This window comes from Trichosurus vulpecula, chromosome 1 (genome assembly GCF_011100635.1).
Source record: "Trichosurus vulpecula isolate mTriVul1 chromosome 1, mTriVul1.pri, whole genome shotgun sequence".
Taxonomy (NCBI): domain Eukaryota; kingdom Metazoa; phylum Chordata; class Mammalia; order Diprotodontia; family Phalangeridae; genus Trichosurus; species Trichosurus vulpecula.
In genome coordinates, this window is record NC_050573.1 from 261,523,780 (window position 1) to 261,595,868 (window position 72,089).

The following is a 72,089-nucleotide window of genomic DNA, read 5'->3' on the forward strand; positions in this document are numbered from 1 at the left end:
AGAAAATTGCCTACATCTCTTAGACCAGAAGACAAAGTGGAAAGAGAAATAACTCAGTAGTAATCTTGCTTCCTAGTGAAAAAAAAAAAAGTACTGTAAGCAGCCAGAAAGAAAGAATTCAATACCAAAGAGCCAAAGTCAGTATCAAACAGAAGTTGTCAGTCACCACTCTAAAGAAGTGGAAATCTTGGTATTTGATATTCCAGAAGGTAGAGGCTTACAGAGAAGAACAATTTACCTAGAAAAACTTGACTATAATCCTATAGGTAGAAAAAAATTGACCATTCATGAAATATAGGACTTTTTAGTGTTTGTGTTGAAAAGATCAGAGCTGTGTAGAAACTTTGAAGTTCAAACACAGGAACTAAGCAAGGATAAATAAGTAAAATCTGTTATAGGAAGATGATACATATATCCCCTCTGAAACCTATCATCATCAGGGATTATAGAAGAAGTCTAATTAGACAGAAGGCCAGGGATTGGTTCTTTTGTCTTCATGATATTAAAAGAAGAATGGAAAGAAAGAGAAAGATGAATACAATGGATAGGGTAAGGGGAGGAGAAAGGAAGGTTAGAAAATTACTCAATTGGAATGTCCCAGTTGATGTTTATGCTTACAAGAAGGAAGGCGTTGCAGGAGTGGATGACACTTGAAACTCACTCTCATTTGAATTGCTCATAGGAAGGCAGAATATACACACACGTAGTTGGGTAAAGTAATACATTTTATGCAACTGGGAAATGGGAGGCAAAGGAAGGTAATGGAGAAGGGGGAATTAGAGGGAGAATAAATTAAAGGAGGGAATATTCCTAAGCAAACCGCACTCTAATTAAGGATGTACAAAAACATTTACCATTCTTTTTGAAGTGACAAAGAATCAGAATCTGACAGGATGCCTATCAGTGGGGGAATGGCTGAATAAGTTATTGTTTTTTAATGTAATAGAATATTACTGTACTATAAGAAATGATGAAGGGAAGGGTTACAAAGAAACCTGGGAAGACATATGAATTAATGTGGAATGAAGTAAAAGGAAGCAGGAATACAATGTCTATAACATTAACATTGTTATAAAGGCAATTCTAGTACTGACCAACCTTGCAGTTGAGGTCAGCAACTTGACTGAGATGGGCTCTGGGAAGATCCATGTATATGTATGTGTTGTATGTGTTCTTGTTTTGGACATGGATGATAAAGACATTTATTTTGATGGACTATTCATGATTACAATAGAGGTTTTGCTTTTCTTTTGTTATCAATTCACGGTGGGCAGGGAGAAAAATCAGATTTTTGTTAATTATTTTAAAAAAATTTTTTTAAAAGGTGTTTTACCTTGTGAACTATCAGCCAATAGAATAGAATCATCAATTTATACAGTCATTAATTAATGATGTCATCAACTTGATGGAAACAGTGCAAATATTTTATGTGAAATCGTTTTGAGTGAAACCATGTCCAGAGTTATGATACATCAAGTTATGTGCGTTAGCATTTATTAAGCATCTTCTGTATGCCAGGCATTGTGATAAGCTCTGGGCCTACAACGAAGGAGAAAAAAAAGTTCCTGCTCTCAAGCAGTTTACCATCTAATGGGGGAGATAATGTGAAATCAACTATGTACACAAAAGGTATCTTGTAGCTAATCCAATGCATTGTTAATACGGTATGAGCAGCATAGTATAACAAGCACTCTTCACTCAAAACTACATCAGGATAAGATTTATTCTGCATAAGGATATGTTGGGGATCTACCTCATATAAGGTTGGAAAATTAGAAATAGTGTATAAAATTATATCACAGAGATTGGATGACTGATTCAATTGACAGGGCTTCATCTGCCTAGTAATCATGTTACAACATTTTAGCATTGAAGAGAAATATTTGCATACCTCACTAGACCAGGAGAGCACCAACATCTGGGTTCACATTCACAGCTAGGAGGCTCCTTGACAATGGCTACCCAGAGTCCTGTCAGGGAAATCAAAACCTCAGGCAAAGCTTCCTTCCCATGAGCTACCTGTTCCTTCCAAGGCAAAAGATCAATTTCCCAGAATATATACAGTTTACTCAGGACCTGATTGGCTCAGAGCCAGAGGGCACCAAATCCTATGTGACTCAGTACCTAATTGGCTCCCATGCCAAAAGGTGCAAAAGCCCACTCAACTCAGCCCAGGATGAGTTACAGCTGTGAACTGGGTCAGAGTTCAAAGGAGGAAGACATGCGTGATTGATAAGGCAAAAAGTTGAGTTGAAAAGGACACAGAATTGATTACATTGCTTCATAGAAGGGTGGCCAACATTTCAAGGAAAAGGAATCAGCCGTATATGTTCTCATATTTTTAATCCTAGGAACGTGACCTCTGTTCCAAGGAGAAAAGGGTACATATGTAGTCATGTAGACCTATAAATGTACAGGAAAGTTCTTTATACCTTATTAATCCTTCACCCCAAAGAGAAACAATTAGCATTAATGGGGAATTAGGAAACGTTTCTTGAAGAAGATGGTATTTTAGTTGGAATTTAAAGGAAGACAGATGAAGTTGAGGTGGCAGAGAATTCTAGATGTCGAGCACAGTAAGTAAAAAATTATAATCAAGAAATAGTTGATCTTTAACAGTCAGAAGGCCTGTGTCACTGAATCATAGACTATGAAGAAGGGAGTAAGGTGTAGGATTTTAAAGATAAGGGGGTTTAATGTTGATGGAATAGGAAGATCTTCCTTGTCCATTAATTTGCCTGTGTGACTATATGTGTTCAATCATGGCTATGACACCTTCTGAGTCACATAGAGTCCATTGGGGGAGGAACTTGCCAAAAGGGAAGCTTGCTTAGGGGGAGGCTTGCTTGCAGGAAGGCTTTCATACCTTTAGGTACTCAGCTAATTAGGGACTGTGTCATGAGGGTTGTGACTCCTTCTGGCTCTGAGCCTATTAGCCAAAAGTGTATATATACTCTGAGGTGAAATTTTGCTTTGGGGGTTCACTTATGAGAAGGACCTTTTGATTCCTTGGGAGGGACTCTGTGTAGCTATTTGTTCAGGGCTCCCTGGCTACTCAGATGTATCTGTGCTCCCCTGACTTGGTGATGTATGTAAGTGGTTGCATTACCTTGTTCACACAGATGGAGCCCTGTCTGTTGGTCTTTATGCTAATTTCTCTGCTTGTATTTTCTTCACCTTCAGGGTCCTGACCTTTGCCTTGAACTAGTGAATGTAATTAAACTAAGATTGTTGACCCCTTTAAAAGTTGCTTTCCTTTAAGAAAAGCAGATCAAAGAACTTGTGCTATCAGGCCATCCTAGGTGTGCCAGGGTGCTTGCCATTACAGGGTGCCAGGTTCTGTCCCTCCTATGAACAACTCATATGAGAATAAATTTCAAGTGTCATCCACTCCAGCTACCTGTTCCTTCATGCACACACACACATGCACACACGCGCGCACGCACACACACGCACACACGTATATATCTATATCTATATCTATCTATCTATATATATATATATGTATATAATTAAACATCAACTTGGACACCCCAATTATGTGATAAAATTTTCTAACTTTAGTTTCCCTTCCTCCAGCCTATACATTGTATTCCTCTTTCTCTCTCCATTCTTTAAAAAAAACCCGGAGAATTTTATATTTGATTCTGTAGGTAATAGGAAGCCACTGAAATCTGTCGAATAGAGAGATGACTTGGTTAAATCTGGCTTTAGGAAGAACAGTTTGACAGTTGAATGGAAAAGGTGGACTGGACATGAAAAATGGAGAATAATCAGCAAGCTATGGCACAGTACAGGTGTGAGAGATGCACTATGGTGGCATAGAGGTTAGAAACAGGATATTTATTAGGACCAACATCTCCAAGTAGAAGAAAACAGTAGACCTCAGTTCTATTCCACCACTAAACATTGGCATTACCAAACACTTCAACTAATAGATGAGCAGTTAATAAGATCCAGCTGCCCTTAAGGATGAAAGTAAAAAATTTCTTGGGAGAACAGAGCTTTAGCTGTAAAAAATCCCATGAGGAATATAAATGAAAATGAAAAAAACTCTGGCAAGGACAGTATCAGCATTAAGAAAAATGTCTCAATGAGAAATCCCTTGAGGGTATAAATTGAAACTGAAAGACTTCAGTGCAAGGTTTAAAATGGTGTAAAGGAAAAGAACAACAATAACAAAGAAGCAAAAAGAAAAGAAAAATCTCAGTGTGATGAAAAAAATATTCTACATGTATTTCTCATTGCTTTGAGAAAAAAAGCAAATGGATATTTGTTGGTTGTGGAAATGATGTAAATAAAATATAAGAATTTCTTCCTTCTTCCCACTTTCTCTGAAGAAATGCCTTCAACTATCTATTCCAACAGAGAAAGACAACCTTGGACTTAACTGAGGATAAATGATAAGATCTCTGCTTTTCTCCCCTTAGCCAAAGGAAAAGATTTCATCTAAGGCTCACTACAGAAGAGAACTTGGATGTCTGGTGAAGGAAAAATCATGGGTAAAGAAGAGTCTGGCCTAAAGGAAGATCCTTAGGGCAGAGAAAAATTCCTCAACTTGATTTATTCCCAAGACTAGCGGATACTTATTACTCAACTCCTGACATTGCAGCAGCAGAAATGAGTAAACAAAAAAAGACTTTTACAATGCCAAAAATGATCAAGATACTTATCTAGAAGAGGAGAATTACCCAAAATTACCTACAATTAAAATCTGAAAGAAAAAAAAAACTCCTTGCTTACAAGAATAATTAAAATACTGGGAAGAAATGATAAAGTTTTAATAAAGATATTACAAAGGAAATGAAGAATATGGGCAAAGAAAAGAATCAGCAACTTAACAGAAGTGCAAAACTTTACCCTGGTGCATGAGGTAAATAAAATGTGAAGACTTCACAGGGAAGATATGTATAAATATATAACTATATCCATACTAAGAAATGTTTAAAAATCAAGAAATAGGGAAGTGAAAAAAATTCTGAGGCTGAGAGTCTGATGACTCAGCCTCTGGGAAAGTTTACCCTGAAACTTTTTGTTCTTTCTTCTGGTTCTGGTTTAAAGATTTGCTCAGTAAGAACAGGGTCATAACGACCTGTTTTTCTCTACTGTAAAGAATGGAGAGGGTCTCCCCCTCCCCTTATCCTATTCTCCTTCTTTAGATTTATAGATGTCACCTCAGTTGTAATCATTAACTAAGGGAATGGGAATTGGAGTTTCTGTGCCTCAATTTCCTGGTTCTTTGTCTAGCTTTCATGCTCAGATTGTAAGCCCACCTCTCAGCCAATGGTGAGAAGGGTCAGAGGTGGGCAGGAATTCTCCTGAGTTAGGTATAATTATGGATGCTTTGCCTTTTGTAAAGCACCTCCCTTGCTGGATTCGTTCTAGTGATGGATGCCCAATTGTCAGGAATTGAATAAAATTTATTTGTGTTCCCACCCTGAGATGGATCCTTATTAACTTTTAACTGGTGAGGGTCTTTCATCCCACACACTAGTAACAAACTCCCTAAAAATCAGAAGGATCTAAATAGATATTAATAATGTTGTGAGGAAATGAAAATTCTTGAAACAAAACAAAAAGTGTGAGAAAATAGAGGAAAGTGTAAGATATATAAAAAACAAGTGAACTGGAAAACAGGTAAGGGCAAGATTACTTATCAGAGAAAAACATGTGATCTATGATAAAAAAAACAACCGAATATCATATTTAGAGAAATTATTATTGATAATCTTGCATATGTATTAGAACAAGAGGGTAATGTGAAAACAGAATTTCCCAACCATTTCCTGAAAGAACCCCTTGAAATAAAAACTACCAGGATGCTACTATCATAATCCAGAAATTCCAGAAAAAGAAATACTAAAAGTGGTAAGAAGGAAATAATTCAAATATCAAGGGAGCCACAATCTTGATTGCAAAATATTTAGCAGCTATTACTATAGAAAGTGGAGAACATGGAACAAGATTTTCCAAAACAAAGAAGTTTAAGGTCTAACCTTCAGAATCATGAATAATTTACAAAACTGAGTTTAATCCTACAAGGAAAAAAATATTGTTAAAGAAAATGAGAACTTTCAAATGTTCCTGATGAAATCAAGGTAGCTGAAAAGGAACTTCAAAATACAAATATGGGAATCAAGAAAAAATAAAGAGATATGTGCAAGTAAACAATCAGAATGAACTTTACAATTATGAAAGGGGTTCCTTATGGATCCTGATATTCCAAAGAGTCACAGAGGTAGGCAATTGAGACAGAAGACCTACAATGATTTCATTATGTGTTGAAGGCACTGTAAACAAAAAGAAAATACAGTGGGGAAAGGATTGATTAAGGAAAATGAGAGGAAAGGTGAGAAAATTCATCACTACATATAGTCAAGTTGCACCAAACAAAATGTGCAAACTTTGAAAGAATAGAAACACAAAAGAACTTCCCTGTATTTTAATATTGATTCAAAAGAGGATAGGATATACACATGCAAATGCACGTGCACAAATGCAAAGTTTGGTGTGTGAATACATTCCACACAACAAGGAAACAGATGGAAACAATAAGAGGTGAAAGAGAGGGATTAGTTCTAAAAAGAAATAGAATCTAAAACCTTGGGAAGAGATAGAGAGGAGGAGCTTAAAAGGGAAATAAAAGGTAACTATCTGAAATGAGTAAGGAGCAAGGAGTATAGAGAAGAAAAAAAAAGAATAAGGATAAGATAGAAGGAAATAAACAATCAAATCATAATTGTGAATGTGAATGGGGATGAATTCACCCATAACATGGAAGAACAGAATAGATTAGAAATATGTGTGTGTGTGTATTAAGAAATAATCCTGAAGCATAAAATTGCCACAAAACTAAAATAAAAGATTAGAGCAAAATCTATGATGTGTCAGCTGAATATTAAAAAAAAAAAGTTGGGACAGCAATTTCAAATGAGAACAGCAAAAATAGACACATAAAAGATAAATCTTGAAACATTTTGCTGAATTGGAATATAGATAATGGATAGATTTACATACTTAATGTACTTCATTGAATGATATAGATTTTAAGTCTAAAAGTAAAAACACAACAAAATTAAGAAGATATGGAGTAAAAGAGGAGACCTCAATTTACCCTATGACCTCTAGATCAATTTAACCAAAAAAAAAAAGAAATTAAATACCTAAATATATTATTTTAGAAAAAAATATATTTGATAAATAGCTAATGAATTTTGAAAGGGAATAAAATTACTTTACATATTCTCAGGTGCATGACAGTTATAAATTGATCATGTTCATAACATTAAAAACCTCACAAAGAAATAAAGACAAGCAGATACATTATGCATATGATTTAATAACCATAATTCAAAAAAATATTGAACAATGGATAACTGAAAATTTTCAAATTAATTGGAGATGAGTAACACTCTTAAAGAAATTGTGGGTCAAAGAAAAATCATATAAATTATAATTTCATTAAAGATAATGACAAAAATTGGAAATATGCTGAATCTTTAAGGATTTAGCCAAAGCAGTTCTTACTGTGAATATTTTTCTCTCTAAGCACTTTTATCAACACAGAGAGAGAGCAAGCATATCAATCAATTGGACATGCACCTGAAGCACTAAAAACAAATCAACTAAAAAAAACCCACCAAACTATGAATTCTAAAAATAAAAGATTAAAAAAACTGAAAAGAAAAAATTTATTAATAGAAATGTGACCTGATTTTTAAAATATATAACCACATTACCAATATCAAAATGACAAAAGATAATTCATGAAAAATAAAGAATAAAAAATAATGTTACTTATTATTAGAAAGGATACTGCTCAATTATGTGAAACTGTGACTGATGAATGAAGATTTACAAAATTATAAAATACCCAAATTAATAAAATTAGAAATTGATGATTTAAATAGCAGAGAGATTCAGGGAAGACAAAAGTAGAAGGTCTCAGCAACAGATTGGATATGGGGGAGAGACAGAGTGAAGATAAGGAAGGTGACACATTGGTTATGCATCTGGGTAACTGGGAGAATGTGGTATCCTCAATGATAATAAAGAAATTAGGAAAGGGAAAGATAAGGAAATGCAGGGAAAAATAATGTGTTAAGTTTTGAACATGTTTGAGTTAAAGATGTTTATGAGATATCTAATTTGAGATACCCAATAGACTGTTGGGGGCAAAAGTCTGGAGGCCAGCATAGAGATTGGGAAGAAATGATCATTGAATCCATGGAACCTGAGGAGAACAGCAAATGAAATAGTATAGTGAGAGAATAGGAAAAGGCCCAACACAGTACAATGGGAACCTACTATTATTGAGGATGATGATGATCCTACAAAGTAGACAAAGAAGAAGTGGTTCCCACAAAATAGACCAAGAACCTGTGGTCACATGGATAAGAGGAGAATCAACAGAGAATAATGTCACCAAAATCTAGAGAGAAAAGAGTGTTAAGGAGAAGAGGGTGATTGACAATGTCAGATAGTTATAAAGTCAAAAAGGAATAAAAGAAATTTTAGATCAATATTCCTAATGAACACTGGTGCAAAATTTTAAAAGAAAACATTAGAAATACTAATCAGCATATCACATTATAGTATAACTAGGATGGATTTATACAGAAATGCAGGATTGGTAAAATATTAGGAATTTATAATACAAATTAACTACATTAATAACAAAATTAAAAATCACATCACTATACCAACATATGAAGACTTTGGTCTAATGCAACACTTATTTATGTTTAAAAAAACACTTAAAAACATAAGAATAAATGGAACTTTTAAAAAATGACAAATACTATCTCTCTAAAACCAAGAGCAGACATTATATATAAATGAAATAAACTTGGAATTTTATCCAAAAAATCAGAGGTGAAATAAGGATGCCCATTTTTGTAACTTATATTTGACACAGAACTAGATTCCTGGTTGTAGAAACAAGACAAGGAAAAAAAAAAACAACTGAAGGAATAAGTATAGGTAAAGCAAATATAAAACTGTCACTTTTTGTAGATTGTATAATATTGTAAAGATACATAATCAAGCTAAAAATTAATCGAAGTCATAACCTCAACAACATTGTATAATACAAATTAAATCCACACAAATCACCAGCACTACTGTATATTATTAGTAATACCTAGAAAGAAGATATAGAAAAAAATGATTTAAAATTACTACCAACTGTATAAAATACTTGGGAGCCTATCTTCTAAAATATAAATGAGTTATATAAATACAACTAAAATAATTGTTTGTATAAATAAAAATAGACTAGACCTAAATAACTTAAAATACTAGTTGCTCATAGGGTAAGACATCAATATTAATAAAAATTACAATACTAGATATATTAATGTACTTAGTCAATACTCTATTAATCAATCAATCATAGGATTATTTTAAAGAATTAGAAAAAATGGTAATGAGGTTTATGTTGGAAGCAAAAAGGGTTAAGGATCTCAAAGATAATAATAAAAAGAGTGAGAACAAAGGTAACCTCTTAATGTCAAGTAACAAACTATACTATAAAGCAGTAATATTCAAAAAGAGTTGGTACTAGCTAAAAAAATAAAGAGATCAACCAGTGGAACAGAGTAGATATACAGCACACAGAAGTAAGTGTATCTAATATCTTAATATTTGACAAAATTATTTCCTAGATATTAAGATAAAACTCATTATTTGACAAAGCATGGTGGAAAATTTGGCAAACAGTATGAGAAAATTGTATTCAGCACAACACCTCATACCTTATATGCTCTAAATTAATGTGATCTAAGTAAAAAATGTCACATTATAAACAAATGAGAGAAAGATGGAAAAAATGTCTCTCATGTATTTGGATGAGAGAAAGATTTGTAACTAAATAAGGGATATAAGAGATCACAGAAAATAAAAAAAAATAATTTTAATTGTATTTTAAAAATAGCAATTTAAAAAGTATTTGTACAAAAAAGCTGATAAAACTAATTTTACAATAAAAACAATTGGCTGGGAAAAAATATTTGCAGTGAGTTTTTCTGAACCAGAAGAACAATTTATACAATAACAACACTGAAGAAACAAACAGCTTTGAAAGTCTAAGAAATAAGATCAATACAATGATTCTATATCATTCTAGAGAGTAGGTGAAAAATGATACTAGTCATTCATCCACCTCCTAACAAAGTCTTAAATGGAGCATGTTTCTAAATTTTGTTTTATTGTAAATATGTTAGAAGCGAGGAAATCCTTCAATAGCAGTCAATTTTACTTTATAATTGTTAAACTTTAGTTGAAAATACTCAATGGAAATCATTAGCTGGCACTGTGAGCCAGGAGGCTGAAGAAGAAAGAAGAATGGAAAGATGAGGTAGGCGAGGTCTGATTTCAACTGCCAATCAAATTGATCAATCTTTGTCTCCTGCTTTTCTCTGCTTTAAGTTCTTGTTCTTTCCTTTTCCTTTTTTTCTTTCATCTTCTCTTGTCTTCTCCTTTCTTCTCTCCTCTCCTCCCATCTTCTTAACATTGAACTATTCTGTCTACCCTCTTCTCTTGTAACTCACCAAAGTCCAGGTTGATATCTGAGCTGGGCATGACTAATACATCCTATTTACCTACTTTACTTACAAGTTTAAAACCTTGTTTCTTACCTCTGCTATTTTAGTGACTGTGTAGATATTTGAAACAGATTTGGAATAAAGATGGCCTGAGGGACCAATAATTCATATTACACTCTAAGGTCCAAATATGTCTCTTACCTCGTGGGGTAACCTATAGGTTGGGTATGTGCTATAAGCAATGGATTCATATGTCAAAATTATATAACTCATCATGTTCTGGCCTTGAAGGATTTTTCACCCAATTATACCCAACTACTGCTTTCCTGTTTCTTGTATTATTCATGTTCTAACATAGTTTATAGTATTAGAAGTGAATGTATTTTCAACTCGGCTAGAGATTCTAGTATAGTGAGATCCAGTACAGTTTTTTGAAACTGCCTTTTCATTTCAAATTGCATCATTTTCAAAGCTACAGCTATCTCATGGCTAATACAATATTAATGTTCTAATGGTGTTGGCAAAGGTTTTACATGTTTTTTCTTTTCACCTGGAAAAAAGGAAAGATTGAAGTTAAACAAAATTACTGCTAATACACATGCTTCTTTAGAATACCTTGACTTGATAAAAGGTAATTAAAAATAAGTGATGTTAGTAATATATGTACCAAAACCAGAAATAATTGGCTTTAATTTAGTTCTGAGATAGTGCCTCCTATGTGCAGACTTTCCTGGAAGACCTCCATGGCCATCTATAAACAGTGGCCTAATAACCAAATTAGACCTATCTAGGACAGTCCAAGCTGATGGTTCTACAGGAAGACTTATGGATTCAATTATTCTTCAGGGTGGCGTTAGCCTTCCTATCTTTCCTTCTGCTTTAGCTAATGCATTGCTGCTGACAGAGATGGAAAAATGTCACTGCCTCTTCTGTTGGCTAACTTTTTAATTGCTTCAACCATACCTACTTTCCAAGTGAAAGTGGAAATGAGTCAGGTAAAGAGCTGATCACATTTATTTACTCCATTTCCCAACGTGTAAAGCCTAGGTTAGTCCAGGAATTATGGTTTCAGGTATAAACTTGTTCAATTTTGGCTCCAGGACCCTAGATTATTCTATAGAGTATAGGAAAATAACAACAACCACAACCACAACAACAACAGCAGCATACTTAAAGTGTTTTACTTTTTGTAAAGTACTTTGCATACATTATCTTTGAAATGGATCTAGGACAGATCAATTTGAGATGATCCAGTATGAAAAGGAAGCTCTGGAACTGAGCCAAATTGGTACCTTTGAATAAGATTGTATTAATTTTCTTCAGTCAGTGTTGAGTGGAAAACACTACAACAGAACAATTAAATCTGTCAAGCCACAAGGAAAACAAATATTCACTGTGCTCTGGAGACACAAGTTTTTCTCTCTTTGGCATTGATGGCTAAGTTTCTTTTTTATTTTTATTTATTTGAATACTTCAATCTGTGATTTCTCAATGGTGGCAGCCCATCCACTAAGTTATGTTATAATCCCTTCAAATTCCAGTGAACAGCTTCATGGATTGTGGTGACTAACACACTCCTCAGTTTATGGTCAATCTTCAGGTGACAAGCTACTCACTATGGTCTGTTTATTCATTTGTTACTGTCTATTCCCTGAGTTCTAGAGAACCTCCTAAAAATTCTTCATCAATTGACTGAAACCAATGAGTTTCTTGTTATTGTGTATTAGTAAGTTATGTTATTCTATAAGATAACAAATTGTTATTATGAGACTATAATTTTGGTAAATTTTCATATGTTTTAGATCACTTTTGGAATTTCAATAGCTACTGATTGTACTCTAGGCACAGGGCTAGGAAATTTGGATACAGAAACAAAAGAATGAATTGGGCTTACCTTTAGGACATTTATATTCTGATAGAAGACAATATAGATTTTCATTTCATTAGAGAAAGATCTTTTCCAAAGGGTTGCTTTCCAACCTCTGTGGCTCAGTTTTTCACTACAGAGTGTTCTGCGGTTTCCCAACTTATCCACGGATACTTTAAAATTCCCCAATGTCATTTTTCAGTCTGATGGATCTGAAATTTTTTAAGCAGCACATTAAAGAAAGCAAAAAAGACTCATGAGAAAAAACCCTGGGCTTCCTGAAGTATAAAGTAGACCTTTGTACAATCATTTTTTCATTCTTCAAGCATTTGTTGATCACTTATGCTAAGTAGATTGCTAAGAGAGGAAGGAGAGAGAAGCAGAGTATTATACATTTTTTCTTGTGGATGTTGCATTGTTTCAGCTGTGTCTATTTGTGACCCCATTTGGAGTTTTCTTGGCAAAGAAAGGAGTAGTTTGCCATTTCCTTCTCTACCCCATTTTACTGATGAGAAACTGAAGATTAAGTAGCTTGCCCAGGATCACACAACTAAGTATCTGAGGCCAGATTTGAACTCATGAAGATGAGTCTTTCTGATTCTAAGCCCAAGGTCTAACAATTACAATACCTAGCTTCATGTTCAAAGCACAACAAAGCTATGAGAGAGAAACATTTACATGTGCTACAAATATCACCAGAACATGGTAAATACAGAAGAGATATGCAAACAATACACTTTGAAAATATGTAGTATAATGGAGCTTAGGTCCTTGGAGCAGGCCCAGATTGCCTCAAATGGAGGCAATGTTTCTGTATTCTCCTACTACATGGGCTAGAAGAGTCTCTGCAATAGACTGGAAAGATAAAAAAGGCCACATGTTATTTTTTTTCTGTTAATATTTATTTTATTATTTAATATGTTAGTTTTTAACATTGATTTCCACAAGATTTTGAGTTCAAATTTTCTCCCTATTTCTACCCTCCCCCCACTCCAACACGGCATATATTCTGATTGCCCTAATCCCCAGTCAGCCCTCCCTTCTGTCACCCCCCTCCCCTCCCATTCCCTTGTAGGGCAGGATAGATTTCTATGACCCCTTCCCTATATATCTTATTTCTCAGTTGCATGCAAAAACAACTTTTTTTTTGAGCATCTGCTTTTAAAACTTTGAGTTCCAAATTCTCTCCCCTCTTCCCTTCCCACCCACCCTCCCTAAGAAGGCAAGCAATACAACATAGGGCACACATGTACCATATAAAACACTTACACAACACTGAGATTGTAAAAGACTAACTATATTTCTCTCCACGCTATCTTGTCCCCTGTTATTCAATTTTATCCCTTGACCCTGTCCCTTTTTGAAAGTATTTGCTTTTGATTACCTCTGCCCTCCCTTCTATCCTCTTCCCTTTTTTATCTCCTTCCCCCTATTTTCCTGTGGGGAAAGATACACAATTAAGTGTGTATGTTATTCACTCCTCAAGTCAAATCTGACGAGAGCAAGATTCACTCATTCCCCCTCACCTGCCCCCTCTTCCCTTCCACCAGAACTGCTTTTTCTGGCCACTTTTATGTGAGATAACTTACCCCACTCTATCTCCCTTTCTCCTTCTCTCATTATATTCCTCTCTCATCCCTTAATTTTATTTTATTTTTTTAGATATCATCCATTCATATTCAACTCACCCTGTGCCCTCTGTCTACATATATGTACATTCCCTTCAACTACCCTAATACTGAGAAAAGTCTCATGAATTACACACATCATCTTTCCAGTTAGGAATGTAAACAAAACAGTTCAACTTTAGTAAGTCCCTTATGATTTCTCTTTCTTGTTTAGCTTTTCATGCTTCTCTTGATTCTTTTGTTTGAAAGTCAAATTTTCTATTCAGCTCTGATCTTTTCACTGAGAAAGTTTGAAAGTCTTCTATTTTATTGAAAATCCATATTTTGCCTTGGAGCATTATACTCAATTTTGTTGGGTGGGTGATTCTTAGTTTTAATCCTAGCTCCGTTGACCTCCACAATATCATATTCCAAGCCCTTTGATCCTTTAATGTAGAAGCTGCTAGATCTTGTGTTGTCCTAATTGTGTTTCCACAATATCAAATTATTTCTTTCTGGCTGCTTGCAGTATTTTCTCCTTGACCTGGGAACTCTGGAATTTAGCGACAATATTCCTAGGAGTTTTCTTCTTGGGATCTTTTTCAAGAGGCGATCAGTGGATTCTTTCAATTTCTATTTTACCCTCTGGCTCTATAATATCAGGGCAGTTTTCCTTGATAATTTCTTGAAAGATGATATCTAGGCTCTTTTTTGATCATGGCTTCCAGGTAGTCCAATAATTTTTAAATTATCTCTCCTGCATCTATTCTCTGTGTCAGTGGTTTTTTCCAACAAGATATTTCACATTGTCCTCCACTTTTTCATTCCTTTGGTTCTGTTTTATAATATCTTGATTTCTCATAAAGTCAGTAGCTTCCACTTGCTCCAATCTAATTTATAAGGTGGTGTTTTCTTCAGTGGTCTTTTGGACCTCCTTTTCCATTTGGCTAATTTGCCTTTTAAGGCATTTTTCTCCTCATTGGTTTTTTGGAGCTCTTTTGCCATTTGGTTCAGTTTATTTTTAAGGTGTTATTTTCTTCAGCATTTTTGGGGTCTTCTTTAGAAATTCATTGACTAGTTTTTCATGGTTTTCTTGCATCACTCTCATTTCTCTTCCCAGTTTTTCCTCTACTTCTCTAACTTGCTTTTCCAAATCCTTTTTCAGCTTTTCCATGGCCTGAGACCAATTCATATTTTTCTTGGAGGCTTTTGGTGTAGGCTGTATGACTTTGTCAACTTCTTCTGGCTGTATGTTTTGATCTTCTTTGTCACCAAGCAAAGATTCTAGGTTTTGAGTCTGAGTCTGAGTCTGCATTCCTTTTCACTGCCTGACCATGTTCCTAGCCAACTACTGGACCTTTTGGTCAGGGTATGACTCCTTGTAGAGTAGAGAGTGCTTTGTCCCAAGTTTTAGGGGCTGTGCTTCTGTTTTCAGAGCTACTTCTACTCCATTGTCACCACAAGCTCTTCCATAGCAGTGCTCCTCCTCCCCCAAGAACCGCCAATGAGGATTGTGACCCAGATCCAAGCAGGGCAAAGCAAGCCTGAATTTCTGCTCTGGTCAGTCACTTGATTCCTCCTACTGTGTGAGCCAGGGACTCCAGAAGCAGCTGATGCTGGAGTTCCACCGCTGCACCACCTCCCCCACCCCCAGGGCTGGTGGCTGGACCACCTTCTAATCTGGTCTAGCAGTTTATCCACTAACCTGCTCCATGGTCTTTGGTGTTTGTGGGTTGAGAAGTCTGGTAACTGCCACAGCTCAGTGGTTCATAGCCCTAAGTCCTGATCTGGTCAGCTCTGCTCTGCTCCCAGCACTGTGTGATAAACCCTTGCCAACGACCATCCAGGCCATCCTGGGCTGGAGACCTGCTTCCCTCTGCTATTTTGTATGTTTTGCAGCTCTAGAATTTGTTCAGAGCCATTTTACAGGTGTTTGGAGAGATTTTGGGGAGAGCTTAATCAAGTCCCTGCTTTCCTGCCACCATCTTGGCTCCACCCCCCCCACACATGTTTTTAAGTTGCCAGCCTATGATAGTCTCACTCTTTCTTGCATGCTCTTTCCTACTGTATTCAGAGGGACAAGATCATAGTTTACTCCTAGCTTAGTTATCATGAATTGAACAAGGATTTCTTTCTCCTTTTCTCCCTTTCCTTCTGTGGTTCTGAGGCTTCTCTTGGCCTAGAAGTGGTTGTTTCTGTTCGTTTTAGTTTGTTGTTCTCAATTTCAGGTACTGACAGTAATCCTCATGTAAGTGGGGTTTGAGGAATGACAAAAATGAAGCCAGGGTTTCATGCTAGATGTCTAGCCAGCCAGCCCGGGAGGGAAGGTAGGAGAAGTCAGGGTGCCTGGGAATAGATTCCAAGGAGGGGGTTACACTTAGAAGTTGGGATTGTGCTACATAGAAATTTCACTAAGTTATGAAACTAATCTTTCCCCCTCCTTAGAGTATGAGGTAGAATTTAGGGTGTGTGTGTGTGTGTGTGTGTGTGTGTGTGTGTGTGTGTGTTTGTGTGAAGCCCTAAGTATAGGAGGATATTTCTGTATTTATGATTATGTATTTATGAAATAAATATTTCTTTATAAAAGGTAATTGGGGCAACTAATTGGGGTACATTGGATGGAGCATTGGTACTGGAGTCAGGAAAATTCATCTCCCTAAGTTCTAATCTGGCCTCACAGACTTACTAGCTGTGTGACCTGAGGCAAGTCACTTAACCCTATTTGCCTCACTTTCCTCTTCTGTAAAATGAGCTGGACAAGGAAATAGCAAGTTATTTCATTATCTTCTTTGCCAAGAAAATACCAAGCAGAGACATGAAGAATTGGACATCACTAAGAATGACTGGAACAACAACAAAATAAGCTAATCTGTTAGTCATTAAATGGAACTGAGGTACAGGGAAACTCACTTCTCAGAATGGGGATGCACTGTCAATGAGGCTTAAAGCCATTCCCACAGAACCCAGATACCATCCCCCTTACAAGCACTGGCGAACCCTGGGTGGGGCCAGATGTGACATTCCTGGCCTTCAAGTAGTGTGGGCCAGGGTAATAAGTGTTATAGTAGGAAGAAATAATCACTCCTAAATAGTCTCAGGGAAGGAGTCATGGAGGAGGTGTTGGTTGAAATGGTTTCAGTGGACTTTATGAAAAACACAAAAGTAAGTGCTTATCCTTTGCAGACTGGTCTCTAAATGAGAACGTCACAGTTCATATTTATTCACATCCATTGAATACTAATTTGATTAAGAAAGGTTCAGCTCTTATTTATATAAAAATACCTTTCCCTCATGCAACAAAAATCATTCACCCTTATGAAATATGAGTTCAGCACTATTATTGCATATTCTTTAGAGCCTTTCCTTAGCATCTGCTTATTAATTCTGATATTTTCATTTTAGAAGCTTTAATTCTTATGTAAAAATCTATTGTTATTTCTCTTCAATATGATTTGAGTGTTTTAAAATAACATTGACACAATGCATTCAAAACAAAATAAAAAGATTAGGCAAGTTTCTTGAGTAAAGGGATATTAAATTTATATGGTACCATATGAAATTATTTGAAGAGTAGAAAGAATATATTCTGAAACATATGGATGACTACCTGGTAATATGCATAATTATTATTTAGTAGCTGGAACAGGATAAGGTGAATCTCATCATAATTTCACATCCTCCTCATCATATTGTTAACAGAATTTTAAATTTAGTCTGGAGAGGACCAGTCTCTATCCTGTGAATACCCAGAGCTGCACAAATCAGGCCAGAGACAGGACTGCCTGGAAACAAGTAGTCATTTAATTAATTACTTTCAGAGTCAGAAATACTCCCTGTGCTGGAGTAAAGTCACAGCTTATATATATAAATCACAAGCGGAGAAAGAAGAGGAAGGTGGATTACAAATAATCATTATCTCAACAAGCCCACTAGTGCAGCATAATACAAGTGTTCCTGTGGGAACAGTATTGTTTCAAGTCTTTGGGGGTCATTACTTGCTGGGGCCCAAGACCAGAGTTCTGTGACTAGAATAGGTTCTAGAACAGGGCTAAAGGAAGGGCTTTGAGCCAGGGGATAACCAACTCCTCAGAGAATTTAGTAAAAGCTTTTAAGTACCCCCAATAACTCTTTCAACCATTCTTGCTGTCTGGAGCTGATGAGTGAAATGGAGGTGCTCAGTAATTGGCCAGGATGAAAGCAGTTTACCTAATGAAGCTCCAGGGAAATGGGGGCCTTTATCACTATGTATCTCTTTAGGAATCCCCCCTAATGAACTGTTTTTTCCAAGGGGATTTTACTACCCTAGAGGCTGTGGCAGTACAACAGTGGAACACTTCCACCCAAAATGAGAATATACAGATCATAACAAAAGCAGATTTTTAATCATGGGCTAGCAATTGAATGGTAGCAATTGGTAGCAATTGAATGAAGTCAATCCTCCAGGTTTTAAAGGGTGCATCTGGGAGAGGAAATTGACCACGAGCAGGTTTCAGAGGCTTGGATGCATTGTGCTTGGGGCAGAAAGGACACATCTCATAGGCATTGACAGCAGCCCTGTGGAAACTCCCCTACCAATATTTTGGGGCCACCTCCATTAGCTCGTGGGGTCTCCAATGGCTGAATGAATGAAGGTGTTCCATTACACAGAGAAATAAGCTCTTAGGGAACACTGTAAGTCTTTTTGGGCTAACCCATAGTCCCATAGTCTTATCAAGTTTACAATATAAAAGCATGAACTAAGGGCCTTTCCATACATGTTCCACTCTGTGCACAGATTGGGCATATATTGTTAAACAGACATGGTCTTGTCTCCTCACAGGTTACAATAAAGGGAGAATTAGCATAAGAAGAGAATAAATTAATGATGATACTGATAGGAACCAGTTACATTTATGTGGGATTATAGGTTCATAGAGCTAGAAGGGACTTTAGGAGCCCTCTTGTCCTACCCTATCATTTTACAGATCAGGAAAGTGAGGGTCAGAGAGGTTAAGTGTCTTCCTCAAAATTACATTAAGTGGGGAAATACCTACTAAACCTTAGTTATTGTTTATTTTTTCTAAAAATAAAAAGCTGGACACTGAATTAACAAAATGAAATTAAATGAGGTTCAGCTAGTTACTCATGCACCCAAAGTGGAGAACCAATTGGTGGACTTTGTGACATGCCTCTTGAAGGTGGTTGGAGTTCATTCCTTCAGCATGCCTGTAGGGATTGTTGGATTGCAGCTATAATTTAACTACAATTCACGTTATTAGTGATAGATTTAAGGAAAAGAGAGGCATTTGCAGTGAGGGAGACTTCCCCAGGATGATTTTTCTAAATTCTTCTTGTCCCCTATCTCTGTTCCTACCTTCTAACACAAGTGTATACTAATGACCACCACAAGGCTTGTTCTGATAAGAGATGGGCAATTGGAAGATAGAGGAGTATTCTGGGATAGAAATGAGTTATTTTTGAAGGCTAAATGTTGGCAGAAGGACTTAGGGATTTTAAAGGTCTGGTTGGTTTATTTATGGGCAATGGGAACAGATGGACAGTAATGTGTTTACTGAGACTGAATTCCATAAAATGTAGGAATTAACTGAGGACACCCTGTTGAAAGGCTATTTTGATCTTCTAAGCACCCTATGAAGATGAGTTTCCTGTTTGATCTGTTTGGACCTAGAGGAGGGCTCAAGGTGGAAAGGGTTGCTAGTTTTTGATTGGTTGTATAAAAATAATCAGCTGAACAAGCCCCATCTTGCCTGAGTGCCCTGTCTGGTCAGTCACTTGCTGTGATCTTTATTTGTTACAGGAAAGTGTGGCTATGCATCTGACATTAGCGCATAGGGTGGCCATCTTCTGATATTAAACTGGCCCCTTTGGCAGCTGGCTTTAAAAGGATAGGAGACAGGAAGCCTTGTCTGGGCTGGAGTCATGCATTATAACAGAACAAGGGAAGGAAGAGGTAATAGGTTTTTCAGCTCAGATATGTCCTTCACTACCTCTACCAACTTTACTGTACCTAGGAATGTGTTGGTAAGTGTTTAATAACTACCACCCCTAAATGTACATATGACACATGTTTAAGTTAATCTTTATTATCAACATTTTCTCCATCTTTTTATGCCTAGGTGATGAATGAAATAATTCAAGCCTTGATTTGTGGCATTGGTTGATTTCCTATGTGTACATGTGCCCACTGAAAATTAAACAATCAGCCCTCCTGACCTGGTTTCACCTGGATCCAGCACATTTCTACCTGTACCCTAACCTTAGAGAATGTAAAGGTTATTGCTTTAGCCAAGTATGCACAGCACTTGGAGCATATTTCCAAATTGTTCTCCAGAATGTATGGGCTTGTTCACGACACCACCAACAGTGCATCAGTGTCCCAGTTTTTCCATATTCAATCTGGTAATTTTTATTTTCCTTTTCTATCATGTTGGCAAACCTATAGGTGTGCCATGGTGCCTCAGAGGTTTTTAATTTACATTTCCCTAGTCAATAGTGATGTCGAGTATTTTTTCCTATGACTATTGATAGTTTTTGTTTCATCTTCTGAGAATTTAAATTTTGGTGTTTATGAATTTTTAATTTCTTATATCGATATGTATGTATGTATGTATATATATATGTGCATACACATACATATATAAGTGTATATATACATTTATCCACATATATCCACATATATATTTAGACATAGATCGAATGCCCAATTTATTGACCTGCTCTTTCTCTCTTTTATTGATATAAGCATTTAAAGTTATAAATTTTCCCCTTAGTATTCCTTTGGCTCCATCCTAAAAATTTTGTTATTTTGTCTCATTATCATAGTTTTTTCTAGTGAAATTATTGATTGTTTCTATAATTTGATTTTTGACCACTCATTCTTTAGTACTAGATTATTTAGTTACCAATTAATTTTAAATCTATGATTCCATAGATTTTTATTGATTATAAATTTTATTGCATTATGATATATATATCTATTACCAATTAAGAGTGTGTACATACATACATACACTGTACATACACATTATGTGTATATGTATGTATGTATTGTCTACAGTCACAACTTCATGAAACTTATGTAAATATATAGATTTATTACAAGATAAGTGAACATCCATGTAGAACCCAAAGAGTTCACAATCCATACCGAAGTTTGTATATTTATGACAGTAGGACAGACGAAGGAGGAGGGAAAACAAGATCATCACCTAAAGAAGCATGGCATGAGAGGGGAAAAGGCACAGTAATGGTGTGAAAATCATAAAAACCCTCTTGAAAGGAAGAAAGAAGGCAATGGCAAAATTCATATTCTTTCCTTTGGGAACTGCTAGACTATATAGATAGGATGGTCTGCTTATCTGCAGTGGCCCCAGATGTACAAGCAATTTCTCAGCCTGGTGCAGAGAGACTGGCACCTGTCTTGACTCCCAAGGATGCACAGGGATTCCAGCTTGGGTTACAAGCAACACATTATGTCAGCTCAGGAGTGGGGTGGGGGTGGGGTCTTTGTTCTTAACACATTCAGGACCTCCTGCGTAGTCTGGGTCCAGTCATTTTGGAAAACACGGTAACTCAAAGTGACAAGTTTAAGGGAACTCCTTAACATTCCTTAACAGTACATAGATAGGTGTCAGAGTGCCTAAGGTGCTGGGTCTGAATTCAGGAAAAGTCATCTTTCTGATTTCAAATCTGGTCTCAGACACTTACTTCCAAGCTGTATGACCCTAGGTAAGTCATTCAACCTTGTGTGCCTCAGTTCCTCTGTAAAATGAAATAAAGAAGGAAATAGCAAACCATTCATATTATCTTTGCCAAAAAAACAAAAACAAAAACCAAACAAAAGAAAAAAAATGAGGTCATGAAGAGTCTGAGATCACTGAAACATTTGAAATGTGTGTGTATGTGCGCAAACACACATATACACGTGTATGTGTGTATGCACATATGTACGTATGTATATATTTTCACACAGACACGCACATATTTCTTCCTCTTTGAACCTATTTAGATATGAGTGAGGATCAAGCATTGTCCACCCCTGACTATTTTCCATCTATTGTAAAAACTTTTTTCTATTTTTGAGATGATTTTCCCTGCTCTTTTTCTCCCTTCCCCCTTTTTCCTTCTCTCATGTCATTCCTCTTTATGGCCTATCTTTTTTTTAAAATTTTTGTACTTCATCCCAGCATAATCAACTGAGTCCTATGATCACTTTTTATTAAGAATTCTTCTGAGTGCCCTAATAATAATAAAGCTCTCAGTACTTAAATATATAATCTTCCCATATAAAAAGGTAAACAGTTTAACTTTATTGAGTCCATTGTGATTTTTCTTTCATCCTTACCTTTTACTACTTCTCTTGAGTCTTGTACTTGAAAGTCAAATTTTCTATTCAGCTCTGTTTTTATCATCTAGAATGCTTGAAAGTCCCCTATTTTATAAAATATCCATTTTTTTTCTCTTGAAGAATTACATTCAGTTTTGGTGAGTAGGTTATTCTTGGTTGTCAACCCAGCTTTTTTGATTCCAGAATCAAGTCATTTGCTTCTCTAATGTGGAAGCTGCTCAGTCTTGTGTGATCTTGACTATGGCTTGTAATTTCATTCTGTTTGCTTGAAATATTTTTTCTTTGACCTGGTAGCTCTAGAATTTGGCTAAACTATTCCTGGAAGTCTTTATTCTAGGATTTCAGGTGGTGTATTCTTTCAATTTTAATTTTACTTTTTGGTTCTAGGACATCCGGGCAGTTTTTTGGTAAATTTCTTGAAATTTGTTGTCTAGGGTCTTTGTGGCTTTCTGATACTCCAATACTGCTTAAAGAAACTCTTACTGTTATATTTTCCAGGTTAATTGTTTTTCTAGTGAGAAATTTCACATTTTCTTCCATATTTTTTCATTCTTTTACTTTATTTTATTTTTTTCTTAATGTCTTATGGAATTAATAGCTTCCACTTGACCAATTCTAATTGTTAAGGAGTTACTTTCCACATTGAGCATTTCTACGTCTTCTCCCATTTGGCCCTTTTAAAAATACATTATTTTCATCAGTATTTTTGTGCCTGTTTTTATCAAGCTGTTAATTGTCTTTTCATATTGTTTCCCTTTCTTTAATTTCCTTACCTATTTTTTTAATCTCCCACACTTATTTGATTTTGAAAAAAAAAGTCACCTTTTAATCTTTTCCAGGAAGTTTTGTTTTGCTTGTGTCCAATTCACAATATTCTCTTTGAGGTTTTACTGAACCTGTTTTGCTCCATTTTCTTTTTTTGAGTTTGCATCTTAATCTTCTCTATTACCATGGTAGTTTATGGTCAGGTTATTTTTTTCATTGTTTGCTCATTTTCCAACCTATTTCTTGATTTTGAGATTTTTGTTAAAGTTGGGCTCAGTTGTTGGCATGGGGTAGTGAAGGCTAAAACTTCAGGCATTTTCACACTACTGTTTTCAGAGCTAGTTTGGAGGATTTGGAAGTTTTTGGTGCCTCCAAGGTGGTGTGATCTGGGCAGAGCTATTGTCACAGCTCTCCTTTCTATATTCTGGTCCTTATTCAGGAAAGGCCTCTGAATCCATAAGACTGCAATTTATATTGCTCCTCAGGGCCTCTTCTCCCTTGGAATGGAAAGTGTTTTTCTCAGCCCTTGAACTATGACACAGGAGTGAGTATAAGCAATAGAGTTACCCACCAGTGTCTTGTCATATCCAGTATCAACACAGGGTTCCACTGTCATCTCTTTCTGGCCAGTTACCAGGTCCCCTTATCACCTCTGATTTGGGAGCTTCTGAAGCTTCTGCTTCTCTCACCACCAACTGGTCCCACCAATGGTGTTTCATCCATACAGACTTTGGGTCAGCTTTCACCCCATTTCACAGATCTCTCTTTCCAACCTCATAAATTGTCTTGGGCTGGAAGAATATTTCACTCTGACCTTTTGTTGACTCTGCAACTTCTGAATTTGATTCAAGGCACTATTTTAAAGTTGTTGGGAGGATAATGTTGGTAGAAATCAGCTGAGTGCTGTCTCTACTCTGCCCTCTTGTCTTTTCCCCCAAATGTCCATTATTCTAATTTATAAAGGAGTATGGACTGTTTTGAAAGTTTGTCAGACTCTTTTGTACTTCAATGTATTAAAGTATCAATGTACAAAAAACTTTTTGATTAAGAAAAAGTTTGCCTGTTCTTTAAGTTAATATGAGCCATGATGTTTTTGTTAAATAAAGGTTATAAATTCTCCGGTGTCTATCCCAGTTGTTGTCCATAGTGGAATGCCTTATAACTTCATTGTACAAAATGGTTAACTTGTAGTCTGAGTAAATTAAACTGACCTTTAGCTGGGTTTTACATGTATGCTTTGATCTAATGAACAATGCTGAGAACATTGTGTGATTATACAAAATCTACAATTTTCTCTATGCCAGGTAGGTATTCATCAGTGCCCAATTTATCAACATTGCATTAAAAAAATAAATTCACCTGACAATAGGTAAGACATCAAAAGTGTGATGTACAAATATTTACCATCTACCTCTACAATGTTTCTGTCATTCTCATTCAGTCACAATGCCAAGATGGTGACATTTTCCTATAATGCTATTTTAATACATTCTCAGTAGCTTATTTTTCAAGTATTTGATGAAAGGCTTCACAGTTGTCTTGTGACATTATCTTATCTTTCTAAGATGGTCAAGAAAGCGGCACATGGAGGAAACAATTCAAAACTAATTCCCAGGAATTCTAAAATTAACCAACTAGCAGGCTCATCCTTCTTTCTCCACAGGGATTTTCCCAATATGATTGACATTTATAAATATATGTCATTTGTGCCTCCTTCCTCCTCAGCCTGGACAGGTTTATTTTTTTTTCTGTATTAGATTTAATGTCTAAGCAGTCACATCTAACTTCCAACTTTCTTATTCAAATTAGCAGTAAGAAAAAAAGGATGAACATGTTTAAATCCTTCAGGGGACAAATATCATTATTTTGTTAACTTGTTGATAAATATATTAAATTCAAAATATTTTCCCAATGAGAATGATAGATGATAGGTTAGATAGATAGATAGATAGATGTATTTGCAAGCATATTGACACAATGGTATAATATTTAATGACAGGCTCACCAAAAAAGTTTTCATGACACTCTTCTAAGTTTAATATGCATCTTTAATATTTTTTCTATCTCTTTCTCAAGGTTACACAATCACTAAAAGAGGAAATCAATCATGTATTTTTAGGAATTACTTTTGCCAAATTCCAATTTCAGTCCAAAACAAGTGGATTTGAGCCAATTCCAGTTATCTCCCGCACACTCCTGGACAGACAGACATCAGAGAGACAGACAGACAGACAGACACAGACACAGACACACACAGACACACAGACACACAGACACACAGACACACACACACACACACACACATACACACACACAGGCAAACATCAGAAGGCAAAAATGCCTTCTGTTGTTCCTTCAGATAATTAGAGAGGTCTAGCTGATACAATTTTCAATCTTCAGAATCTTTTCAATCGTCATAACCTTTAGATCTAGCCCTTCCCCTTCCCAACAAAAAGCAAAGAAAATACATCAGGAATTGTTTTATTTAACCATTTCTGCATTACACAGGAATGCACTATTTGGAGCAACAGTTTCATCAGAAAATTTTAAAGGAACTGGCCTATAATACAATTAGTATGGTAAAAAGAACACCAAACTGGGAGCTAGAACTCAACCCCTTACCACCTATGTAATCTTAAATAAATTACCTAACCTTCTCAAAAATTTATATGCTATCAATTAAGAAATTATTATTAAGAAATGATCAAGAAGATGGCGCTGCGAGCGGCCAGAAGCGTACGATCCGTGGCCTCATCCCTGTGGGGGGCGACCGGGGTTGAGACCCCCGGGTCCCTGGTCTCCCTCGCAGCCACCGGCATGCGCCTCCAGGCCCACCCTGGCCCATGCTCCTCTCCCTTCCTAGCGGCCGCCGCCTCCCGGGGCCTCTGCACCAGCACCCTGTGACTCGCCGTTCGAAAGTTCACAGACAAGCATGAATGAATATCAGCCGAAAATGGTATTGGAACAGCGGGAATCAGCAATTTTGCAGAGGAAGCATTGGGAGATATAGTTTACCGTAGTCTTCCAGAAGTTGGAACAAAATTGAACAAACAAGATGAGTTTGGAGCTTTGGTGAAAGCTGCCAGTGAACTCTATTCTCCACTAACAGGAGAAGTAACTGAAATTAACGTAGCTCTTGCAGAAGACCCAGGACTTGTCAACAAATCTTGTTACGAAGATGGTTGGCTGATCAAGATGACTGAGCAACCCATCAGAACTTGATGAGCTGATGAGTGAGGATGCATATGAGAGATACATAAAATCTATTGAAGATTGAACACTGGATCCTCAAATAAATTAGCATAAGAATACAGCCCAGTATGGTTTTGTCCTAAACTGGTGGTAAATGGAAGGTTAGCAATTTTAACGCTTCTGAAATAACACCATAGCATGGAAGAAAATCTTAACTTCTCAGAAATGACTGGATAAAAATGCTTTTTGCTATTTGCACCTTTTGCACAACTTCTTCCTTGTAATTTCAAGTTAGTGTCTGTCTAGTTCTGAATTCATTGCATCATGTGTGGTAAAAATGAATTTTAAGACCATGTACTTCAGAACTAGAATTTTATCTGTAAAAAGCCTTAAATCAGTAATGTAATGGCCAACTTCATCCATCACCAGTATTGTTTGAAATGCATTTGGTTTTCTGTCCATGGGAATAATTTACTGAGATAGGTTAACTGGATGGTGTCAGATGCAGTACAATACCAACTTAATTTTTTAGTAAACTGCTTGGCTGAAGCTATTTTATACAGATGAGGCTTTGACCTTGCAGCAGAATAGGTAATGAAATTTAATAAACTTTTTAAAAGCTCTGAAAAAAAAAAGAAATGATCAACATGCATTATATTGATTATGTGCTAGGTCCTGTTCTAGGAACTAGGAATAAAGAGACAAAAAATGGTTCCTGAAAGCTCAGGAATCTTTCAGAAAACTTACAGTCTCTAATGGGAGAGAACATGGACATATGCTATTATCTACAAAAATGTAAGGTAATTTTGGTTTAGAAGATGCTAGTAGCTGGGACTATAAAGAAATGTTTCGTCTGTCAGCTTTTATCATAGGGACATTGTGAATATCAACTGAAATTATGTAAGATCATATATCAAGAGAAGCAAAAGGACCTAAAAGATAACCTAGCATAACTGTATCATGTTACTGAGGCACAGAAAGGTGAAATGACTTGTGTAGGTCACTCAACTAGGAGGTAGCAGAGTCGATATGTGAATTTAATTCCTTTGATCCCAGAATCCTGCTGCAGGACACTACATGTCATGTTTGTATAAGCACTTACTGTAGGGGAATACAGATGAGAGGTATTATTATTATTATTATCATTACTATATATAGTTTGTTACCCTACTCCCAGCTCCCAGCCCTTGGTACTTTAATTTCTGTCCAAACAGTCCTGCCTGCTATTTCTTCTCCATGATAATCCATCTTCTGCTTCATGTTCTGTAGCAGGCTTCCTGTGACCTATTTCTTGCTTCTACCTTCTGAAATCTCTAACTTCAGTTACTAATTGAAGCATCTCCACTTATACACCATCTTAGTTAATCTCTTGAGTTGTTAGTAGGTTCTCCCAAAACAATTGCTCTGTAATTCCTTTTCTGTAATTAGTAAATTCTCTGTATCCTTATTGTACTACCCTTTATACTCTCTTTACCCAGTAAAATGTAAAATCCTCAAAGTAAGTGACTTTTTTACATTTTTCCCATTGTTATCACCTAGTAGAGATACTAGCTTATAGGAAACATTTAATAAATGTTTGTTGAGTTATTGGATGAAATGGAATATGGACATTGTGTGTGAATTCTCTCTTTTTTCCAGCTTTTTAATGGTTGCAAGAATTCAACTAGCACCTGTTGTGGGGGTGAAAGACCAACACAAGCCCAACATCAAGAATGCTGCTTGCATAGGTTCTTTTGATCTGCTTTACTAAGGAAAGTAACATTAAGAGGTTAACAGTCTTATTTTAATCCAACATATGCATATAAACTCACTTAATTCAGGAGGAAAAGCCAGCAACTTGAACTTCAGAGCAAGTACAAACATACACAATATGAACAGACCAGATCACAATTCATAGTTACCAAGAAACCATCAACACCTGGGTTGATGAGCTGGGAGTCTCTTAGAGCAGCTGCCCAGAGTCCCACTCCAATACTCCTCCAGGAGTGAGAGCCTCAAGCAAACAATTCTGTTCTCTCTTGTTATACAGTCTTTGGACGTCATCAAATGTTGTCTGAGCCACTAGAACTTAGGTGTATACTATTGGCTCCGGTCTTAGCAACTCCCCTTAGGACCCTGAGGGCTTCACGCCCACATGGACTTAGCACCTAGTAGTTAGGGTTTTGAGCCTGGGGCTTTGCACCTAGTAAGGTTAATCAAAGACAATTAATTTGGCATTCTAAAACTGTAAAAAAAGTCCCATCTTAATTAATATTGCATTAATATGTGATTTTTTCAAGTATATGTAAAAATAATTTTATATCGGGTTTTTATTTAATTTTGAGCTCCAAATTCTCTTTGTCTATCCTCTCTCCCCTCATTAAAAAGGAAAGAATTTGATATAAGTTGTACCTGAGTAATCATGCTAAATATATTTCTGTGTTAGTCATGTTGTAAAAGAAAAAAATAGACCATAAAATAAAGCAAAAACAAGTATGTTTCAGTCTTTATACTCCATCAATTCTTTCTCTGGAGGTGGATAACCTTTTCAGTAATAAGACCATCAGAATTGTCTTTGTTTTATTTTTTTTGGAGGGGGGAAGGCAGGGCAATTGCAATTAAGTGACTTGCCCAATGTCACACAGCTAGTAAGTGTGTCAAGTGTCTGAAGCTGGATTTGAACTCATGTCCTCATGACTCAATGGCTGGTGCTCTACTCACTGTACCACCTAGCTTCCCCCAGAATTGTCTTTGATAATTTTATTGCTGAGAGAAGCTAAGTCATTCACAGCTGATCATCATACAATATTGCTGTCACTGGGTACAATGCTCTGCTGGTTCTACTCCTCCCTTTACTTTATAGTAGTTCATGTAAATATTCCCAGGTTTTTCTGAAATCAAAATGCTCATAATTTCTTTCAGCACAATAGTATTCCATCACATTCATATACCACAGCTTGTTCAGCCATTCCAAAACTTATGGGAATCTCCTAAATTCCTACGTCTTTGTCGCTACCAAAAAGGCTGCTACATATTGAGAGAAATGGTTATTAATAACCAATGATTTGTGGACATCCAGAGTTCCCCCTTTTTTAAAGTCTGGATTTTAAAAGTTAATTCTCTTGAAGGACATTAATGATAATGAGATTGGACTTTCTTGTTTAGACTCCACCCATATGGGGAAACCATTGTGTTCTGCTTAGGCTTGAGTGGAGGATAAATTCTTTGAATAGGTTGCCCAAGGCTTGGGGGTAACTTAAGAATAAATGACATAATCAAAGTTCAGGTCCAACCCCTCATTGTAATATTCATTCTTTCATTAATCCTTAAACCAGTCATAGTTGATTGCCACCCTTGAGAATACTCCTCTTCTAATGGGCATATAAAGCTGTGAGCTGCCTCCATGATTGCCTTTCATCTAAGAAACAGATGGCCAGATGGCCATGCTTTTATTAATAAACATGCTGGCATTATTAATGAAATGATTAAACTACCCAGAAATTATGTCTCTCAAACATTTTTAAACATCACATATATTTTTTGTACAAATAGTTCTTTTTCCTTTTTTTTTGTTTAAATCTTTTTGTGATACAGACCTAGTACTGGTATTGCTGGATCAATGGGTATCCACAGTTTTATAAGCCTTTGAACATAATTCCAAATTGCTCTCCAGAATGGGTGGATCAATTCACAACTCTGCCAACAGTGTATTAGTGTCTGAATTTTCCCACATCCCTCTGACATATATAATTTTCCTTTTCTCTGTTACTAACCAACATGATAGGTGTTATGTGGTGCCTCAGAGTTGTTTTAATTTGCATTTCCCTAAGCGCTATTTGTTTTTAGCATTTTATATGACTATAGATAGCTTTGGTTTCTTCATCTGAAAACTGACTGTTCATATCCTTTGATCATTTATCAACTCGGGAATGACTTGATTTCTTGTAAGTTTATCTCACTATATATTTTTGAGAAATGAGGCCTTAATCAGACAAACTTGCTATAATTTTTTTCTCTAGTTTTTTGCTTTCCTTTTAATCTTGGCTGCATTAGTTTTCTTTTTTTTTCTTTTTTGTGCAAAACCTTTTTTAATTTAATGTAATCAAAAATATCCATCTTACATATTATAATGTCCTCTATCTCTTGTCCAATTATTAATCCTTCCTTTATCCACAGATATGACAGGTAAATTAATCCATGGTCCCTTAATTTACTTATGGTATCTTTCTTTATGTCTAAATCATGTAATCCACTATGCCATCTGCTTCCATTTTATGGATGAGTTCATTCCATTCAGAATAACAATTGTAATTTCTAACTGTGTATTTCCCTTCATCCTACATTTCCCACTGTTTATCTTTATCTCTTTTTCTTCTTTCACCCTTTCGGTCCTTAAAATGTTTTTTTTTTTTCTGACCACTGCCTCTCCCAATCTTTTCTCCCTTCTATCAGCCCCCATTTTCCCCCTCCTACTTCCTATTGGTAAGATAGATTTCTATACCCAATTGAGTGTGTACGTTATTCTCTGATTGAGCAAATTCTGATGAGAGTAAAATTCCACTATTGCCCACTACATCTCCCATCCCCATTAGCCCCTGCATCATAAAGGCTCTTTCCAGTCTCTTTCATGTGAGGTAATTTACTCCATTCTACCACTATTCCTCCTTCTCCCCTTAATTTTATATTATTGGATAGCATCTCATCACAGTCAAATCTCACCTGTGTCCTCTGTCTGTATATATGCCTTCTAATTTCCTTAATAATGATGAAATTCTTAGGAGTTAGAAGTATCATCTTCCCACTTAGGAGTGTCAATAGTTGTAAGAGCAAGTAAAGTGGGACTTTTTGTTGTCTTTTGTTTTGGAGTGCTTCTTAGCACTAAGGCAATGAAGTGCCTTTGATTGAGTTCCTTGTTTGAATCAAGAGTGTTTGATTGAATCAAGTGTCTTTGATGACCTGCTTAAGTCACATGAGTTTGAGTCACACGGTTGTGACACCCTCTGACCCTGAAGAAGTATATATATGCTCTGAGGTTAGCATTTTGCTTTGAGGCTCACTCACTGAAAGTGTGTCCTGTGATTTGACAAGATGAGACTCTGAGTAGCTGTTGGAGCCCCCGTGGCTTTGAAAAACCCAGATATTGGTGCTTCTCTCTCCGGTAACTAAGTATGTAATGTCTTGGAGAGACAGCTAGAAGCCTGTTTGCTGATTTGTGTTATTTTGCTCTGTTTATATAATTTCTGCTTGTAGTTTCTGTTTGTATTTCTTCTGAAGTCCGGGGTACTGGCTTTTCCCCCTGAACTAAGTGAATGATATATGTATGTTTAATTAAAGTGAGATTGAAAACCCCTTAAAGTTGCTTTCCTTTGAAAAGCAGATAAAAGAATCTGTGTTAGCAGCGCTCCTGTGTGCAGGTGTTATTGGTCTTACACAGCCATAGTAGTGGCAAGCAGCATTGTTTTAACTCATTCAATCCCTTATGACATCTCTTTCATTTTTACTTTCTTATGCTTCTGTTGAATATTTCGTTTAAAAGTCAGATTTTCTATTAACTCTGGTCTTTTCAACAGGAATGCTTGAAACTTCTTTATCGCACTAAATATCCATTTTTTCCCCTGAAGGATTGTATTCACTTTTACTGAGTAGGTGATTCTTTGTTGTAATCCTAGCCTCTTGGCCCTCTGGAATATAAAATTCCAGGCCCTCTGACCCTTTAATGTAGAAGTCACTAAATCTTTTGTGATAGTAGCTGTGATTCCACAATATTTGAATTGTTCCTATCTGAATGCTTACAATATTTTCTCCTTGATCTAGGAGCTCCAGAATTTGGTTATAATATTCCTGGGAGTTTTCATTTTGGGATCTTTTTTAAGAACTGATAAGTAGATTCTTTCAATTCCTATTTTACCCTCTTGTTCTAGGATATCAAGACAATTGTCCATGATAATTTCTTGAAATATAATGTCTAGGCTCTTTTTGTGACCATGGCTTTCAAGTAGTCCAATCATTTTTACATCATCTCTCCTCAATCTTTTTATAAGGTCTTTTTTTTTTCCAAAGAGATATTTTGCATTTCCTCTTTTTTTCATACTTTTGACTTTCTTTTATTGTTTTTTTTGATGTCTCACAGAGCCATTAGCTTCCACTTGCTGATTCTAATTTTTAAGGAATTATTTTTTTTCAGTGAGTTTTTGCACATTCTTTTCTATGTGACCAACTGTGCTTTTTAAGGAGTTCTTCTCTTTTGTGAATTTCATACATCTTTTTTTTTTCCTTTTGGCCAATTCTACTCCTTAAGGAGTCCTTCTCTTTGGTGGATTTTTGTGCCTCTTTCATCATTTCTCTTACATTTTTAACTTGTCATTTTCTTCATCATTCTTCTTCTTTTAACAAGGTGTGAATTCTTTTTTTGCCCGTGATTTTCTTGCATCACTTTCATTTCTTTTCCCCATTTTTCCTTTACATCTCCTATTGGATTTTAAAAATCCTTTTTTGAGCTCTTCTAGGAACTTTTTGGGGGGTCCTGAAGCCAATTTACATTTATGTTTGAGGCCTTGGGTACAGTTGTTTTGGTATGGTTGTCTTTTTCTGAGTTTATGTTTTGATCTTCACTGTCATCATAGTAGCATTCTACAGTCAGGTTCTTTGTATTTTTGCTATTGTTTGTTCATTTTTCATTCTTATTTCTTGACTTTCCTCTTTATGTTTACGTTGGTCTTTGCTCCTGGGATGAAGGGAGCATTGTACCAGGCTTCAGATTTTTCATGCTTTTGTTTTCAGAGCTAGTGCTGGGAGTTCTCTAAGTTTTCAGTTCTTCCAAGGTGGTATGACCTAAAAAGAGGTGTGATCAATGCTCTTTTGGACTATTCTCTGCTCTTTGAGCAGCCACAAGCATTCTTTTCTGCCCCAGAACTGTGACAAGGGTACCCTCTTCTGCTAATGCTTCACTTAACCATGGGGCAATCACCCAGAACTGCCTATGGGAAATGGAAAAGAATCATGCACTGGGTACCAGCAAGGGGTTTCCAGTAATCTCCTTCTGATCACTCATCTGACTCTCTACTACTGTCCATGGACTGAGAGCTCCAGACAACTCTGGGAGCAACAAGTGATTATTCAGTCATTCCCAGGTATGACTGCTGACTTGCCCAGGTGCTCTCTGTGCCTGATTGTGCTCCCTTTTTTCCCCACAGAAACAAATATATCCTGCCACCCTTCCAAGTTGTCTTGGGCTGCAAAATTATTTCACGTTAGCTTTTTTTTTTGTTTCTCTGCCACTCTAGAATTCATTTTGAGACATTATTTAATGTTGTTCAGAAGTAAACTTGAGAGAGCTTAGGCAAGTCCTGCCTTTACCACACCATCTTATCTCTGCACCTTGTGTGTGAATTCTCAAAGGAAAATTCTGTTTGGCCCTCAGTTTTTGAGACTTAGTGTGCTAGATGGTACAGTGGATACGTTCTGCACCTGAAATCAGAAAGATCTGAGATCAAATACGGCTTCAGACACTCTTAGGCTTTGTGATACTGGACTATTCACTTAACCATTGCCTTAGTTTCCTCAAATGAAAAGGGGATAATAGTGGGACTTATCTTCCACATTCGTTGTATGGATCAAATGAAATAATAGGGAAAGGATAAGGGGAGGAAATATGCATTTATGTATTACCTACTAAGTGCTTTTTACAAATATATCATTTGATCTTCATTTGATAATATTTGACATAATAGGCCCTTAGGATAGGGACATAATAGACACTTAATAAATGCTTATTTTTTTTTCCTTTCCTTTCTTCATGGAAAATAAAGACCACTTGTGGAATGGCTAAATAGACATTTCAAATTTATCTACAACCTGTATTATACAAGCAAATAAAGAACAACCGTAACAGAGGACTGGCAAGGCCCAGATTTCCTGTCTCACCATAGTATGACTTTCATTAGCCTTTCTATTGTAGGATTTTCCTTCTAGAAGTTATCTTCTCTGAGTAGGGTGTTGCTAAGCAAATATTTTCCATCCTATCAGCTAGTCCCCAATTCTTGAATCTAAAAACTCTCAATTGATGAGATACTAGCCAAGATATTAATGTCTGCCTTTTCAGGATCACTGGTGGCTTATTATTGTTTATAAATATAAACAAAAAATGTGGAAGATCTGGAAAATCTAGGGACTTCATTTTCAGCCTTCATTAGGGAAGCTTATGTCTCCTGCTGCCATATGCTTTGGGTCCAAGTTGCCATTAATGCTCATTGATCAGATGATAAACACATACCTCCCTTTTGTTGGAAGTATGGGAGAGAGAAATCATACAAAAAGAGTTCCATATTACCAAGTTATTGCCACTTATCTCATTTTATAAACCACAGGTGAGGAAGTTGCTCAGAAAAGTTGATTCTTCCCTGTCTTTGTCACGCATGTTCTCTGAAGCAGCCCTAGCCATTAAATACCAATCAGAAGATCTCCTTAAGTCCACTTATAAAGGGGCCAGGACTCTTTTCTAGTTCATGGGAATTGCCCCTTCTTAATAAAGGCCAATGCCCTATAATCTCATCAAGATGACTAGAGAGAGCCCCTCTTACATAGGCCTCCTTCAATAGTGGGGTACACATCTATCCAATGCTTTTCATAGCAATACAAATATCATACGAAAATATATGTTATTCGACTCACATGGATCCTCTAGTTTTGGTATTCAGCTTGAATTCTTAGTAAGCTTTTCTACAGAATAAAGTAATAAATCTATTAAATGCAGGTTTTGAAAGAATTGCTAATTTTAATTACTTAAATTCCCCTATTCAAGTCAGGATTCTGCTAGAAATAAATCAAATTTGAATATATGAGATACCATTTACAATCCACAAGGATCAATAAGTGAAATGTAAAGGACCACTTCTGGTGAATGAAATCTTCATTGACATTATTAAGAACACTTGATTAAATGTCTCTGAGATGCTTTGTAGAATATTTCAAGAAAAGGCCAGCTCATCTCTCTTTAAATGACCCATAAATGTCAATATGACAACAGTATATACCCTGTGTTTTTACTTACTCCCAGTCACGTAATTATGAGCATCCTGAGTTTAAATCCTGAGTATAAGAAAAAAAAAACAATCTAAAGGCCTGAGTCCCTCTATAGAGTAAATAATGAAATGTCTTTAAAATCATTCTCATGTGATAAGACTTCAGAAATTCATTCTCTATGCATAATCATTACATTTGGTGGAAGAAGAAAGCATTCTATCATGGGTGCTTTGCAGTGGAAACCTTTTAGTGGTTCTAATAGTTTGCCAACTAATTTAAATAACAGATGTGACTTGATAAATTAACTAGATTTCTAAAGTAACTCTTACTATGTAACCAACATTAATCAGAATTTTGCATAGATAAAATGGATTCTGTCTCTTCTAAAAAAGTTTTTTTTTTAAATTTTTAGTTTTCAACATTCACTTCTATAAGATTCTTAGTTTTAAATTTTCTCCCCCTCCTTTCCTTTCTCCCCTTCCCAAGAGTACATATGATCTGATACAGGTCATACATGTACAATCATACTAAACATATTTCTACCTTAGTCGTGTTATAAAGAAGCATTAGAACCAAAGAGAAAAAACAGGAGAAAGAAAAAAAAACAACAAAAGAAGGAAAATAGTATGCTTTAATTTGCTTTTAGATTCCATAGTTCTTTCTCTGGATGTGGATAGCATTTTCCATCATGAGTCTTTTGGTATTGTCTTCGATCATTGCATTGTTGAAAAGAGCTAAGTCCATCAAAGTTGGTCATGGCACAATGTTGCTATTACTATGTACATTGGTTTCCTGGTTCTCCTCACTTTACTCAACATCAATTCATGGAATCTCTTTTTCATGGAGCATTTATATGAATTCTAACTTTAACAACAAATGAAATCTCATGGCTTAGACTGCTCTCTCCTTCATCAATTTGCTATTTACCACTTATATTAAATACATTAATATTCATTAGGACTACAAAATATTATGATTTTATTTAAAAAAAATTCTTTGTTTTACATAAGATAAGAAGATATCTCTCTTCTGTCACCTTGATAATCAATTCTCAAATATCTCTTTCATTGGAAGAGAATGGTAGCCCATATACAATTGGTGTATAGGCTAAGAAAAAATCTGTTATATTTGGATGGAGAATGTGTTTTGGTTCTTATGTTTAAACATAAATTGATTCAATATTATTGAAATTAACAGTATATCAAACAAAGTAAAGAAGCTGCAGTGTTAAAGAGTCGATTAAAGAGGGCTTGGGAATAGTTTCTTCTTGTTGTCAGATTCCAGTACCCTGCTCTCACTCTCTTTGGTTGTTTCCTAAGTGTGGACTGTATCAACATCTCTCAGACTGCTGCAAATACATATCAGTCCAAGATTAATCATAGAAAGACTTTCAATCTGGATTTCATACCTTTGGGTAGTAGAGATAGCAAGTGGGGAATAAAAAAGTTTTCAGAAAGTAATTAAATCATTAAGCATTTTGGCCTGGAGGGGATTTTTCCCATTCCCCAGATTGACTAGAGTGACAGGTTTTGTTATGTCAATATTAAGCAAAATAGACAACTCCCATAAGAACTTGAGGGCAATTTAGATAATCTGCCTGAGGATAATTGACAATCAAACAGATTTCCATTTTATGGGAAAGGACAAGCACGCCTATTCAGTAAATAATCTCAGTACACCTTATTCTATTACCTAACTTGATATGTTTATAAACCCAAAGTAAAGATTTTGAAATTTTCCATTATCCTAATTGTTTTAGTTTATCAAGAGTTCAAGTCCTACCTATGTAGTTTGTTATGGTTTTTGGAGTTTTGTCCCATGAAATACCACAAAGCTGAATATTCAGACTCTGTAATTGTTATGGTCTGGTCTCACCTTTTCTACTACATATCTTCAAGGTGATATCAAAACCAACTTCCCAAACAGAACAAAGATTATATATATGTTCCATTTTCCCCAAGTGAATATGCCTTAGAAAGCTTATTTGAGCCTTATATTGATGTTTGCACTGGGATATAATTGTGGTCTTTGACTAATTATGGCTGTATTCTCATCTTCCTTCCATCCTTGAACCTAAATGTTGCATCTATTATTATCCTTCTCAACTGCATAATGGATAGAGAATTGGACCTGGAGTTGGAAAATCTGTGTTTGAATCCTGCAATCATGAGAAAATCACGTAAATATTTATATCCTTGGCTTCCTTACGTATAAAATGGGTCCAGTAATATACAATCTGCCTAATGTCAAGGAAAGCATTTCGAATAACATAAAGTAAACATGTATGTAAACATGAGCACAGATATAGTTCAGGACTGTCAAATTCAGTAACAAAGCTATGCTATATACCAAAAGATTCATAGCAGCGCTCTGTCATAAGAGAGCTGGGATCAAAGTGGATACCCTCATTGGTGAATGAATGACTGAAGAAAAATGTGGTCTATTAATATGATGGAATATTATTGTGTAGTAAATAATTAGCAATATGGGGATGTCAGAGAAAAATGGTAAAATCTCTAATAATTTATATATAGTCAACTGAGCAATCTGAGAGAAATAATTTAAGCATGATTTTGTTTTTGTTGTTTAGTTATCCCCCATTTATGTCCAACTATTTGTAAACCTTATTTGCGACCCCTTTTGGGATTTTCTTGGAAAAAATACCAGAGAGGTTTGCCATTTCCTTCTCCAGGTCATTTTGTAGATGAGGAAACTGAGGCAAACAGGGTTACATGACTTGCTGAGGGTTGCACAGCTAGTAAGTGTCTGAGCCTGGATTTGAACTCAGAAAGGTGAGCCTTCCTGACTCCAGACATAGCACTCCATTCACTGTACCACCTAGCTGCCCACAAGAATGTAAATGAAAGTATCCCTAAAATATGCTCTAAAAATTGAAAAACAAACAAATATTGAAAGTTCCAGTAAAGGGCCAGTGAAGTTGCACAGTGGATAGACCACTGGTCCTAGAATCAGGACAACCTGAGTTCAAGTCTGATCTCAGACATTTACTAGCTGTGTGACCCTTCACAAGTCATTTAACTCTGATTGCTTAAAAAAAAGCAAGCAAGAAAATTTCAGTAAAGAAATAGAAAATACACTTTTCCTTATAACAAGGGGAGTTTTGAAAATGAATATGATATAAAAATCAGTAAATTATATATTTCAAAAATGTGACCCTCTTTTTATGCTTTATATTATTTGTCACATTGTGTCAATTAGCAGGGCACTTACTACCTCTGTGACCCTGGGCAAGTCACTTAACTTCTATTTGTCTCATTTTCTACGACTGTATAATGGGGATGATAATAGTAACTACCTCATAGGGTTGTTGTGAGGATAAAATGAGATAATATTTGTAGAAGTGCTTGGCACAGTGCCTGATACATAGTAGGCAGTATATAAGTGCTTATAACCTTCTCTTTTCTCCATCTCCTGATGAGGCAGCTATGGCAAGAAGAGGTAATAGGGTCCTAGCTAATGATATTGTAGTCAAGACTAGGAAGAACATTGGCCATGGAAGCTTCATTTTTCTTCTGAGCTCACTAGATCCTGTAATCCTGACCCAGTGACACCTGCCATATGTTGATAGTACCTGCAGAGTTTTTTCATTTTGTTTTGCTTGGTTTTGTTTTCGAGATTTTATAAAATGACATTACTTTGAAGCTATAGCCAGAAGAAAAGTAAAAATACCACCCTCATGAAGCCCCGGAACAACTCAGAGTCACATTCTTCTATAGACCACTTTGTTTTCTGGGAAGATTTGTATCTAACTTAGGCCAGCTTCTACGTAATATTGATTCCTCTACACACTCATTCAAATGTGGCATCATTGAATGAATAGTCATCTTATATACCATTGGGCTGGATCCTGAAGGTCCCTGTTTGCTCTGTGGGCCATTGACTTTTATTTAGCTGATTGTAAACACAACATGGACTCCACTCCCAGACTGGCCAGATCCTGAGACTTCCAGACTTCCAGAATCCTTGACACTTGTTTTTCTGGTGTATTAAAAGTCACAAGATGTTTAAATGAAATGAAAGAAATAAGTAAAATGAAAGAATAACTGCTGAGGGAGGCAAAGGCAAAGAAGTATTTCTCATATTCACCAGGTCACATATCAGCCTCAAGATGGTAAGAAATGTCCCAAGTCCTCTTAGAGCATTATCTCTCACCGAATGACATCAGTCAAGGAGTCCAACCAGGAGATCCATCAGAAGAAAGAGTCACTAGAGCTTTTAATCTTCCTCCAATGACCAATCATTCTGGATGCACATCAAGTATTGAATGGGAATTGTATTGTCTTGATCCCTTTCCTTGATCACATTCCTTAAACCTGAATTAAAATGGCCTTAGCCCTAATCTTAGTATTGATTGGCATAGAAGCTTTAACTTGCTCCACTTTCTGACTTAGGCTTGTCCAACTTTCCTTGGGCAGCATAGTTGCTCCCAGAAATGCATCATATTGGTGCAAGACTGTGTGCTTGCACAAGATTGACTTTGGCTTGACTTAGGAGATCCATAAGCCTAAGCCTTGCAGCATCAAGTATGACAGGCATGCCATCACTTTGCTTGGGAACAATTTTCTGTCCAGATAAAGACACTGGGTTCCAATGTATTAAAAGTTTCTCATGCAGTAATTAGTTGTAAGACCCATTATAAAAAGGCTCCCTATAAAAGCATCCATTCTTTTTATATACTTCTTTACAAATGAATACATAGTAAATAGCGATTTTCTTGAACATAGCTGTTGTTTAGTTGATTCAGTTGTGTCCAACTCTTTGTCACCTTATTTGTAGTTTTCTTGGCACAGATACTAAAATGGTTTAATGTTTCCTTCTCCAGTACATTTTACAGATGAGGAAACTGAGGCAAACTGGGTTAAGTGACTTGCAGGGTCACACAGCTAGTAAGTGTCTGAGGCCAGACTTGAACTCAGGAAGATGAGTCTTCCTGCTTCCTGGTCTAGCTCGCTATTCACTCTGCCCTCGAGTTGCCCTTGAACATAGACCAATATATTATATCCCAAATCATTTTATAGATAAATAAATTTATATTTTCAAACTATTTTCTCCTGGTTATCTTTTATTTTACCAACAAAGTTTTCTCTTTGGTAATATAAAATTGTTTTACATATATGTATATATTTAATATTGTATATATGATGTATTTAATATTATGTCAATCATCTATCTTTATTTCTCTCCTTCCTTCTCTCTCTCTCTCTGTCTTTCTCTGTCTCCCTATCTCTCTCAACAGAGGAATGCAAGATCCCTCTACTGTTTCACTCTAGGCCTACCTTCATATTGCCTATATGCAGGAAGGCAGATACCATACTTTGCTGGAACTGTAGCTGTATGGGCTCTGTAATCCCAACAGAAGCTTTCCCAAATTTAGAGAATAAAGATGATGTTTCATCATGGATATGCCAGCATAGGCTATATGTCAAGGGTAAAGGTAGGCTTACAGTAGAGTAATCAAGGAGAGGTTAGTGGTCAGGGGTACCTATTTTGGAACTTTAAATTTCAGGAGATAGTGATCTCTGAAGCAGATATCAAGACTTAGATTAACAATAGCAAAAATTGATCTAAAGACAGTAGTGATGTCCAAAGAGGAAGCCAAGTCAAAATCAAGAACACTACCAAGGCTACAAGACAAACTGGACATGAAACCCCAGCATGAAACTCTGATTATAGTTTTAATAAGGACTGAGCAAAGTTTATTGCATATGATGAAAAACCTAATTTGTTATACTTGTCAGTCTATAGGCATATATTACTAGCTAAAGCCAGCCTTCTAAAGCCAGGTGCATTTTTTTTGTCTTCCACTAAATTCCCTTCAGCTGAAGAGCTCTTGCTACTTAAGCTGCTTTCACATCTATAGAAATGGGTTTCTATCTGGTAAAAGAATGTGGAGGCAAGAGGCTTGATTGTAAGAACATAGCTGTCTTTGATCCCTTCAATGATGATATTTTCTCTACCAGTTTCTCTCCATTTCAAAATACTTTTCTTTTGATGGAACATAGAGTTGAATTAAGGATGCTGAAAGAGAAAAACATGGCGGTTCTTCATCTCTCCTTTCCCCTCTCTATTCTTGTCCCACAGCACTAGCTTTGAATGTAATTTCAACATATATTATGGAGTTGTGGAATTAAGAACTGAAACTTGAAGCTTTAAATCCTTGTTGGCTGATACCTTTATACTATGTTACTATTTGTAACTAAGTGTATTTTAAAAACATGCATTCAGCTAAGTTATAAAATTAAAGCTTCCCTCTTTTTAGCCTGTAGCCAACCATTCACTCTACTTTCCATAGACTCCTTCTGACTATGAAAATTTGTGTTTCACATGCCAATCATTGGTTGCTAAACAGTACTTTTCAAAGTTTAGGCATCTAAATAGGGCGGTGGATGAAGCACTGTGGCTAGAGTTAGGAAGACTTGAGTTTCAATCCAGTTCAAATGGGGGTGGGGGCAAATAATTTAATTTCTGTGTCAATTTCCTCAATAGTAAACAGGGAATAAAAATAATACCTATGTTCCATGGTTATTATAAGGATCATCATTATTATTGGTGTTTAATGACAATAGTTTTGAGCACATACTTTTCCATGCTGTCGTGTAGTTGTTGCCTTGGAGAATAAAGTTTGTTCATTTGCTTTTTCCTCTTCCAAGATGCCATAGAAGAATTTAACTATTTGGAAGAAGGAAGGAACCATATATTTCTGGGAAATATGTAAAGACATTTTATCGTATCTTGATATCATTGCATTTTTTTTGCTCTAGTTAATATAAGTCACTACATAAAGATGGAGGGCAAAAATAATCTGTTTTTGTTACCACATTTTCTCTTATTTTCTAAATATCAATGTACACAAAAAATTTTATATATCAAAAGATAATATATTCATGACTGGAAGGGACTTAAACGGCAAAAATAATTTCATGGAAACAAAAACTTTGTGTGTGTGTGTGTGTGTATGTAGTAGTAGTAGTAGCAGTAGTAGTAGCAGTAGTAGTAGCAGTAGTAGTAGAAGTAATAGTAGTAGTAATAGTAAGAAAGTTAGTTAGTTCAGTAGTCAACAAATTTTATAGTTAAGGAAACTGAGCCTAGAAAAGTAAAGTTATTTGTGCAAAGTCACAGAGCTAGTAAGTAACCAAAGCCAGGTGACACAAATTAATTAAGGCAATCTTGTTGCTTTCTTTTAATTTCTTGATTTGTCTTAGAGACTAATTTCCTTATTAGCCATTTTTACTCTGCTTTTTCCCCCTGTTTAAAAGCATTTACTTTGACAAAATATGTCAATTTTGGGGGTAGAGCCAAGATGGCAGAGTGAAAGCAAAGACATGCCTGAGATCTCTCATAAGTTCTTTAAGATATCTCTAGAGGCCACAGCACATAAAACCAGTAACCAGGCCCCTAGCTCCCAACAAAAGAAGCTTGTGACAGGGCTCCCTGGGCCGTAGAAGCAGAGATCCACTTTAAAAACAGGGAAAAAGGCAACTACCATGAAGAAGCAAGATAGAAGAGTTAAAAAAAGACCATTGGATCATATTATGGGGACAGAGATGATCAAAATATGAATTCAGAAAAGGACAACATTGACACTAAAGTCACATATGATTCAGTGCCCAAAAAACATTCCTGGAAGAGCTCAAAGAGGACTTTAAAAGCCAAATGAGAGAGGTAAAAGAAAAATTACAGAACCAAAGAGGATAAAATGAATACTTGAAAAGTAAAATTGGCCAAATGGAAAGAGAGATGAAGAAGTTATCTGAAGAAAATACTTTGTTAAAAATTACAGTTGGCAAGTAGAAGCTAATGAATCTATGAGGCATCAAGAATCAGTCAAACAAAATCTAAAGAATGAGAAAATATGTCAGTGTTGGACAGCTCTACCTTCTCTGTATTGTCAGTTACCATTGCTCCATCCACCCCAAGCATCTCCCTTTTTTGAGGTTCCTTTTTGTCCAAAACAGCTAAATGACAAACTGAAAGCAAAAAAATGTTGTTGTCTTATTCCAACCTCACCACTTTAAAGTTGATGGAATTGAGTCCCTGACAGGGGAAGCTTTTTGACCAAGTCACATAGGCAGTACGTGGCAGAGTAGGATTTGAAACCATACTCTTCAAAATTAGTTTCTGAAAAAGACCAAGGGTGAGGTAGAACCAAGATGGCAGTGTAGAGGCAGCAATCCCGCTCAAGTCTCCAAACAACTTTAAAATAATGCCTCAAATTGAATTCTGGAGAAGCAGAACAAACAAAAGTTTGGAGTGAGACATTTTTTTCCATCCTAAAACAACTTAGGATGTCAGCAGGAAATGTCCATGATATCAGAGTAGGAACCAGCATGCACGCACAGCATCAGTGGTGGGACTTGGAGGCAGACGCCATAGAAGCAGGGTAAGGGATTTGGACCACTGGTTAGAAAAAGATTACAGGGGACCCTTCTCTGGCATTGGGTGCAGGTTGGATATTGTGGCAACTATATGGTCCATATGGAGTTCTGGGTTCCAGTTCCAGAGCAGAGAGAAAGACTTGTAATTGATCGCAAGGGAGCAAAGGCCCTGGTAGAAGTTGGCAGAAGGGAGCACTAACACTTGTGGACATAAGGGAAGGGAGGCCCTTCCTAGGTAAATACCAGAGTGTAAACCAGAAGTACATAACCACACCTCTCCTGGAGCATACCAATTTGGAAGCATCTAACACTTGCCAATCCCCAAAACTAGTTAAGAAAATAGCAGCATAAAAAAACCCTGAAATTTAGGACTGTACCTCCCCACCCACAGATGAGCAGATCCCAACTTTGACATAAAGTTTATAGTCAAGAAATAGGCCAGAACAATGAACAAACAATAACAAAAAAAAATAACTTTATCATAAAAAGCTATTGCAGTGGCAAAGAAGACCAAAATACAAACTCAGAAAAAGACAACAGATATGAATGGTAGAGGAAAAATGTGAAAAGGAAAAAGAGTAATGCAAGAAATTACAAAAAAAAAAAGAATTAACAACTCGGTAAAAACACAAAAACGTGCTGAAGAAAATGACAATTTAAAAACCAGAACTGGCCTAATGGTAAAAGAGGCACAAAAATTCACTGAAGAAAAGACCTGCTTAAAGAGCAAAAATGGCCAAATGGAAGAAAGGAAAGGTACAAAGGCTCATTAAAGAAAATAATTCCTTAAAAATTAGAATTGGGTAGGGGAATGACTCCACCAGACAAGAAGAAACAATGAAGCAAGGTCAAAGTAATAATAAAAAAGAAAATGTAAAGTATCCCATCAGAAAAACAACTCACCTGGAAAATATATCAAGGAGAGAAAATTTAGGAGTCATTGGAGTCCCTGAAAATTATGATAATAAAGAGCCTAGACATCATATTTCAAGAAATCATTAAGGAAAACTGACCTGATATCTTAGGTCCAGAGGATAAAATAGAAATCAAAAGGATCCATCTATCACTTTTGGAAAGACATCCTAAGATGAAAACTCCCCAAAATATTATAACCAAATTTCAGAGTTCCCAGGTCAGCTAGAAAATATTGCAAGCAGTCAGAAAGAAAAAAAAAAAAAACTATCATGGAACCACAGTCAGGTTCACACAAGAATTAGCAGCTTTCATGCTAATGGACTGGAGAGCCTGGAATATGACATTCTGGAAGGCAAAGGAGCTATGATCACAACCAAGAATTGCTTAAGCTGCAAAACTGAGTATAATCCTTCAGAGGAAAAAATGAATATTTAATGAAATAGAGGACTTTCTACTATTCCTGATGAAAAGACTACAGGTGAATAGAAAATTTAACATTTTTACATAACTCAAGAGAAGCATAAAAATGTAAACATGAAAGAGTAATCTTAAAGGACTCAATAAGTTTAAATATTTTTTATACTTTTAATGGGGAGATGATACATTTAACTCCAAAGAACTTTATCATTAGTAGGGCAGTTAGAAGGAGTCTGTATAAACAGAGGCTGTGGGAGTGACTAAATTGTGTTGAGATTATCCCTCTCCCCAGCCCCCCAAAAAAAGAAGGGATGAGAAAGAGAGATGTACTGGAGAAGGGGGAAGAGAAAGGAAGAATGAAAAAAAATCTTGCAAAAAAGGTGCACAAGTAAGAGCTTTTACAATGAAGGGGGAAATGGGAGCAGAGTTGGCAGACAATGCTTGAATCAGAATTGCTTCAAATTGGTTAAAAGAGAGAAGAATATACTCACACATTTTGTTGGGTATAGAAATCACTCTTACACAACAGGGTAGTATGAGGGGGAGGCAGTAAGAAAAAGGATGTGTGTGTAAAAGGAGGGCAGATTAAAGGAGGCAGTGTCAGAATCAAAACAGTCTTCTAAGGAGAGATAGGAGAGATGAGAGATAAGAGATGGGAGAGGGAGAGAGAGAGAGAGAGATAGAGAGAGACAGAGAGAGAGAGAGAGACCGAGACAGAGAGAAGGAGAGAGAGAGAGAGAGAGAGAGAGAAAGGGAGAGGGTGAGGGAGAGAGAGAAAGAGGATAAACATAAATGGAAGAAAATCAGATTTATGGAAATACATAGTAATCATAAATGCAAATATAATGAACTTACCTTTAAATAGAAGTGGATAGCATAGTAGATTAGAAAACAGAATCCAGGGGCAACTAGGTTGTGCAGTGAGTAGACCACCAGCCCTGGAGTCAGGAGGACTCAAGCTCAGATCCAGCCTAAGACACTTGATACACTAGCTGTGTGACCTTGGGCAAGTCACTTAACCCCAGTTGCTTTCTCTTCTCCCATCCAAAAAAAAAAAAAAAACAAAAACAAAGAAAGAAAACAGAATCCAAGAGTCTATTGTTTACAAAAGACAAACTTGAAACAGAAAGACATATGTACAGAGTTAAAAAAAAGCTGGAAGAGAACCTATTATGATTCAGCTGAAGTAATAAAGGGTAGGGGTAGCAATCATTCTCAGACAAATCAAAACCAAAAGCAAAAATTGACCTAATTAAAAGAAATGATCACAAAAACTACATTTTACTATATGATGCCATAGAAAATTAAGTAATTATCAAAAGTTTTATATCATGTTTCTCGGACAAATGCCTCATTTCGCAAATATATGGAGAATTGAGCCAAATTTATAAAAAAAAAATAACAGTTATCCCCCAATTGATAAATGGTTAAGGGATATGAACAGGAAGTTATTCAGAAGAAGAAATCAAAGTATTTAATATTATATAAAATGTTTGAAATAACAATTAATTGGAGAAAGGCACTGCACTACCACCTCACACCTGTGACAAAGGACACAGGAGATTTGGGAAAATAAGCACACTAATGAACTGCTAGTGGAGTTGTGAAATGTTTCAAAAATTCTGGAGAAAAATTTGGATCTATGCCCCCAAAAACTATAAAACTGTACAAACCCCATGCTCTGTCAATATCCCTACTACCTCTTTATCCCAAAGAAGTCAAAGTAAAATAACCCATATGTACAAAAATATTTATACCATCTCTTTTTATAGTAGTAAATAATTGAACATTGAAGAGATGTCCACCAATTGGGGAAGGGTTATGGTATAGCAACTAAAAAAGTTATGGCATAGTATTGTGGTGGAATACTGTTGTGCTGTAAGAAATGATGAGGGGGATGGTTTAAGAAAAACCTAGGGAGATCTATATGAACTGATGCAAAGTGAGGTGAGTCCAACCAGGAGATCATTGCACACTGTAACAGCAATATTGTAATGGGGATTGAAAGTGAAAGATTTAGCTACTTTTATCAACACTATGATCCAAGACAATTCCAAATTACTCATAATGAAAATTATTATCTACTTCCAAAGAGAGAAATGATGAACTCTGAGTGCAAGTTGAACTTTAATTTTCTCACTTTATTTGCTTGCTTTTTTGTAACATGGCTAATATGGAAATATTTCTGCATGATTTTGCATGTTTAGTGGGTATCACATTGCTTGCCTTCTCAGTGTTGTGGAAAAACTGGAGGAAAGGAGATAATTTTGGAACTCACTACCCCCAAAAATGCTAATAAATAAATAAATAAATGAATGAATGAATAAATAAATAAATAAATGAATAAATGAAGTATGATTTATTCATCTCCATTGATACATATGAAGACCTATACATACCTCATCAAAAGACAGTCATGACGTCCTCTGGCCAAAATAATTCTTGGCCTTCATGAGAGGAGCTCTTCTATGCTTAACTAGGTTAAAGCTTTGGCAATAGTCTATCACCCAGTGAGCATTCTGAGTCTTTCCAATTTGTTGGAAACTTTGAGGGTTTATGTTCTACTGCCATAGCCTTGGAGAACTCAGGGTATAAGGGCAAGAAAAGTGGGACTTTTTTGTCTTTTGTTTTGGAGTGCTTCTCAGCACTAAAGCAATCAAAGATTGAGTCTTACCTTTGTTTGTAGGAAGGCCCACATCCTTTTTCTAATTAGGTCATGAGAGGTGTGAAGCACTCTGACTCTGGAGAAGTATATAAATACTCTGAGATTAGCATTTTGTTTGGGGCTCAGTCGTTGGAAGAGTGTTGATGTGGAGACTCTGGGCAGCCGTTAAGGAGCTCCAGCTTTGAAAAACCCTGATGTTGGTGCTTCTCTCTCTGGTAACTGTTTATGTATTGCTATGGTCAGACATTTAGAAGCCTGTCAGTTGATTGGTGTTTATTTGCTCTGTTTATATAATTTATATTTGTAATTTCTGTTTGTGTTTTCTCTGAAGTTCAGAGTGCTGGCTTTTATCCCTGAACTAAGTAAAGAATATATGAATGTTTAATTAAAGTAAGATTGTTAATCCTTAAAGTTTCTTTCCTTAGAAAAACAGATCAAAGAACTTGTGCTAGCAGCCCTCCTGTGTGCTGGTATTATTGATCTTACACGGTCACAGTAGCTGAAACATGCATGAGGATTTTCTTTAATGGAAGGGATTATGTTGGTCGAAAATGTTAACCATCAAGATATTTTAAAAAAAGACTCCTGGGGCAGCTAGGTGGCCCAGTGAGTAGAGCACTGGCCCTAGAGTCAGGAGGACCTGAGTTCAAATGCACCTCAGACAATTGACATATTTACTAGCTGTGTGACTGTGGGGAAGTCACTTAACCCCAATTGCCCTGCCTTCCCCCCTCCAAAAAACTAAAAAAAAAATAAAAAAAAAATAAAAAAGACTCTAGTCCATTTAGAATTGCAGGACATTGTCTCAAATTATTGGATAAACATGTGGTTAATTTGGCAATTACACTGTGACATTTATTTGTAACTGTGGGAGAAACTGCATGTGGATAAACAGTGTGCAACTATGTTCTTAGAGTCTGGGAGTAACTTTGATGTTGCTATCTATATTTCTTTTAAATCCCAGTGACACTCCATTCAAGGTTGAAGTAACCTTTGGAGCTAATTAAAAATCAAATTATACGCCATGCACTGCAAAATGGCCATCATAACTTCATTAACTATCTCTGGATTATTCTATATGGTAATTGACCTAATTTTTCCTCTGTTTTTGAAATATAAAGTGTTAAATATAAATATATAAATATTAAAGATAATAGATAATATGATATAAGAAAGTGTTAAATATTATAGAATAAAGAGTTAAAATGTCTCATGCTTGGATATTTCAGTGAAAGATAGTCACAGTTTGGTCGAATTCAGACTAAGTTGGATTCTAAAATGATGTTTTACAATTTTACTGTTCAGCAAAGACTACACAGGGTTAAGGAAATGGCTACTTTTCCTCCACCCACCCCCACCGCCTTACTGTGTGTTGTATATCAGAAAGGAAAGAAACTGCAAGACAATGCTGATGCTGCGCCTCTGATGAGACTGATGATCTAAATTTAGTTTGTTCCTCTCCTTTATTTCATATTCAAGCTTTGCTTTGTAGACCGTATACTTTAAATCAGCCATTCAAACAATATTTGAGTGCCTCTATTCTGAGAAAATTCAATTGATTCTGTATCATTTTTGAGCCTATTTAAAGTTAATTGATTTTGTCCTGTAACTGTCTAAGTCATAGTTCCTTGTCTCTGAAATTACTTCAGAAATTCAGCTGGCTTGTAATGAGTTAAGTTTAGAAATCTTGTTCTCTTGTAAACCACTGTTCTGTTCTTGCCTCAAGAAAATCTATTATTCTTGAGGGTTGCAGATGAGCACCAGGGAGTCTGATCGAGTACCTATACACCACCAAGCTATCCTTCAAGGATCTCTGGTTTGTTATCCAAAGAAGTCTGGTCCACTATTTCTGACCATGCATTTGGACTCAAACAGTGAACATTTCTTAATCAAAGGAGGGGATCGTTACTAGCCATTCGCTCCCAATTTCCACCTAATCATATTGTCCCCCATGCCTCAACTCTATAAACAATCATACTTATTTTTCATTCATGATGTCAAGCTCTTGTAAACAATCCTAACTTGTTACCCACCTATGAAGTCTTATTCTTTGTTCTGTATTCCCCCAAAACCAGAAAAAAGATGTCCTTCTTGGTGTCTTTTGACTAGCTGAGGCAGTTATTACAATCCACTTTATTACCAGGTTCATTTCCTGCTGATAAACTGTTATCTTGCTTGGACAATATGTGCCTCAGTCTTTGTTGAATTTCACTCACTACAATACCCAGTATATGTTACCCATTTTATGACCTGGGACATTGAAAAATAATGTCAATTAACCAAATGAGGAAGATGTTAATAAAAAATTGAATTTAGCTAAATTGAATTCTTTGGGACTAGATCTAACCTAGAAAGAACTGTCTTTTAAGATAGCTTTAGGGAAAAATCAACTTTTCATGAGAAGGGACTGTTACATTTTGGTTTTGTATCTACAATGCCTAGTATAGCTCCTGATATACCCTATATATTTTATAACTCTTGGATTTTGTTGACAGTTTCTTCGCTGTTCCAAGGGCTACAGAATTAGCTGATGGTGTCAGGATGTGGATATAAGTGCTCTACAGTTGGCATGTTCCCATTAGGATTTTTTGAATAATTGTATGGTATGTAGCTCTATGTATAGCCAGCATCTAGTAGGTGGCACTAGATTGTCCACTGGGAAACCCTGGCATCAGGATAGCAAGGAGTCCTTGTAGGGATATAATAACAGATATAAACTTAATTTCATATACATCAAAGTTGTGAAGACATTGACATATGGAGGTCTAAGCCTTCTTTTATAGATGTTTTAATGTAAATTATCCATACACTTAAATACACTCTATTTTAAACTGTATATTCATTGATTCTGCATTTATTTAATCATTCCATCATCGGGGCTTCTCCTACGTCAGGGAAAGCTTTGTTACTGATACTGATGTAAAAGAAATACTATTCCCTCATTCTCTCTGCCTTGTCTTCCCAACCTTCCTAAACTTTGAAAGTAGAGGGTAAGGAAGCCTTAGAAACAGTGGAAGTGTGGAATGCATAGATGTAGGCTCAGTTTTATAGAAAATGGCACCTAGATTTTCAAAGGAAAGAAAAAAAGATGTTTAATTCTGATAACTTTTTTCCCCGTCCCAATCTTTCCTTTTCATAACTGTACATATTTTTTATATTACAAGAGTCAGGGAAGTACTTTTCACTAACTTCCCAATAACTTCGATTACTTCCTAAAAATTAAAGAGTCCCAAATTGGAATAGACTGCTACAAAGACTAGTACTTTCCACCTCCTTGGAGGTCTTCATGCAGAGACTATATAACTATCTGTCATGCACAATACATTAGGCATGCATTCCTTTCATGTATGGATTGAACTTCTTTGATGTTCTTGTACTTTTCAACTTTCATATTCGGGTTCTGTGATTCTATGCAAATAATTAATACATTCTTTTGTGAGCTCCTAAAGATGGGTTTTTGCCTCTTATTGTATTTCTGGTTCTTAGCACAGTGCTTGGATCAGAGTAGAGGCTTAATAATGCTTACTATCTTAGAAGTTCTGAGCAAGATGAGTCCTTTCTTGTCCATTTTGAGGATAAGTACTCTGAATGAAATAGATTCAATACAAAATTAATGTTTGCAAAATTGTTTAGTTTTTATTCATAGTATTTAGGTCTATCTTCAGTGTAAAGAGGAAGAAACTATGGAGAGATGACTATCGCATTTTCTCTTCTGTGTGTGAGAGGACTGTCTCTGGAACATAGAGAAATAGAACTGTAGCATAATATTTGTATGAAAAGTAAGAATTTAAGTTAAATTTCTCACATAAGGATGTATGACTTAGTCAAAATATACCTAATTTGAGAAATTAAGTTTCGATGAAACCATGGAGTTAGGGGATAGTTTATAGTACAGTTTGACTGGAATGTATAGATTGCAAAGACATCAGTGAGAAATAAGACTAGGAAAGATGGGGATTGTCAAATTATCAGATTTGTTAAAAGATAGGATAAAGAGTTTTATTCAATTCTATCTTTTAGGCAAAGGAGAGTCGCTGAAACTTTACAAGAAGGGGAGAGATACTGTCAGACTAGTGCCTTAGGAGGGTTATTTTGATAGTTGCCTAGTGGATGTCTTGAAGAGGGAGGTGATCCTAAGCACACAAATTAATTAGAAAGGCTATATGCTAGTCTAGGCAAGAGACCATGAAGGCCTGAACGTGATTTTGACTCTTAGTAGATATATTGAATTTGACAGGCTTATAGGTTAGAAAGGAAGAATTCTTGAATATGTAGTAGGCTGTTGATGTATGAAATAGATTAGAGATTGATACATAGATTTGTGAGTCATTTTTGCAGACATGATGGAACCCATCAAATTTTCCAAGATTGTACAGAGAGAGAAAAGAGAACAGGGCTGAGGACAGTGCATAGAGTAATACCCATATTAAGGGGGTAGGAAATGGATGATTCCTCAAGGGAGATTGAAAAGGAACAGTCAGACCTCAGAGAACCAAGGGAGAACATAATCATAAAATCATGAAAGAGATATTGTGGTGGATCAAAAGAGCAACCAATTTGAATTCAGAAGACATATTTCAATACTGGCTACCCCTTTTATTACTTGTGTGGTCATAGCAAATCACTTAATCTCTCAATGTCTTAGTGTTCTCACCTGTACCATGGTTACGTTAACATTGCATGTTGTTGAGAAGATCAAATAATTACCAGACATCTCACACATCTTTGTACCCATTCTCTAGAGGGTGTTCTCAAAGTCTCAGTAGCTTAAAAGCTACTTAAGCTTTAGTACCTTAAAGCTGTACTGAGACTTTTGGGAAGTCTTGTACTTCATTCAGTGATGTCCTTCTCCCAGAAATTCCTTGCGTCTCTCATGTGTTCGTGATCTATTCAGACTGTACTTGTTTGAGGCAGTGCAGCGTAGCAGAAAGAAAACTGATGAAGTCAGAGGATCAGGGTTCAAACCTTGTCTCTGATGATGACTCCTTATTTGACCATGGGCAAGGTATTTACACTTTTGGGGCTTGAGTTTTCTCATCTGAAAAATGAGGCAAATGGGTTAAATCTCTAAGGTTCATTCCACCTCTAAATCTTTGATCCTTTTTGTGTATGGATCACATTATATCTGAAGTAATGAGATACTAAGCTCTAGAGGATGTAGACTGTGTATTGTCTGTCTTTGCATGTTCTGTAATCTTTAATGCATCACTCTGTAAACTATTTTCATTTAAAAGCTGTTTCTTGAATTGAAATATTAACACATTAATTAATTAGTGCCATGTGTGCATTGCTCTTGTCAACACTAATAATTTCTGTGGATTTAATTCTCCTCAATCTATTAGTCATTGGTATTAAATTGATTCATTCAAATAACATGGATTAAAGTAATTTAGATTTATAGCATTTTAAGGTTTAGAAAGCATTTTTGTCACAATAACCTCATGGGTGTAGACAGAGCAAGCATTAGCAGCACTTTGAGATCTGAAGGTCAGAAAGGAGAAGTGACACATGGTAGAAGCCCAGAATCAGGGAACAATCTTAGGTCTCCTTACTCAAAGTTCTGTGTGATTTCCATTGCATTGCACATATCTGAGCAACTACTATGAATGTGTGTTAGTGACAGTGATGCAAAGACACATAGATATCATCCCTGTCCTCGAGGAATGGATAGTCTAAGAGAAGTGACAAGAGCCAAGTCCACAAAGAAATCAAATCTAAATTACAAAGTAAGGTGATAGGAAATATAGGAACTAGGCACTATGAGAATCCATAAAGATAATTGTAATAACTAACATTCATATTAAAATGTGAAGGATTACATATATTTTCTACATTAAAGTCCTGTGATGTAGGTAGGCAATGTCTATATTAGAATCTCTATTTCCCTTTTAAGAAAACTGAAGTTTGGAGAGGTTCAATGATTTGTGGTCTGTTGCACAACTAGTAAGAATCAGACAAAATGGAAATCAGGGACTTTTGGCTCTATGGGCATTACTCGTTATAAATAATAATAAATGGTATATCAGATGTATTAGACATATACAGAAGAGATATCGAGGTAGATATGACAATATCTACATTTTCACATTCGTCTATATATTTAGATCTATATTTATCTCAAGTATATCTTATTTATAGCTCTATCAACACCTATATCTGTATCTATATATTTATATCTGTGTCATCTATATGTATATTACTCTATCTCTTCTATATCCCATATCTCATTTTTGGCCGCCAAAATTAATCAATATTTTAAAATGAACATCATATTAAGAGCAAGTAACTATTCTTCATGCCAGAATCTCAAATTATTCTTTAGGTATACGTATGCTACTTCTTATTCTAGGAGATCAGTTCCTGCTGAGCACTTCTTCTGGCACAAATAGCATTATTTCTGTAAAGGAGTAGTAGAAGAGTCACAGCGTTCTTTTTTACTTTTGGAAGGGGAGTGGGGAAAGGAAATCAATGAATAAAGAATTTTTTCCCCATTCTGAATGCACAATACATTACTAGTCACTATGCATAGGAAAGGGAAGGAGGTTATGTGCAAGTTTCTGGTGGCTGCTTAGACCTGTGTGATTCCTAGTGGTTCACCGAAAGGGACTGGTTAGGGTCATGGAAGATATTGCATGGCCATTCCTGAGAACCTTTTCAGTAACATCAGTGTATTTTCACCTAACAAAGGCTGCTTTTCTCAATTCTCAGTCATGATTTGTGACCTTGGCTACATTTAATATTATAGGGCTGCCTTCTGGGGAGAGGAAGCTTACCTTCAAAGTCAGGAAATTTCTTTTATTTTTTGTTTTTCTTCTTTATATTTATTTATTCATTCATTCATCTATCTATCTATCTATCTATCTATCTATCTATCTATCTATCTATCTATCTACCTATCTATCTATCTATCTATCCATCCATCCATCTAATATGCTTATTTATTTATTTATTTATTTGTTTGTTTGTTTGTTTGTTTATTTCTTATTTTTAGTTTCCAGCACTGATTTTCACAAGAGTTTGAATTACAAATTTTCTCCCCATTTCTACCCTCCAACCACCAAGAGGGCATATACTCTGATTGCCCTATCCCCCAGTCAGCCCTCCCTTCTGTCACCCCACTCCCCCCCATCCCCTTTTCCCTTACTTTCTTGTAGTGCAAGATAGATTTCTATGCCCCTTTGCCTTTATATCTTATTTCCTAGTTGCATGAAAAAACTTTTTTTTGAACATCCGCTTTTAAAACTTTGAGTTCCAAATTCTCTCCCCTCTTCCCTCCCCACCTACCTTCGCTAAGAAGGCAGGCAATTCAATATAGGCCACATGTGTATCATTATGTAAAACACTTCCACAATACTCATGTTGAGAAAGACTAACTATATTTTGCTCCTTCTTATCCTATCCCTCTTTGTTCAATTTTCTTCCTTGACCCTCTCCCTTTTCGAAAGTGTTTGCTTTTGATTCCCTCCTCTGCCTATCCACCCTCTCTTCTACTGTGCCCCCTTTTTTATCTTCTTCCTCCTTCTTTCCTGTGGGGTAAGATACCCAATTGAGTGTGTATGTTATTCCCTCCTCAGGTCAAATCTGATGAGAGCAAGATTCACTCATTCCCCCTCACCTGGCCCCTCTTCCCTTCCAATGAACTGATTTTACTTGCCACTTTTATGTGAGACAATTTACCCCATTCTATCTCTCCCTTTCTCCCACTCTCAATATATTCCTCTCTCATGCCTTAGTTTGATTTTATTTTTTTAGATATCATCCCTTCATATTCAACTCACCCTGTGCCCTCTGTCTATATCTATATCTACATGTATATCTATATCTATCTATCTATCTATCTACCTATATCTGTATCTATATATACATATATTCCCTTCAGCTACCCTAATACAGAGGTATCATGAATTATACACATCATCTTTCCACGTAGGAATGTAAACAAAACAGTTCAACCTTAATAAGTCCCTTATGATTACTCTTTCTTGTTTAGCTTTTCATGCTTCTCTTGATTCTTGTGTTTGAAAGTCACATTTTCTATTCAGCTCTGGTCTTTTCACAGAGAAAGCTTGAAAGTCCTCTATTTTATTGCCTTAGAGCATGATACTCAGTTTTGCTGGGTAGGTGATTCTTGGTTTTAATCCTAGCTCCATTGACCTCCAGAATATCATATTCCAAGCCCTTTGATCCCTTAATGTAGAAGCTGCTAGATCTTGTTTTATCCTGATTGTGTTTCCACAACACTCAAGTTGTTTCTTTCTAGCTGCTTGCAGTATTTTCTCCTTGATCTGGGAGCTCTGGAATTTGGCAACAATGTTCCTAGGAATTTTCTTTTTGGGATCTTTTTCAGGAGGTGATCAGTAGATTCTTTCAATTTCTATTTTACCCTCTGGCTCTAGAATATCAGGGCAGTTTTCCTTGATAATTTCTTGAAAGATGATATCTAGGCTCTTTTTTTGATCATGGCTTTCAGGTAGTCTAATGATTTTAAAATTATCTTTCCTGGATTGATTTTCCAGGTCAGTGGTTTTTTCCCGTGAGATATTTCACATTGTTTTCCTTTTTTTCATTCCTTTGTTTCTGTTTTATAATATCCTGATTTATCAAAAAGTCACTAGCTTCCACTTGCTCCAATCTAATTTTTAAGGTAGTATTTTCTTAAATGGTCTTTTGGATCTCCTTTTCCATTTGGCTAATTCTGCCTTTCAAGGCATTCTTCTCCTCATTGGCTTTTTGGAGCTCTTTTGACTTGAGTTACTCTGTTCTTTAAGGTGTAATTTTCTTCAGTATTTTTTTGGATCTCCTTTAGCAAGTCATTGACTAGTTTTTCATGGTTTTCTCGCATCACTCTCATTTCTCTTCCCAATTTTTCCTCTATTTCTCTAACTTGCTTTTCCAAATACTTTTTGAGCTCTTCCATTTCCTGAGACCAGTTCATATTTTTCTTGGAGGCTTTTGATGTAGGCTCTTTGACTTTGTTGACTTCTTCTGTCTGTATGTTTTGTTCTTCTTTGTCAACAAAGAAAGATTCCAAAGTCTGAGTCTGAATCTGAGTCTGTTTTGCTCCCTGGCTGTGTTCCCAGTCAACTACTTGACCCTTTAGATTTTCTTTTGGGTATGACTCCTTTTAGAGTATAGAGTACTTTCTCCCAAGCTTGAGGGAGTTGTTTACAGAACCTTTTCTACACAACAAGCTCTGCCACACCAGTGCTCCTCCTCCTACAAGAACCGCCAACCTGGACTGAGACTCAAATCTGAGCAGGCTCTGCATTCCCACTCAGATCTGCCACTTAATTTCTCCCACTAGGTGGGCCAGAAGCAACTGCAGCTGTAGTTCTGTAGCTGTACTGCCTCCACTCTCCCTGGGGCAGTGGCTAAACTCCTTTCATTCTGTCCCCTCCTTTCACTCTGTCCCTGCAGTTTTTTCCCACTAACCTTCTCTGTTGTCTTTGGTGTTTGTGGGTTGAGAAGTCTGATAACTGCCATAGCTCACTGATTCAAGGTGGTAGGGCCTGTTCTGCCTGGCTCCTGGTCTGGTTGGTCTGGGTGCAGCCCACACTGGGCTCTGCTCTGCTTCACTCACAGCTCCATGAGATAGACCTTACCCAGCAACCATCCAGGCTGTCCTGGCCTGGAACCCTGCTTCCCTCTGCTATTTTGTAGGTTCTGCAGTTCTAGAACTTATTCAGAGCCATTTTTATAGGTGTTTGGAGGGTCCTGGGGGAGAGCTTTAGGCAAGCCACTGCTTTCCAGCCCACATCATGACTCCACCCCCAAGGTCAGGAAGGAACAGAAGGCCACCCATACTTCCTTAAAATTGATTAATAAGAGTAAATTCAAAGTATTTTCTAAATACTTGCTAATAATTGATACATTTTCTTTCTTTTTTAACCACAGTAGCTGTAAAACATTGGTAAGCAGGTAGGAATAACAAAACACAACCCTAAAGTAACAAAAGAAGTAGGAAGGATAAAAGGGTGGGCATGAGAAATCAATTAAACCAAGTTCTTGTTAAAGCAGCAGGTGCCTCTTTTAATTCTGGCTCAAATGATAGGCATGTACATTTCTCAGGAGTGTTTTTTAACAGCTGGTGGTTACACATATCAGCTCCAAGAATGTTCAAGCTAAAATTAAACATTTAGTGTTTTTAACTATAATTTTATTTGCTTTATTTAAGTAGATTTTTTGAAAACCCAATCCTGACTCTCACATTTATATTTAAGTAAGCTTTAACTTAAATTTAATTTTCCATTAAAGAAGAAGGAAAATATATGCACACACATATTATATCCATGTATGTTTATATTTTATATATGTACATGTATATTCATATACACACATACATGTATATAAAATCTATCATTAGATATTAGGAAGGAACAACTTTTTCCAACAGCTTTTCTATCCTGAATTGATCTCACATGATTTAGCTTCTAAGCCTAATTTGGAAATCTTTGAGTTTAGGAAAAACAAAAACAAACTAAAACCATAATCTTGAACTACTTCTGGGCACTTTATGAGTAAAATACCTTTCTTTCAAAAATTAAAAATATATATGTACATATAACATTATTTTTGGAGTAATAGAGAATTGTTAATTCCTATTATGAAAATGGCCACAATGAAATTTTCATTTGCTTACATCTTTCATGGCAGATGGTCATGGCAGGGATGAGCATCCGGAGGTGAAAATAAATAGGGAGATGTGCAATCTGTAATATTTTCCTAATGGCACCTTTAAAATAGCTATGTTAGAAGTGTAAAAGGTAGTACAGCTTATTCAAGCAGAAATAACATTTCTGGGTACTTTTTTACTTGCCCTGATTGGACTGCTAGTTATCTTGAGGTGTATCTACTTTAATTCTCTCTGATTCAACCAATTCTTTACAGCATGTTTTATGGGCATTTAAAAAATATGAGGCACACATAAAATAAGATTAAATGATACAACTCTCCCAAAAATGAGAATCAGTGCTTAGGACTGAACACAATCATTTGTTGATTAGTTTAAGTAAAAACATAAATTCCTGTTTAACCTGTGACACTAATGTGGAAGAGACCCTTGCTGGCTGGGTACAAGCATGTCAAGTTTATTTACTCTCTAAGGCCTATGTCAGTACTATATAGACTTCTGGTTTCACATAACTACTGCTGTTAATTGCTAGTTGGAGTTTTCTGCCTCAGACAAGTAATTAAATGGCTCCTGTAAGCCATATTGAAGATGAAGTATAATGTGTAAGTTACTTCCTCATTTTGTGGCAGCAATTCCTCTTACCCCTTTTCCACTAGATAGCATTATGGGAATAAATCCTTCTCAAAGCTTAATAAAAAGCAAAACTGGGAAGACGACAGGAGAACTTTACTGAAGGAAATGGGTTTTGCTCTAAGTTGAATGGAAATAAAAGGGAGTTTATATGTTCCTCAACTATACATGGTACTTAAAAAAAACCTGACCATGTATTGAAACATTAAGACCTCACTGAAATGTAAACCATCAGAAGTACTAAATGTATAATTTACTGATCATAACAAAATAAAAATTATATTCAATAAGGGACACTTATGAAAGAGTTTAAAAGTAATTATAATCTAAGAAATATTGTTTCAAAAACTGATTAAAGAATAGAAAGAATAGATAATTTCATCAAGGAAAATAATAAATATGAAATAACAGACCATAACTTATGAGATGCAGTAAAAGCAATTCTGATGGAAAATTAATATTTCTTAATGCTTTCATCAACAAAGCAGGAACAAATTAATTAATTAATTATGTGATTTTTTTTCCAAAGGAGAATAAACAAATAAAAAAAATCTCCCAAAATACAAGTTCATTTTATGTTGTGCCCAGATTTGCTTTCCTCCATCACAAATTCCAAAATTGTTCGATAGCTTTCTGCCCAGGGATCTGATCATTTCTTTTGTAGCAAACAAGAATCAGGTTCACAATGGCTTTTCCTCATGTCTTTTTCACTAAAAGAGCAAAATTATCATTAAATTTTATCTTGGATTAACGAAGTTCTATGTTAAGAATAAGATTTTTGACATTACCTAACCTCACTTCTTGTTCTTGTAATAATGTAGTTTTCTACCAAAAACATAGTTGGATCACAGTTCTTAGAGAGGCTTCACAGTTTTTTGTTTGTTTGTTTTATTGCTCTTTTCAGTCATTTCAGTTTCATGTGACTCTTTATGACCATATTTGGGGTTTTCTGGGAAAGATACCAAATTAGTTTGCCATTTCATACATCAGATCATTTTACAGACAAGGAACTTGAAGCAAGCAGGGTTAAATGACTTACCCAGGATCACATAGCTACTAAGTGTCTGAGGCCAGATTTGAACTCATGAAGATGAGTCTTCTTGACTCCGAGCCTGGCAATCTATCCACTGTGCCACCCAGCTGCTCCCTTTATTGTCACATTGCTTTAAGAACTGTCGTAATATGCCTCAGAAGAACTGCGATTTCATTCGTATAGTGAACACCTAAGTGAACAAATTCGCTCTGTCAATCCAGGTTAACACCTCCTCTGCAACTAATTGCTGAGAAGCAAACAAAGTTAGTTGCTGAAGGTCATAAAGTCAGTAAGTGTCAGAGGTAGGACTTGAACCAAGTTCCTTGTCAGTTTGAGGCTCTCTTTCTACCCATGCAGCACTGCATTACTTCTATATTAGGGTATCATTAATACTCTATGCAAAGGAAACATGAATATCGTAAAATTTGTTTGGGGGGGAAGCATAATAGTACTAGAAAATTTTCAAACTGTGGATTTATATGTCTGTAAATAATTTAATTTCCTTGTTATCTCCTAATGGATTTGTTCCTTTGGTGCTGTCTGTAGAAAAATGAATTCCAAAGGCTTATTCAAAGGCTTCCTCAACCAGCTTGCAAGGCATTATTTTCCCTTATGTCACCCAAACTCCTTTCTTAATCAAAATCAGCTCTTATCTAATGTTTAGGTTTTTTAGCAGATCATGAATATTGTGTATCAAAATAAAAATATAGTTCTATTTCTTGATGCTTAAGCACTCTAAATATAACCAATACACATGTGGATGATTCACACAAAAGTGAAAACTCCCAGTTGAACAAGTCATACTGGGACCGTGATATTGAAGAAGATACTGCATGGCAGGGAGTGCTTAGGCTCTGAAAGAGAAGCGAGAATCTGAAACATGTGAATTAGGAGCCAGTGTCAATGAGAAGCTGAAGAATGAAGGCTAATCTCCAAATGAATCAAGGATCTTGTCTAGAGAGTCCAGTTGAGAAGGCCCTATTGAGGAAGAAATATGGAGTAAACATGAAATATTAAACACAAGGGAAGCATGTAAGGGGTTTAGGGCAAATGTTGCCAATTGCTAAGTTGTGTGCCCACAGAGTCTTATCAGCATCAGAGTTATACATAAGAATCATTCCTTTCTGCTAGTATTTCTGCAAACTACTTCACCCAGCAGCAGCGCTACACAAAGACTCATCATATTAATAAGTGAACACTGAACATCTTTCTTACAAATTTGGAATGGATATCTATCAAATGAAACAATACAGACTTGCATGCATGACTCCTGTTGTGAGCACTGAGCATATTTCCATCTGTTGGTTCCTTTTTGGCAATGGATTTTAATAAGCTGCTGGTTGTATCTATCTTCCTTTGAAGTATTTAATCAGACTCTGGCTGAAACTTTGTTGGGAATATTGTGGAAAGAATTGATGATTCAGATATGTGAGTTGGAGTCTATAATTTCTAAGATCTGTTCCAAAAAATCTTTGTCTATGAATCTTTGACAATAAGGTGTAATGATGTCTGTAGTTATGGAATGTTTCCTTACTTTCAGGGCCAGAATAATGTAATAATTATAAATACAGAGATTATTTCATTTTCATCTTTGTATTCTTATTACCTGTCACAGTGCATTGCACATAGTAGGCACTTAAATATATATGGAATCAAATTGAATTAGAACTTGCCTTTCTCAGCAGTAGATCTACCAAGACAGCAAAATTCCTTCTTCAGTCAGTTGAGTTGTATCAAGTCTATTTCTTCTCAATAGCTCTGAAAGCTGCAGCAAAATATCCTTACTAATTTCTTAAAAGCACTCAAATAAATAGTCTATTCAACTGTAATGGATGCAAATGAAAGGATAGTGTCCCTCATCATAGCATGTCCAATAAGTGTCATTTTACTTTACTATGTGATGCAAAATGGCTTCATCATGCATGAAACAGACTGAGAAAAGCCACAAAATCCCCCACTATGATATTAATGGTGCAGCTAAAAAGAGATAAAAGAGGCAAAAGAAAAAAAGAATCAGAGCATTGACTATGCTGATCCCCATATTTTACATATTATCTTTATAAATTTTTGATATTGCATTTTTTGTATATTCTATACCTTATGAGAGTAAAGTGATACTGTAAAAGACATTTTAAACAATTCTGCTAAAGTACCAAGTTCACTTGTCTGGGCATTAGGAAAGTCAATTCATCTGAAAGAGGAAATGTTTATTCTTTTTTTTTCCAAGGAGGGAGGGCAGGGCAATTGGGATTAAGTGACTTGCCCAAGGTCACACAACTTGTAAGTATGTCAAGTGTCTGAGGCTGGATTTGAACTCAGGTCCTCCTGACTCCAGGGCTGGTGCTCTACTAACTGCACCACCTAGCTTCCCCTTAAAATTCCATCTTTAATTTGAATTCTTTAATTCAATTTACCACATTCCACAATTATTAACTATATTCTTAGTGAATATGAATTATTGTGCTCAGGTACTCAGATAAGTTAACATATAGTAATTCTACCCTCTGGGCTCAAATAGATCAAGTCTAACCCCTCTTATACATGACAGCTTTTTAAGTAAATTAATTGACATTTTCCTTTATTTTCTCTAAACCAATTAGAAGAGTATGTGTGGAAGTAGAAGAGGGAAGTGTCTTAAGTCTTGAAGGATAATTATTTCTATAACCATATCTGGCAGAAAAGTAGATTTGGTAACAAGTTTCCCAGACACACACATCTATCTCTCATAAACATACCAACACATAGACACACAGACACACAGACACACATACACACACACACACATACACACATTTTAAAGTGCATAGAAAGAATGAAGTTAGAGGTAAAGAGTACCCATACAGGGGTAATGTGGTTGTAAAGGAGAAAGAAGAGAAAAAGTTCGAAGAATGGGGTCATGAATAAGGACCAACATGTCAGAGGCTCCTTACAAAACAGTAGTCCAGACTGGCAGTCACTAATCAGAAGATCAAGACCTTACAGTACAGGTTTTTCCTTAGTGGGAAGGTTATTGTTATTTGTCCTTCATTCTTGAAAAAGACCATAACATGAGGAGGGTGATGCCATGACTTGCAAGTGAATTGGATTTAAGTGAGGAGGGATATGCAAAGTCATCAGCTTCACTTTCTCCTCTGAAGCCATCTGGTCCCAGCGGCAAGATATAGATCAGGATGACTAGAAATGGCCCCAAATACAGTCAGAGGCCTTGACCTTTTCAAGCTAAAGTCTTTCCCAGTTCTTTGTTTGGCTGAGGCAAAGCTAATTCAATTATTAAGGCTAGGTAAGAAATGAAGCAAAGAATGGCCTCTTTTACCTAACAACAACAACAAAAAAATCCATCTGGGAGGGGAAGACCCTCAGGGTTTCTGGCCAAAACAGAAACTGTTGTGGGAATGTAATTCATGAGGAGAAGGTGAAGAAGTTCAATGAGTCAAGTCATGAATGAAGAGAAACATGTCTGGAATTTCCCTGTAAAGTGGTCTAGGTAGGCATTCACCAATCAGGAGTGCAAAAACTCGGGCTTGAGGATTGGAATAGTAGATTAACACATCCTTCCAGCCCCAAAATGAATCTGATTCGGTCATGGTTCCTCTACTGGTGCTGTGAATGAAGGCAGAGTCTAAACTTGGCAGTAAAGTAGCTGAAGAGAAGTTATGTGCCAGGTAGAGTGTAAACTGAAGTGCAAATAGGGCCTTCTTGAATTACTGGGCCAGAACAAATACACACTCATCAGGATAGCAGAGCCCTAGTAGGGGAGCTACAGAGATGCCTAAAAGTACACAAGAAACACAAATCCACAAAATGAGCAAATAGAAAAAACCTTGGCCATAAAATACTTCATATAAAAGCCCAGAATTTAGGGAAGAAACAAGAAGGTCTAGAGGTCATAATGCAAAGGTACCAAATTTGACCTCATAATTACTATTGTGATTTGGAGCGTTAAAACCCATTACTGGACCATGGCTCAGTATTGGTAAATGTTATTTGAGAGAAATATAGATGCAGGAGATGAGGTAGCATTATATATTTAGAACACACAGTAATATGTGAAAATCCAGGAATCAGAGGGGAGAAATATGACAATGTATTTGAGTGAATGTCAGTGGAGGGAGAAACAAGTGACTTTGTCATGGCAGTATACAATTCACCTCGACAGAAAAGAAAAACCACCCAGACAAAAGGGAAAACTAACTAGACAGAAAAGGAAATACATGAATTTGATCAATGAATCAGTAATGTAGCATAGAATAATAATATTATACTTATGGATAATATCACTTGTCTAAATACCTACTGGAAAACTTTCTCTCTCTCTCTCTCTCTCTCTCCCTTTCTCCCCCAGTCTCTCTCTTTCTGTCTCTCTCTCTCTCTCAGATCAAGGTGTATTTTATTTTTGTCTTTGTGTCTGAATATCCACCATAGAACCTAGTACATAGTAGTGTAGTTGATTAGTAAGTCATTGACATCCATTGGCATAGAGCTCTAGAACGCAAGATCACTTCTTCATTATGTTGAAACATTAAAAGGAGACCTCAGTGGAGAAATTATAAAACAATTATTATGATAATAATATTACTTCATCAAAACATAATTATTATGATAATAATATTACTTCATCAAAACACAGCTAGGATTTCTGGCACCAAGGTCAAATCCTGCCGCCTTAGTTGTTAGCTAATAAAGCAGTTCTCCCTGATTATGTCTAATTGCCCTACATAAGGGAATATAGAAAGGAAGGAAACAAGAATTTATTAAGTTCCTATTATGTGCCAGGCATTGTGCTTATGACAGGCTGTCTGCAGAGAATCTGGCCCAAATTTCCAAGGTATGACCATGATTTCTCAAGACCTTGAAAGAGGAAATTGGGGACTGGGGGAGGGAATTGGGCCCTGAGAATTGGAGACTTTAAGTTGGTAATGACCAGGGAAGATTCAATGGAAGTGGGAGTATATATAGAGGAATTACATCCTAAATATTGATTCTCCTCAATCCTCTAAAATTAACTCTTAACTGGAACTCCCTAGTAACATTTTTGTTGTTAACAGAGTGCTGATTTCAGTATTGTTTTCCCTTCATATCCCAAGAGAATAATATATAGACCATTGGTATCTCAGAAATCTTTCTCCAGGTCTAAAACAGCGCTAAACTCCAACTGATCTTTATACCTTCTGTGCAAGTTTAATACTTTTTTTAATCTCAAAAGACACTCAAGGTTTGAGACAAATTTGTTTGCTAAAACAAGAAAACATGAAAATATTTACTTTTATCAAGGAACAGTAAACATTAGAAGAGGACTAGCCAACACGAATGCCAGTTATTCCCTCTTTCTTCCAGGATTGTTGAAGATAAAGTTTCCTATTTTGTATTTAAAGGCTCTTCACTACCTGCCACCTTCCTTCCTATCTATTCTCCTTATATTTGATTTCTATCCAAACACTCTACTATTCAGCTACCCTGATGTATTTTCTGTTTTTCCCACACAATACTCTCCTACCTCTGTGCCTCTAAACTGTACATCTCTAATGCCAGGAAGGTTCTTTTTTTCACTTCCACCTTTTAATTTACCTTACTTCCTTCAATAATGTGCTCAAATCTCACCTTTTTCTGGCTTTTCCTGGTCCTGCCAACTGCTAATGCCTTATCCTCTGAAATTATGTTCCAGCTAATACATACAGATACACACACATGCACATATATTTACATCTATCCATAAATGCCTAATTATTTTCATGTTTGTGTCCTCCATTAGAACATAATCTCCTTGAGCATAGAGACCACTTATTCTGTTTTTAATGCTATTTGTATTTCCCATGCTTAGCACTATACTAGTAAGTTCTTAATAGATTCTTGCTGACACACAGCAGACATTTCAGCCCTGAGACTAAAATTGTTTACATGAAACAGTTGACTTGTTCAGTACATAATGCGTATTTCTTGTGGCCTCATATAAAGATAGTGTCAGTTATTTCTTCATAAAACCAACCCAGAAGCACTCATTATTAACTGCTTACTATGGGCTGAAAACAGTCCTAAATTTTGGAGATATGAAGAAAAAACAAATAACATCTCTACTATCAGGGATCTTTCTTCTAAGGGATGGAACAACATTTATATAAATATGTATATGTGATACACATAGAATATATACAAGATATCCTTAGAAGATGGGCATTGCAAGAGGGAATGCCGAAAGGTAAGACCCCCACAGAATATCCAACTCAGAATTATATTTTATAAAGTCTAAGGAAAATAATACAAAAAAATTGTATCCTGCATTAAGCACTGACAATACAAACAAAACACAACAATACATATATGTGAATTATAGTCAAGGAGGGGTATTTTGGACATAGTAGTCAAAGAGATGGACAATGAATAGAGCCATAAGACAATTCACTAGCTAGAGGTAGAACTTATAGAGGGGGTGTGTGTTCAGATTTTGGAATGATATGAATAGGGGTAGAAAGCATACTTGGATACCACATTAGTTTAGGAGTCTTCTTCCCAACTCCTCCCACTCCCCCCATGCTCATAGGTATCCATGTCAAATAAAAAGGAAATGCATGAATGGGGAAAAAGAAAGAAATCAAAAAATAATCTCATATTTAACCAAGACAGGAAAAAATGCTAGTAGACCCTGAGGCACCCACAACAGCTCATGCATTCTGAATGCCTGATTCCCTAGGAAGCATTTTTCAGACAGCTTCTTTGAGATAGACACTCTTGCAGACAAGATGATGGAAATTATCCTTACTCTGATGTGTTCTACCTATGGTACCTTGGTCAAGTCAATGAATTGTCATGGACTTCGATTTTCTCAATTGCAAAATAAAATGGTTGGACTAGATTTCCTCTAAGGTCTTTTGAGCTTTAAATTTATAATCCCACAATCCTGTTATCTTATGTGTTTCTTTTTTTCTCACAAGTTTTCGTTTATTTTGCTGTCTCTATCATTTGAGATATTCTAGAAGGTATAAAGGTTCTGAATATTTGATGTGGTGACACATTAAAAATGTTCTTCAAATTTTGTAGGTCAATCTTATGACTGGATAATTGAAGGTTATGATTTTATTTTCCATAATGCTTTTGTTCCAGCATGGTTTGTTTGTTGATTTCTCAAGGGCAGTTTTATGTTTTTAGATCATGAAGGCAGAATTCATGATTTCAAAGAAAATCGTATATATGCCTGAATGGTTCAGAACCGCAGGATATAAGGAATTCTCTAAGTAGAAGGCAGAAGAATTAAAACATTTATTCAAGCTCCAAATTAGCAGACTCATGAACGAGTGCCCCCAATTTGATATCCTGGCCAAAAGCTCCTAGGCCCAATAAGTCCACCTCACAAGAATAACCAGGAGGTTATAAAAAACATGATGACATTAAACCAAATCATATTCATGCTTCCCCCCTCCAGTAAGAAGATTACCCACTGGCCTCAAGCCCTTGCTCAGCACTCTCCGGTCCGCATGGTGGGTCAGCCCTGCAACCAGCAGCTCCTGCCGCTTCAGCTCCTTCTGCTTTGGCTTTGGCTGCTGCTGTTGCTGCCACTGCTGATGTTGCTGCTGCTTTTTCTGCCTTTGACATGTCTCAATCTCCAAGCTGTGTTCTCTCTTTTTATACAGTTTCAGATATCATCAAACATCATCTGAGCCACCAGAACTTAAGCTCCTATGATTGGCTCTGGTCTTAGCACCTCCCCTTGGGACCCTGAGAGCTTCACACCTACATTGGCTTAGCACCTAGTAATTAGGGGTTTGGGGCAAACTTAAGAGCAAAGATCTAATCAGACTTTCCTTAGGTGGCCCCACCTGGGGCCCTACGTTAAGCCTACTCAAATGGGCAGGAAAGAGCTTCTCATTTACTGATTTGCCTTACCGTTGCAGTATGGGGATTTCTAACTTGGTAGTTTACAAAGAATAATAAGCTACTAGTGGATAATTCTGGCTATTTGATCCTGCCTACCCATTTTATGTGCTAAGTTTTTGCAGCATGTGGTAATAAATTTCATAGTTTCTATCTTTACCCTGAATAATCTACAAATTCAGGTTTCTTAAAACTATTACTTCTATAGTTCTTGGTTGCAATGACTTCATCTTTTATCACTATCTTTACTCCTCCCCATTTCTATATTATTATCATTATTATGTGAGACAGCTTTGAAAAATGTGTGGCCTAAAGATGGTGGAGATGATGTTGTTGTTCAGTTTTATCTGATTCTTTGTGACCCATAGACTGTAGCATGCCAGGCCCTTATACCCTCCAATAGACTGATAGGAAGATAGGAAATGTAAGTTGGAGGGATATGGGGGATTTTACTCCCCTCAGGAAGAAATAGATAGATATAAGTGTGCTAGTGAAAACAAGGTGATAGTTGAGGTATGATGAGACAAATCGGCATTACCAAAGTCCAAACACAAGTAAAGACTGACATGGGAATTAGTAGATTATACATTAAGTCCTATGAAATGCTTGATATATCTGATAGGCATTTGGTGATATTTTATATTGAAGGCCTACTGGAGCTTTAAAACCTGACCCACTTTGACTCTTACTTTTGCTAAAAGGATGAACTGACTATCTGGGAGAAAATCTAATTATACTCTTTTATAAAAGATAGAGAAGGCTAACATACTATTCAAAAAGGTAATTTCACCCAATGGTGAAATAATAATATCCCCTTTGAAACTTGCAGTATATTTATTTCTGGCCGAACTCAATGCATTGTTTTTCCATGATACAATAGGTACTGCTATTATATTTAGCTATTCATGTAAAAAGAACTGTCTCATCATGTCTTTGCCTTTATTTAAAAAAAAAACCATATACTATAGTTCCATCTCCAGCACTTCATAAGACCTAATACCTGTATTTTCATTAGTAATGACACTCAGCTTCTTTGTGAAAAAGCTCAGCATCATTATCCCCTTTATCTATATGAGGAAACTGGGACACTCAACAGCTAAGTGACTTGTACTTGACTTCATAATGATGTAGTTTGAAAGTAGGTTTAGGACTCTTTCAAGCTCCTGATACCTATTCCAAAACCCTATCTCCTCAGGTCCTTCCTCCCCTCTTTGCACCCTCAGTCACTCATCTAACATGGAGGAATTACTCACTCATCTTGGTCACATCCCACATGAGCATGTGTTGGTTCTTAATTACTATGCCATTTGATGCACTGATCCTTGCCTCTTTTCCTCTTATTGATGAAAAAGAGGTCTACAGTAAAAATGGCTCCCTGGTGGGATGTAATGGGCCAAAAATTGCAAAAAAAAAGAATAGTCCGAGTAAGATATAGAATATGAAGCAGAGAAGTGATTTGGAGAGGTAAATAAAAATTAAGTTGGAAATAGCTATCTTATACCTTTCAAAGAATCTGTCAACATACATTCACTGATATTTTTAATAGTCTTTTCTTCTTACAAATTTATCTCCTACAATTTTTAGACTTAATAATATATAAAATCAAATATTTCCAAATATATTGTTCATCATCAACCTATTATTTATCAACAAAGGCACTTTTACTTCTTTATTATTATGGCTTCTTAAAGTGATCTGACCACCATTTTTGTAGAAAGGGATAGTACCATGACATGAGTGTTAAGAACTGGAAGTATTCTTTTCTTTCATAATTCTTGATGTCTGTATTATAGAGTGATTATGTCTTCCAACTTTTCAAAAATCCCATAGGAATCTTTAACTAACATCGTCCTTTGTGTGAAGGCAGCTTGGTATAGTAAAGAGAAGGCTGTCTTTAGAAGATCTGATGAGCTAACTTACATAAAGTACTTTGTAAATGTTAAAGTGCTAGATAAATTTTATTAGTATTATTATTGAAGACTTGGGTTTAAATTCTACCACTGACATACATTTATCCACATATTGGCTGGCGATGGGTCCCTGAGCAAGTCATTTCATCTTTTTTGTCCTCTAAGTAACTTCCAAAGATTATAAATTGCTGAGAAGTTGTCATCTTGCTTTGGCACATGGAGTTTCCTCATAAAGAAGTTCCGTGTAGCATTGAAATCACATAACCGTTTTCTTATTTTTGATTATGTATTTTATTTCAGTAGTTTCCAAATGATACTCTATCTTTAGGATATGGTAGGGCTTCAAATATTTATTGAATGAAATTTCTTTTTATAATCTTAAAAATAGACATAGGTTTATGAAAATTGAAATCCAAGCTTGGATCATACAATAATTTTATCTAAGATTTTCAGCAGGATTGTATTATTGGTAAAGAGCTAGTCCTTTTTTAAATTTTGAAAATATTATGCATTTTTTGCCAGTTTTTAATATTTATTTTTTTTAGTTCTAAATTCTTTCCCTCCCTGTTCCCTCATTGAGAGGGGAAGCAATTTAAGGTAGGTTGTATACATGCAGTCATGCAGAACATATTTACACATTAGTCATGTTGTGAAAGAAAACAGATAAAAAATAAATAAAATAGTAAAGAGTTTTAAAGTATGTTTTGTTCTGCATTTATATTTCTCTGGAGGTAGATAACATTTTTCAGTCTAAGTCCTTTAGAATTTGATCATTGTATTGATGAGACTACCTAAGTCATTCACAGTTGATTATCATACAATATTGCTGTCATTGTGTACAATTTTCTTCTGGTTCTCCTCATTTCACTTTGTGTCAGTTCATGTCTTTGCAGTTTTTTCTGAGAGCATCCTGCTTGTCATTTCTTTAAGCACAATAATATTCCATCACAATCATATACCACAACTTGTTTAGCCATTCTCCAATAGATGGGCATCTCCTCAATTTCCAATTTTTTTGCCACCACAAAAATTACTACTATAAATATTTTTGTATCTGTACATTCTTTTTCCTTTTAGTTTTTATCTCTTTGGAGTATTGACCTAATAGTTGTAATTCTGTATAAAAGAGTATGCAGCATTTTCTAGCCTTGGGCAAAGTTAAAAATTGTTCTACAGAGTGGTTAGATGAGTTTACAACTCCACCAATATTATATTATTGCCTCATTTTCCCCTCATCCCCTCCACCATTTTCCAGTTTCCTTTTCTGTCATACTAACTAACTTGTTAGTTGTATGATGGTACCCCAGAGTTGTTTTATTTTGCATTTCTCTAAACAATAGTGATTTAGAGCATTTTTCCCTATGACTATAGATTGCTTTGATTTCTTCATCTGTTTAGACCACTTATCAATTGCAAATTACTTATATTCTTATAAATCTCACTCAGTTCTCTGTAAAATTTGACAAATAATGCCTTTATCAGAGAAACTTGTAGTTTTTTTCCACAGTTATGATTACTGTGTATTTCCTTCATGCTATCTTCCCTATTTATCCTACTCTCCCATTTCACCCTGTCCACCATCAAAAGTGTTTTACTTTTACCACCTTCCCCAATCCACCCTCCCTTCTATAAGTTGCCCCCCATTATCCTGTCTCCTTCCCCTCCTATTTGCTTTGAGCCAATTCCAATGGGAGTACGGTTCAAGCACTTCTCCCAACACCCATTTTCCCCTCCACTATAAAAGCTCTTTTGCAAATAACTCTTTTATGGAAAATTATTTACCCCCTTCTACCTCTACCTTTCCCCTTCTCACAGTGTGTTACTCTTTCTCATCCCTTAATTTTTAGATATCATCCCATCATATTCAACTCACTCTCATGCCCCCAGTCATTATATATGCCTTCCAATTACCCATAAAGATTTTAGGAGTTACAAGTATAATCTTTTCATGTAGGAATATAAACAATTTATTCTTGTTAAATCCTTCATGATTACCCTTTCCTGCTTAACTTTTTATACTTCTCTCCAGTCTTATATTTGGAAGCAAAATTTTGATTCAGCTCTGGTCTTTTCCTCAAGAATGCATGAAATTCATCTATCTCATTGAATGTCAATTTTTTTTTCTCTTGAAGGCTTATTTTCAGTTTTACTGGGTAGGTGATTCTTGGTGTATTCTAAGCTTCTTTGCCCTCCAGAATATGATATTCTGAGTCCTCCAATCTTTTAATGTAAAAACTGCTGTATCTTGTGCTATTCTGACTGTGGCTTTCTGATATTGGAGTTGTTTATTTCTGGCTGCAGGCAGTAT

At 36.0% G+C, this 72,089-nt stretch overlaps 1 pseudogene; it reads left to right on the top strand.

Annotated features, from left to right (window-relative positions):
* The first annotated feature begins 25,842 nt into the window (after positions 1-25,842).
* On the top strand, positions 25,843-26,407 carry LOC118837798 (annotated as a pseudogene).
* The last annotated feature ends 45,682 nt before the right edge of the window (positions 26,408-72,089 follow it).